The 70,026-nt window shown below is 42.3% G+C and overlaps 1 protein-coding gene across 2 annotated transcripts; it reads left to right on the top strand.

Moving 5' to 3' along the window:
* Positions 1–10,525: 10,525 nt before the first annotated feature.
* On the top strand, positions 10,526–32,543 carry pdgfba (platelet-derived growth factor beta polypeptide a). Of its 2 annotated transcripts, none has more exons than XM_058641492.1 (7): positions 10,526–11,465; positions 21,877–21,979; positions 24,234–24,299; positions 24,419–24,615; positions 27,196–28,267; positions 30,239–30,362; positions 31,597–32,543. In XM_058641492.1, the coding sequence occupies exons 1-7, from the start codon at positions 11,394–11,396 to the stop codon at positions 31,604–31,606; spliced, it is 1,644 nt and encodes a 547-aa protein (XP_058497475.1). In that variant the 5' UTR covers positions 10,526–11,393; the 3' UTR covers positions 31,607–32,543. The 2 variants fall into 2 exon arrangements, with proteins under 2 accessions (XP_058497475.1, XP_058497476.1); XM_058641493.1 differs by having other exon boundaries at positions 30,239–30,374; positions 31,597–32,542.
* Positions 32,544–70,026: the final 37,483 nt, after the last annotated feature.

Below are 70,026 nucleotides of genomic sequence, written 5' to 3'. Positions count from 1 at the left end.
GTACAACTTCCACGACAAACACTCGGTGTTGTCTGTTTTTTTCTTTTCTTTTTATTGATTGTATTTGATGGATCATTCATTTGCTTTGTGTTCTGCCGTCAAGGTTCTCCCTGGACAACCATTCCCATGATTCCACACCACTTCTGGACATCATCAAACTCAGTCCTGTAGATCTAGATCTCTAGTGGCAGAAACTACACAAATGTGTGTAATATTGAATACTGATTTGATACCTGGAACTACTTCTTTTTGGGCAAGGTGTCCGATGTCAGATGATAGTCAAGATGGGGGTGCTTTACAGCCGTTTTTAGCCAAAAACAACTTGCTCAAACAAATCCACAACCATTGGTAGTGACACGCACAGCTCACAAACACGGCAGTTCTTCCTAATATAAATCTTGGTACAGGTCCAGTCCACATAAATTACATTATTATGTTTCATCTTAGGCCAGAGACAAAATCTGGATTTTTCTTTTTTTGACAAATCGAGTCAGATTTATCATCCTATCCCAACTGAGTTGCAGCCAGGTGTTAAAAACACTTTTGTCTAACATGCAACTCTGAAAACATATACCAAACAGATGACAGGGACAAATGACAAATGATATGTTATACCAGAATTGGCAAGTTTTCTTCATCTCCTTATTTCCGCATTACCTTTTATGGTTATCATCTGCCTCCATCTCACCTTATCCCTCATGTCCTCTTTTGTTACACCATCTTCAACATCCTTTGTCCAATATAATCACTTTCCCTCTTCTGCATGGTACACAGTATTCTGTCTTGCTTCTGCAAACTATTATTCCCTTCTCTCCAGTGCATATGTTCACCTCTCCAGGCTCTCTTCCACTTGTCCCCAGATCCACGGAGACTCCTGTCTGACCTCACCATTGCAAACAAGAAGGGGCTCAGGACTGATCCCTGATGTACCTCCACCTTAAAGCCATCCGTCACTCCAACTGCACACCTTACCACTGTCTCACTGTACTCATACATGTCCTATACCACCCTCACATACTTTTCTGCCACTCCCAACTCCCTTGTACAATACCACAGTTCCTTTCCTGGCACCCGATCATAAGCTTTTTCTCTAGATCCAGAAAGACACAGTGCAACTCCTTCTTGCACTCTTAAAGCAAATATCGCATCTCTGGAGCTCTTTCTTGGCATGAATCCATACTGCTGCTTACCAATCTTCACCTCTTTCCTCAGCTGAGCTTCATTCTTGTGTTGGATGTCACCCGCATGACTCTCCCAGTGATGACACTCTCTGACCAATCAGTGGCTGGCTGTCTGTTGACGCCATATTTTAGTATCGGATCAGCTCGCTTGGAACCTCTCCAGAGCAGGTACCCAAAAGAAGCACCAGGTACCGGGTACTATCCCTAATGAAAAAGCCAAAAAACCCAAAACAAGTCGAGCCGAGCTGAGTAGTGCTCGAACTGTAAAATGGAAAAGTGCCATTTGTCCCTGCAAACGCTAATTATTCCTGGTCTCTGGCTTCTTATAATCCACACACTCAAATGCATCACTCCCTCTCTCTTGCTCAACCACTCACTCGGTGCACACCCACACACATACATACATACACACACACACACTCGAACTACATGACCCTTAAAGGAGCTGCAGCATTCTTACAACACAGGAGTTGCAATAGCAGACTGTCTCTCTTGTGACCTTAACTACCCTCATTCACGCATCGACTCGGGTGAACCTAACAACCTGAAACAGGGTCAGTGGTGTACAACCTGCATTGTTTAACATAACGACTCTCTAGACAAAATACTTGAGTTATTATCCACCAGAACATCAGTCAGAACAAGAAGAAGACACTTAATCTTCAACTTAGCTAAAGCATCTCTAGCACTTCTGACAGTGACCCTTTTACTACTTTTCACTTTTGCTTTAATTTCTGCCATTAGTGAAACTGTAATATTGTTCTCAGTGTTTACAAAGCTCAGATACAATCCCATCAAATCCTATCAAATCGAACTGTATTATTCTATAATCAAAGGTATCATTTCTGAAATACGTATTGAATCATACTTTAAGGGACGTATCACTCGACTTCACAGGTGTTCATGATAATCATTTGTTCCCGGGGGTAATATTTAGGACACCTAATAGTTGCCACCTGGGGGTAAAACCCCAGGGAAAGTTTGATATGGGCTCTCCACAGATATAATTTCATGTCCTCTAATCACCTAAACAAATTTAGGTCAAAAATTAGCTCCTGAATTGGGCCACACGGTTGGTGTAGTGGTTAGATGTTAGATGTAAGATGTACAATCAGATGTTTCTATGTTTCTTTTCACAGGCATTTTTCACATTTCATGAATAGTTTCTGTTTTTCTGATTAGCCTCAGAGGCCACATCAAACTGCCTTATGATCCACCCCATATAGGCTCTTGTCAGAAACACAGTGAACATGAAAGTGCTATGAAGACGCTGTTTGATGTGTGACACCAAGACCTTATAGAAGACCTATGGAAAACACTTGCTGGCTTGGATATGAAAGGATCACAGGGTAGTGAACAATGTGTGGATTGATTGTGGCTGAGAGAGGGAGGAAGAGGGAGAAAAAAGTGTGAGGAAGAGGAGGGGAAGGCAAGGTTTCCAACCCCAAAGGGCAAAATTCATGAAGCTTCATGGGAGAAAAGAAGTAGATGGTTGTTTTTTTTTCTTTTTGGAAGGCACAGGAGAGCAACCGTTGATGGAAATTCCCAACAATTGAAAAAGGCCACCCTTTAGATCAAAGTGTGCAAAGAGACGTTTAAAGATGTAGGAATTGGAAATATGATGCTCCCGCTTTTTTGCATGTTTCAAACTGAGCTGCACTATAAATTTCAGACATGACTCCAAAGATGTATCACTTCACCTTCAGATTATTATAATATTGCAGAAACAAGTATTTTATTATACTATACATTATTCATAGTGTATTTAATTCCTACAAAGAAAGCCTCCTCCATGTTGCACACTGGATCTTTTCATTGAAAGGTACAGGATTTTTTTTTTTTTTTTTTTTTTTCTTAAGTCAAATGCTGACTCAACATTCCCAACTAAAAATGCAAATACCATTATGAAACATTTAGTGCAGATGTGAATAACAATGCAGATTTTGGCATTACTAGTTAATATAGCCTAGGGCTGTATCCACTCCATCATGTCACACTGTGTCATATGATACCATATTGCACTATATCATTTGTTTTAATGACATTTAATGGGTTGTACTGCTGATAGCTGATTGATGGACCAGTAGTGCCCTCCAATAGTTATCTAATCTAATAACTGCCTGTTTACTTTTGCTTATGTTACCACAACATGGCAGCTGCAAGAATTTGTGATGTGTTTTTGTAGGAGTAACGAAACGTATGAGGTTCATTGAGTAAAACTCCAAGCACAACAGGCTGTGGACTCTGCATTACTCACACTAGTGCTCATGAGCTGGATCATTGTTGATTCGGCATTGGCCTGTATCATTACATTTCATGCAATCTTTAAACTGTTGTCTATGAGCAATATAGCCATTTAACCCATACATTAGGCTAGATGTGCCACTAGCCGGTAGCTACCATGGCTGTGGAGCCTCCATGCAGAGTGATCTATGTCTCCACATGACAAGGCAGCACAGCCATTAGCCACAATCCGAGCCAGGGTCCACCAATGCCTTGCTCATCCACTTCCACCTTAGCCAGACACATGCTTTTCATTCATTTACATATCAGTTTTGGTTGTGACTTACATATTGGCAGAGTATCTTTTCTGGCACTCTCTGTCCTGACCTTTAATGATGCTTGATAAACTGCTTTGGTTTATAAGCCAGTGGCTGTGGGAGTTGCTGACTTACTAATATGTGTCAGGTCAGGTTTTCAAAGAATGTGATTTGTTTTATTTAAAAAAAGACAAAAAAACCCCCATACAATTTGTATCAAATCCATTGAAGAAGAAACTATTGATAGAAACCATCATCTGTGGCTGGGCTGTGGCTGTGCTTTCTCACTAGCGCTCAAAAAGTTACGGTGGTACTCGCTGGATTCCATGGCTCATCAATAACTGCCTTCTCCAAGGGCCTTTTGGCAGCTGCTGAGGAGGTGTACTCCAATTCCAAATTCCAAAGCAGATTGGGCAAGAACAGGCCTCAATTTTTCCCCAAATGTGGAGGTTTAAAATCAAACCGGCCCCAACGGTTCCATTTTTTAGTACCCTTCCCCTGGGTTACCAGAGTAATGGCATGGGTGGAGCTAGACCCACGTCAGTGAGTTGATTGGGTGATAGAAAAGCGTCACTTCCTTGTGACCGATGTTTCTTCAATGCCCGCAGTCTATTCTCTTACAAAGCTTGACGTCCTCTCCCAAGCAGAAGAAAAAAAATCTGCTCAATGTCCTCCGCTGTTGTCTGTTGTGTTGCGTCCAATGTCGTTGTTTGTTGTCGCAGCACCGGTACGTGATGCTATGTATCTCGCTGACACAGCCATCAGGCACAGTGCACACCCCGCCTATAAAAGTAAACCTATTGTTCTCAGTCGAAATTCAAGGCCCCCTATTCTTGGTGACTGAAGGTCAAAAAGTGCTTATGACATTGGTAGACTTTTTATTTTTATGAAGCACACGAAATAAAGTTTAAAGACAAGAAATTATTAGTCGGCTTAAAGAATTGAAAATGTCATGTATCGTAGGGATGAACAGTGGTGATGAACATGCTAACAACTAGCCATCATTAACCACTTCATGTTAACAAGCTGCAAGGTGGGTGTATCACCATCTCTCGTAGCAGAGCCGGACACATTTCTGTCAATACATTGATTTCCCAATCATGCTTTTATACTGGGACAAGGACAGTAGTCCAATTGTCATCACGCTACACTCCCACTGCAGCTCAACTTTGCAGAGCATGGAAATGTACAGTGTGTCTGTACAGCAGTGTGCACTCTCTATCAGTTCTTCCTGTGTAAATAAAAGGTTGTGCTCACTGGTTTCACTGGAAACCTGGTGACAGCCAAGTTCCCCAGCTGCTCCACTCCACACTCGCCGCCTCATTGTGCTGTTTGTATATTTAGCTGCTCTCTTCCACTTCCTCCGTTGTTGACGCTGGGAAAGCACACAACAGTACAGCTGTAGTCCTGTCCTCACACCCTCTCTTTTCCTTTCCTCCCCCCTTTTTCCTCCCGCACGCCTTCCGTATAGACTCAGCACTGCCTCATTAGCTTTCCATCTCTTCAAAGCGCTCTTTGAGAAAGAAACTGTGACACGATTCACAGAACCACAAACAATGCCAATGGGCAGCCATGTTTTTCCGGGTCATGCGAATATTTTTGATGAACATTTAATCTCAATGTGTGGCTCAAAACGGAAGATGAGAAACACAACCAGATATAACTCATACTCGATGTACAGTACTTCACTGCTCTTGATTACAGAGTGAATATTTCACTCTGCGGTGTGTACAACTCTGTACTTTCCAAAACGTGTTCAAACGGCGACGGATGCTGGATCAGTATAGATGTGGAAGTCATCATATACACAATCTCGACTGGCAGTTAAGGAATATTCACACTCCATGTGTTATGAATGAAGTTATTTCATCCAATAACAATAGGGTGGGTGGGTAGGTAGGTAACTTTAAGCTTACAAATAGACAGATAGATAGATGGATGGATGGATGGATGGATAGATAGATAGATAGATAGATAGATAGATAGATAATAAATGATAAAATACTTACAGGATGAATTGTAAAGCTATGTGTAGAATTAGGTCAGGGTTACGCAGTGTGTTTTTGTTCATTTTGGGAGTCTGCTTGGGAGAGGAGCTATACTCAGCACCACCATCACTCCTAAATCACTCAGGTTTGGGGGCTAATCTCATGCTTGGTTGGAGATTAATGTGGCCCATGCCACAGGGGAGGAGGAAAACTCAGATTCACGTTCATCCAAGTTGATAGAAATAAAAGCATCTCTTTAAATTAATGATGGAGTTAGAGAGAGCCAGACTTTTCTGTCAGAATTAACACCTCATAAATTTGAAATGAAGGGTGCATGCGAATGACATAAACACAATTCTCCATGCATATTCATGATGGTTTGCCTCCAGGATTTTGAGGGATTATCGGGGCAGGTTCACAGGGCCAACATACAGAGACAAACAACTATCCACACTAACATTTACACCTGAAGTCCATTTAGAGTATTTTTTTAGACTGTGGGAGGAATCTGGGAGTATACGGAGAAAACTCATACACAGAGTGAAAACATGCAAACTTGACAGAGAAATGCCCTAATTAAAACCTGGATTTGAACCAAGAACCACAGCACCATTGTGCCAACTACGTTAGTAATAATTTGTTCCATAAATCATGTGCTGCAGTGCAAAGCTCTGTCATGTCCTGTATGAGTCTGCCATATCTGATCGGATTTGGCTCCTTTCCCCCGCTCTGTATTTCAGTACATATTGACATCATATCTAATCAAAGTTATGTTTTTGACAAGTCTGACTGTTCCGTTGTGTCTGATTTCAATGTGTTTGTTTGTGTGTTTGTGTGTCTGTGAGTGAGACAATAGAAGCTCAATCAAGCCAAAGTATTTAACATGAAGGTGCAATAACATGGAATTTGTTATTTGGGGAAAAAGATCATGTGATGATCATTATTAATATTGTGAAGATGACTACAAATAAATGAATGTATGAGTGCTGATGAGTGTATAACACTGTTCAGACCTGTACTGAGAGCATTTGGTCATCAGTTTATCCTATTTTTGGCATGACTATGTTTAAATGTACAGTAAATACAGAGGCTATAAGAATGTGCAATATCGAGTGTCTTATATCCTTTTTTCAGCAAAAAAAAACAAAAACAAAAAAATCATCAGATTGCCTATAGGTTGTATAGGCAATCTGATGATTTTTTTTTTAGTTTCACCAACTATATTAACACACCTGAGCAAAAAATCTGATTCAATTTGTGAAATTTGGAAATATGTCACAGAGTTCACTTGGCTCGTTTTATGAAAAAAAAGAAAAGGAAAACCCTTTATTTTGAGACTTCTGCACAATTATTGCTAATTTATATCACTACTGAAAATGCGATACAAAATAAATCACTACTTTGACTGATAAATAATGTGACCTATAAACAAACGCCCCCAGGATGCCCATATAAGGAGTTGTGTATTATTCTCACGACAAATTACCAATTACAAGGACCAGTCCCGCGTGAGCACTAAGGGTTAAAAATGACTGAGATGATAAAACCTGGCAACCTGCTCAATAATTGTTTAAATTGATTCATTAATTAAATCAATTTAAAATGAAGATTCAGTCCAGATCCAGCAGAGTTCTCATTATGAAAAACAGACTTGCCAACAGCAGCAGCAGCAGCAGCAAGAGTCACAGAGTCAAGTCTTTGACCCGTGTCTGAACTCCGGTGGGTGAAAATGGGCCGACTGCCTCATCCTGCAACAGGTTATTGTGGTGACATGTGCAGTTGGCAGGAGGACAAGAGGGGAAGAAAATCGCATTAGCATTAGATCAGGATATTGGACAGGCAGTCAATTAACCGCCTCGCCGGGTGGGCACGAGAATAGTTCAGATGGACGAAATTAGCAGTGGAGCAAATTAAAGTAAGTGAATGAAAAAGTAAAATCAATGACTGAGATGGGAAAGAGGCAGCCTTCAAAGACTTTAACTTAACCAATAAAGGCTGCTATTCTTCTTCTTCTTCTTCTTTTTTTAACTAAATGTGACTGTCTGATGACTTTATTTACTTAGTAGTCCAAACACGGGGCTTGAGAATGTAGGCGTGTCTGGATTACAGTTAAACTGTTATTAATGCTCAAACTCAACACAATAATTAGGTCATAACATGTGCCTGGACATGGACACACACACACACACACACTCACACTCTCCCTCCTCTCTGACATACTAGGAATTCCATGTCGTATACTGAGGACTGAGAGCATGCACCACTGTAAACCTGATATACTTTAAGGTTGTCTCTCTCACACACACACACACACACACAGTATATGTACACTGCGGTCACTGCGGTTATTATTGAGATGACTGGTGAGATACTTCATCCTGTCAGTGTGAAAGAGCGTCATGTCTCCACAGTCTGTCAATCACAAGGTAAAAGGTCAGAGTGCGCGTGTGTGTACTTGTATTTGTTACCACTTTCTGACCTTTTCTAGTATAAACACTGGCCTTGTCAGGACCAGCAGTCCTCATGGAGACCAAAACCTGTCTGTGCGCGTGTGGTGTCCAGGAATAGCCGCAATGGGATGCCTGCTTCCTCTGTCTTCCCTCTGCAGGGAGGAAGAATCTACCAGGACCCCTGACTTCCATGGAGATCCATCCATCAAACACTGAGCTTCCTGGAAAACAGTACTCGTCCGTCTACACTGGAAATGTGACCAGATCTGTCTTCTGCTCAGTGATCTTCTCACTGCAAGACCCAATGTATTCACGAGCCACAGAGCAGGACGGACCTTTACAAACCAGAAAGAGGAGATAAACAGAGTTACAAACTAAGAAAAGGGTCCATGTTGCCATGTTTTTTCACTGTGAATACTGTTTGTAATCGTTATGTTACGTCTTCTGTGTTGTACGGATGAAACCTTGTTCAAAATAATTCTAGAATCCACTTCTTCAAAATGTCATTTCTGCACATGTGTTCGCATCATGGCTGACTCTTGTGTCTTGCATCTCTTTGATGAAACAACTGTAATATGCAGGGTGCAGTCAGAAATGTTAAGCTACACCATATAACTTCACGTCTTTCTGTGTCCTTCATAGGAAAATGGGCTCTGTCAAGCTATACTATCAGACAGAGCATTTGCATGTATACATTAATAGGAGCAAGAAGGATTTATTTGATAAGTAGAATTTGCCCTTGGCTGTCTCGACGTAAAACAAATCACTTCCTGTGCGGAGCGTCGTGTGCGAGCTGACAGGCTTTATCAGCATTGATTCAGCGCATTCAACCAGGGTTTGAGTTTAAGTTCCGTGCTCCAGTGCAGAACCTCTGTTCTCTGCTTCCTCTGTGCCTCTGTCAGTCACATGAGACACAGGAGAGTGGAGCTGATTGGTTTAATCACCAGTGAGTGAACTCATTTGGCAACTGATTAAATGTCAACGGTCGTTCAGTATTTTTTACGACATCTTTAAAGGCCTCGCACACTCTCTAGGATGGAGCTGGGATTGCTTTTCCTCCTGTGATCCGAGATGTTATCACAGCGTCAATGTTGCCATGTTTTGGTTGTTTTGTTTTAACAAAATACAAACCCAGAGTTCTGTGGTGTGCGACGAAGTGGAGCACACCGTGTAGCAACCTCTACGCGGATTCATGACTCGACATCGCTATCTCTGATCTGACTTTGCCGAGACATTCTCTGTGTTCACTCTGCCAGAAAGCAACTTGTCCTTCAGTGTAAAACTGCAGTCATGGGATTGTCCAAAATAGTAATCCGTTGGGATTACAACAAATGCTTAAAGCAGCAACAACTACAACAACAACAACAAATGACCTAGATCTGACTCATAACTTCATAATCCAAGTAGCAAATTTGATCATAATGATGTAATGCACTAGGCGTAAAGAAACAGGTCAACTTTATTTGAATCCAATACTTGTTTAAATTGTAAACAATGCCTGATTAAACAATGACTGATTAAATCAAAATGATAGATTGGGGAGAACACATTCCACTAAACCTATTTTTGTCTTTCAGGATGTACATTTTTGCATGAATGAACGACACCGAGCAATCTGCCTTCGCATCATCGATTCATAGATTACTCATTTATGTATCACTTGTCAGCGTGAGAAATGTCATATGTGGCGTGAGAAACGATGCAACACTACACAGAACCCTGGATTATTTATTTATATGAAACCTACTTTATTCATTTACACAGAGTCAGTTTAACTTACAACCACTCAAAACCATGACATCTTACTTCTTTGGGGAAAAAAGCTGAGGGGGGTAAAAATACAGCTTATGGATTCCTGACTTGATATTTAAGTGCTCATTACTTCCCCTTTAAGAGCACGCACGGGTACTCGGGTCTCCTTGCTCCTAATAAGGAGGTGGTACAGTTGGCCCTGCATTTAAAGAGGAGAGAACCGGCTCCTGCAGAAGCAAATTTGAGGACCACTGTAAAGTTGGTAGCAGGAGGACTTCCACTTCCGAGAAACTTTCATAATAAGAGCTCAGAAGTGCTTCTTTTTTTTTTTTTTGAAACACTACACTTTAAAATATCCTTGTGCATTTAATTCCTGCACTAACTTTTAACATGTTCACCGCATAACCTGATTGTCACAGCTATACTGAAAGTTAAATATGATGTACTGTATGTGTTGATCGTTCACTTTGAGCCAACTGCCAAGCCACTGCCTTATTTTCAAAAGCAACATCGCCGAACTTCCGGTGCGCGCTGTGCTTTCTCTGTGAGAATTGATGGTCAGAAGTTGAGGGAGGCCCTGTTTCTATTTGGAAAAGCCGTTCACCGCCTGCGACGCAACCAGAGAGCAGAAGCGCGAGAGGCGAGAACAACCTGATCCAGCGCAGGAGTTTGTGAACGGAGCAGTTCAGAGAAGAGAAGAGAGGGAGCAGAGACACGGAGAGGTGGCGTGTGACAGATACAGGGAGCCGCTATCGAACACAGAGACGCGATTAAATGAGACAGATGCAACGTGCAGTCAAGTGAGTCGCGCTGGGATGAGAATAATCTGACTTTGCAGAGGAGCGTCCAGAGAATTACGCACGAAGCGCGTTCTCCCCCCAGATTTGACCAACTTTTACGCACGGACCTCTGGAGTTGCGTGGTTTTTTACTAATGCGCAGAATGGTGCATTACTTTTTACATTAAAGTGTGCTTTTGTAGGGAGAGCTCGTTATGATATGCGTTTAAGAAGAAGTGTGACACGACAGTGGGCGCATCTTTGACGCACGTTCACGAAATATTTTTTGGTTTAAAAGGGAGAGATTTTTGGAATTGCTGCCGGGCCTGACTGGAGCTCCCCACTGACACTGCAGACTGATATTATATTTGGCGTGTGTTGCTGCTGCGGACGCAGTCACACAGAATAGTAAACATCCACGCACCTGTCCCGCAGCACGACCCACGTCTGCGCTTGAGAGTTTTCAAAACAGCGATGGACACAGTCAGACGTCTAGCCTGCGCGTGAGTCACCGTGAGCAAACACTTGGACCGGCGGCGCGTAAAAAGGCACTGACACATTTGGAGGATATAAAGCAGTGCGCGCGCTGCGCCAGCGAACCCAGAGCACGACACCGGGAAGAGGCTCGGTGCTGCCGGGGGATTGGACGCCGAGGTGCTAAATGCCCAGCCGGTCGCTTGCGGCTCCTCAGGCTGGGCGGCGACATGAGGTCCTGGGTCCTGGTGGTGCTGTTGGCTGCGCTGTCAGCGGCTCGTCTGCGGCCCGGCAGCTCTGAGGTAAGACCATCTAGCATGACCGGCGAGGGCAAACTCATAGACATGGGGAGATTTCATTCAATAATCAATGATGCGGCTTAATAATCATTTGGTGATCATTATAAGGAGGTCAAACAGGGGAAATAGTGTTAATATGAGGAAAGATATAAAGATTTATGGTCATTTACAGCGGATTTTGCTTTGATTTGATAGCTGTGCCTACACTACACTATCTGGTTAAGTTGTCTGACAGATGCCTGGTTGTGAGTTCATTCCTTAACTCTCCAATGTTGACAATCTGACATGTGTATATCCCCCTGAGGTGATTCCACCACCTGTGCTGTGGAGGTTTCCTACAGTTGAGCTGCAAAAAAAAAACTGTATCTAGTTTCCCCCTCTGTGACTCTGCAGCGTGTGCTCCCCTCTCTGTAGTTCATGCTGTTATTCTCCAGAAGCGTTATAAGAAAGAAGAGCCAGAGTGTCAGAGTGAGACAGGGGGGATAGAGAGTGAGGGGTGAGAGGGTGAGGCAGGAGGGCCTTGGCTCCTGGCCCAGCGGCAGGAGTTATAATGCTGGAGCTACAGTAGAATCTATCAGCCCAGCTGCTCTTTTCACTGTCACACCACAGCATCAATCAGTCCTCACAATAATAATAATAATAATAATACACATTCTGTATAATTAAAGTGGGAACTTTCAGGTGACTAAATACACTGTAGAGAGATTAGTGTCCATCCTTATTTTTTGGGAAGAAAAATGACAGAAACATTTAACTGCTCACACAGAAAAGTGGAAATGCTTTGGTTTTGCTATGTGCAAGTCAGGGGTGTTATAACAGGGTAGGGGGGGAAGAGGAAAGTGCCTGCGGGGAACAACGTTTGTACGATGAAGCACACGTATGCTTCAGGGAGTCAGAATAAGAGAAAGAAGAAAAAGGCACAAGGAGGAGGACAAGAGAACGATTACTCCGCTGTGTAGCAGCGGAGTAATCGGTTGAGAGGTTACCAAGACTGGAAAAGCGCAATATAAATAAAAAACATTTACCATTTAATTGGTCGGTTGTCAAGTCAATGCCAGCAGCGTGTTTGTCAGACTTGATATTATCTTGTGGTTTGGTTTGTGTTATGGAGCTCAGGGTGTGTGTGTGTGTTCTTAACCACTCATGTTAATCATACGAAGTATTTCTCCTGCGCTAATGTCACAGACGTCCTGCAACAAACATCAAAAACGCCCCACTTTTATGTTCTTATATAGAAAGTCTGATTTCTCGCTGCGTGTGGGAACATCTGACAGCACGGATGACCTCTACTCACATGATTGTAACGAGGACGTTCTAACGACGGCGACGGTGGAACAATAAACCTTTGCCGTGTCAAAGACAGGCTCCATTGTCCTTTCCTAATTTAAATTGGTCATACTCCCGTCACTGAATCCCCATCATCAAGGGCACGGACCCAGTGATCGGAGTCCACACAGAGGACACAGGGATTTTGGATTGGGGGGGGCAAAAAAAAATGATGACACAGCAATATGATATCATCATCCTGACTTGTTGTGTTTATCGATATTTAAAAAAATACAACACATTTCCTCGCCAATTTGACTCACCGGCAGCACTATACTTCATGACTCCTCACCGTGATGCGTACCACGGGATTAAGAGTAACAGAATGTTTATGTCATATGATTGTCTGTCATATGAACACATTAGTCTTTGCAGAATCACTCACTATTGTTACTGTATGTTTGGCATATGAGATTATTGTCAGTTACTCACCACTAAACAGGACTGTACTCGTTTATGAGCTGCAGCCAAAGAGTCTAATGGGATTTCAATGGCCATAAATCATGAATCTATATATATATACTGAAACCTTGAAACAATGTGGTTAATATGAGATTAGCATGGGGGTTTTTGTGGTCGTGTGGGTGAGCGTATGTGCGGAGGAATGGTTTTCCACTTGCTCGGATGCTTCCCGAGGTCTGAGCATCTCTGCGTTTAGAAAGTTGAAAAGGTCGGGGTCAGATGAGAGCGAACACACGGGGGGGAAGTGATCTTTCACGTGACCTGTGAGCGAGACGCCAGCCGGCTGAGACTCGGTGACTCGCCCGTCATCGGGGGTGTCACAACACTTTAATGAGTCCAGTGATGGAAATGATGGTGACGTATGTTTTTGACGTCTACACTTCTGACACATCTGCCACTGGAAAAGACCGCGGAGTAACACACGCACGCACCGGTTAATCAGCAAAGTCACGGCAGATTGACCTCCCGCGTATTATAATGCAGAAATAATCTGATTGTAGAAAGAAAAGATCATCTTCTATGCCTTGTGCATGCTGCTGTGTCCGTGAGTGAAACTGCACACCAGGTCAGACCTACGTAAACTTACAAAAGCAATTCTTACACACACACACACACACACACATAGCTGATTGGTGGATTTTGAGCAGGCTGCCGTCCGGCTGATGTCTCTCTGAGTGAGCTGGGATGATTTGCCGCTGCCCGGCTTGATCCTTTTTACATAAGAACAGCAACTAATCTGCCGCAGGATTTCACTGACTTTGTGTGCTGCTGTGAAGCAGTGTGCGTATTTGTGTATGTGTGTGTGTGCACATCTGGGTGTAGCTGCGTCATGAGTTAGTGGACATATGTGTGTGTGTGTGTGTAAAGCGAGGGGCTTATGCCTGTGTGCATGCATGTGTGTCAGACAGAAAAGCGCAGTGCCACATTTGTTGTAAGCGTCGCGTGGTGCAGCACGCGAGGAATATTGATTCAATGTAGATGATTAATCACGTGAATAAATGAAGTGACTCCTTAAAAGTTATGGACAATTTTCAAAAATCATCTACTCTCATTACTCACTCCCAGCTGATTAAATGATGAGGAGTGATGAGCCTGCAGGTGGCTGCTGGTGGGGCTGAAGGACCAAGCAGTGACGCTGTTACGAGGCGGGAAATGGAAGGACAGGCAGAGGGAGAGAGCGGTTGAAGGGAAGGAAGTGTTGCAGTTTACAGTAAATTGAATCCCAATTGGAAGGGTGTGTTTGGTATGTGCAGCAGTGAGTGAGGTGTGAATGTAGTGCAGATTTAAGGAAGAAATGCTAAAACGCTGCTTTATTTAAAAGATTCTTTTCAATCAGTGGTTCCCAAAGACTGGGTCGGGACCCACAGGTGGGTTGCAAGAGATTTTTTGCGAGAAAATTTCCAAATCTTTTAGTTTAAGATGAACGTGTGTATGGGGCCACCAGGTTGTGCAGTAGTTAGCACTCTTGCATGTTCTCCCCGTGTGTGTGTGTGTGTGGGGGGGGGGGGGGTTCTCCAGATTCTTCTTTTGCCTTATGTCAGATGGGATTGGCACCCCAAAAAAAGATGCTTAGATTCATTTACTAAGCATCTTTTGGAAAATTATTATTTCATTATTAGATATGATATCAGGGGGGTTACAAATGTGGGTCTTAAATTTAAGAAAAATGTGAGTATTTTCCATCTTTAAAAAGTGGGTCCCTCTCTGGAAAGTTTGGGAAACACTGTTTTAGTAACTCTCTATATTCTGATAGCTATCACTGAACTGTGAGTGTTTGCTCAGTGGGTCTTTCAGGTTGCATCCAGAATATTTTACATTTTCATTTAGAAATGGTGTTGTCATATAAAAAAGGATCTGTGCATAGAAGATTTACCCCTTTTTCAAAATTTTTAAAAATGTATTTAGCCTTTGCTCAACCAGGTCAGTCCCTTAATGTGTGTCCATACTCGACGAGTAACGACTAAAAACATGTATATCACGTGACCATTCAGGCATACTGTAGTTGATTCTCTGCTCTGCAGTCGTTTTGCTCAGTTACAGTGAAGATGCAGAACAAGGATTTCTGCTTTGACTCTTTCACTTTTAACTTTTTGATGAGTTAAGAACTATTAAGAATCAGTCAGGAAATGAATGGTGAACAGGTGCACGTGCTAATCCCAGCTGACAACTGGGACGAAAGGCGTGGTACACCCTGGACAGGTCGCCAGTGACAAACAACCGTCCACACTCACACTTAAATTTAGATGCTAACCCAAAATCTGGGGCCACACGGTGGTGTAGTGGTTAGCACTCTCGCCTTGCAGCGAGAAGACCCGGGTTCGAGCCCCGGTTGGAACAAGGGCCTTTCTGCATGGAGTTTGCATGTTCTCCCCGTGTGTGCGTGGGTTCTCTCCGGGTACACTGGCTTCCTCCCACAGTCCAAAAACATGCAATGTGGGGATAGGTAAATTGGACACTCCAAATTGACCATAGGAGTGAGTGTGAGAGTGAATGGTTGTTTGTCTCTATCTGTGTGTGGCCCTGCGATGGACTGGCGAACTGTCCAGGGTGTACCCCGCCTATCGCCCGATGTAGCTGAGATTGGCACACCACGCCCCGCGACCCTCTGGCAGAGGATAAAGCGGTAGATGATGACTGACTGACCCAAAATCTGCATGTTTTTGGACTGAGGGAGGAAAGCGGAGAACCCAGAGATAACCCACGCGCACATGGGGAGAACATGCAAACTCCATGCAGAAAGATCCTTCATCCAACCAGGTGAACCTTGGTCTTCTTGCTGCAGAGCCACCGACTCCTTAATATTGTTTTAACATAGTTTAAATCAAGTAATCTGGGAGAGAACTGGACTTCTGCACCTCTTTTAGGGTTTGTTTCCAGCCCAAGGGGAATCTGGTCAGTGATCGGAGACTTTGACCAATCGCAGAGAAAGAGAGAGAGAGGGAGCGCTCCTGTTGGTTTTTCTACTACAATACTCAGCATTCAGGTCCCTTTGGTGGTACGATTGCTATATTATGCAACAACACGACCATGCTGCAATCCTAAAATAAGCGGGAAGAGAATATATATGAGGGGAGAAGAGTTAAAGAGATGGAGAGATTGCTTCAATATTCAAAAATGTCCGCATTCCCTACCCGAAGGAAAATGTGTCAACACTCTGCCGTCATTTCCATCGCTCTGTCATCCCTGTGTCAGTCTTATATCTGCCGTTCAGCTCTGTGTGTGTGTGTGTGTGTGTTTGACAGAGAACATGTACCATCAAAGCACTGGGAGCATCAAGTTTATGCAGTTGTTGTCCAACCACCTCGTCTTTTTCCTTTCTTTTTTTTGTCACAGCACATAAAAGAGTGCGTGTGTTGTGACAGCTCGGCATGATTGTGAGTCACTCGTCAAACACTTGGATTCCGCGTGCTTACTATTTAATCACAACCTCCATGTGTTTGTTTCTATTTGCGTGTGTGTCCATACGTGTGTGTGTGTTTGTGTGTGTGAGAGAGAGAGTGTAGTCAACTGGCCCCATAATTACATTCCATTACACTTCACTTTTTCTCCCAAACATTCCATATAATCCATTTGCCTTCCAGGCTTCCTTCAAGGCCCCTGGGCTCCTACAATGTGTGTGTGTATGTGTGACTTGCTTGTGGATCGTAGACAGTCCTTTGCAGCCAAGATACAGTATGAAACATGACATCCCATATTATTGAGTGTGTGTGTATTTGTTTGTTTTTGCTTTTTCTTTTTTTTTGGCATGAACGCCGACACTGAGGAACTAAGATTTGAACTGTGGTTAAATTACGGTCAGGCTTAGGCAGTTACCAAATGGATGGCAGTCAATAAAGTGTCTGCACAAACCTGTTTGTGTGTGTGTGTGTGTGTGTGTGTGTGTGTGTGGGCAAATAGCAAAAAGGGAACTTCGTGTCGGATTCATTCCGACTAATTTAGCTCTTCTGCTCAAACTATTATTAGCCTGTTGACCGATCCCTGGATGTTTTTGTGGTTTGTTGTTTGCTGGTGTGAGGGCCAACTTCCTGTCTGTGTGTGTTTCACTCTATAATTTCTATCTGCTGTTGTGTGTGTGTTTGCATTCAACACTGGAGCTGTAATGATGGCTTTTATCCGAGTGAAAACTCCCCCTTGTATCTGTGCATGGGTGTAGTAGTAAGCAGTTAAGTGGTTAAGCATCTGTGTGTGTGTGAAGTGGAAAAGATGGGGTGAGTGTGTGTGTTTTCTTAACTAGGTCAGGCAGTGGCTCGTGAAAGTCATCCAGGTGTCCTGAGCTGCTGCTGCTGCTGCTGCTGCTGCTGCTGCTGCCCACACAGCAGACAGTAGAGAGGAGAGAGAGTGAAGGCCAGTGAGTGCATGTACACTCACTGACCACTTTTTTAGGTCCACACCAAATAAAGCATTTGCAGTGGCACCTGCTGTGGTCTCCTGCTGTGTTGTGCATTCAGAGATGGTTCCTGTGCATACCGTGGTTGTAATGAGTGGTTACTGTCTTTCCATCCTCTTGAGCCAGTCTGGCCATTTTCCTCTGGATATTTTCTCCTCCTTGGACCATCCTCTGTAAACATTAGATGATTGTTGTGCATTAAAAAAACACAGCAAATCAGCAGTTTAAGAACTACTCAGACCACCAGACTGTCTGGCACCGAGCACGCCACACTCAAAGTCACTTCATTCACATTGTGGGCGCTTGTGCATCACTGGTGGATCAGGTTGTCTCCCAACCAGAAGGCTGGAGTTTGATCTCCATGATAGAAAAGCCTGTCGTGTTAAAGCAGAACTATGCAGGATATTTATGTACCCTAATGCCCTGACAGCTTTGGAGTCGCAAGTTGATGAGGGGCTGTCTGCTTTTAACGACAGGAAGGATCGATAGATGTTTACGGTGGTGTTGTAAAAATATGTACTCCGAAACTGTAGGGGGAGCTCCGTAGACAAAAAGGCAAAAAGCGACCAGACATGCAAAGTTCCACTTCCACTCATCGAGACGAGAAAAGCACTTCATAAATACAGAACATTTGTGTCCTGTTCTAACGCTCAGTTTGAACTTAAATGGGTTTTCCTAATAAAGTGGCATCAGAGCTCTGCATCTACATTGATGATAAAGCAAAGCATTGGTAGGGTGATGCATAACTTTTTTTTACACAAAGTTTATAGCTCCCTAACTTCTGCAGCTAAATTGGCCTCATACCTGATTTTGACAAAAATGCAAAAGAAGTGGGCTGAGAGCGGTGAAATCTGACACAGAGTTGCCGCTGCTGAGCAACAGTTCCTGCGTTTCAAATAAAAAAAACGTCGTCTGGGACAACGTCTAAGTCCCTTACGGTCCCAACTCGACTTGCCTCGACTCCCCTCGCCTCGGCACGGTTTAGGTTGTGTTAGTGGACTGAAATACAGCGGCAGATACACCAGACTCCTCTGTTAAATGTTGAGATTTAAAGACATTTCCCTGGTAATTGTTGGAGATTAACCAACATTTTTAGGATTGTTAAGTCTTGTTCACTGATCTACAGTTCGGCATTGTTGGGCTTGACTCCCATGTCGGACATTGCGCTCATGCCTCTTCCCATGGCGGCACTTTGACCAGCTCAGCAAAATAACCGTGCTGTGCCCGAGGCGAGGCGCGCTAGTGGAAACACACCATTAGAGGAGAGAGTGATGAAAGAGAGTTCGATCAGAGAGAGGCAGTAGATGTGCAGCTTTTTATCACGACGTGCATGATTTTAAATACCTCACACTAAACTGTGAGGATCTGAAAGGTTTAATTACACAAGTTATGCCAGACATGAACTCTTTAAATGTCTCGGGAAAAAAACGCTGCCAGGGTGTCTCACAGCAGGAATAGGAATGTCACTAACATCCAGCTGGGGGATGAGCACATGACTTCATCATACAGGTAAACAGGACTCTATCACTTCCTTGCTGTGAACTACCCGGAGCTTTTTCCTGCATTTGCATTTTCACATGCAGCCCCTCTGGACAATTTCAGGAACATGTCTGAACTCAAAGTGCAATGTCTGTTGCTTCATTGCAGCGCTGTGTGCAGCGCTCTGTGTCTCACGGGGAGAGATCCGTTCACAGTGGGAGACTCATTAAGTTTTTTTTTCGTTTTGCTTTTTATCATTGCTGACAGGTTGGCAGAAAGCAGCATAGAGTTGTTGTGCATTCACATGACGAGCACGGCGCTGGCACCACATCAAACTATGTGCAGTGATATTCACCTTACTGTAAACAGCCGAGCAAACCAATAACCTGAGTCGTGCAACCTCGCTAATTGGTAAAATCTCAGTATTTCTAATATTGCACTTTTAAATATTTTACTAAGATGTTTGCTTGTCATATTTACGAAGAATTCACAATGACTTTATTTTATTTCAATAGAAAGCACTGAGATAACCCACCACACAATAAATTGTACAACGTGTGTCCAGTACATAACATTTAGGAGGGTTTATTGGCAGAAACGTCATCGTATGTGCTTTAAAATAAAACAAAATAAGCCTTTTAAATGTACGTAAATAATGTAATTGGGATTTTTCTTTACTTATACTGTGATTGTAGTTTAATATGCATTGTTTCTGAGCTCATTCGGTGCCTCAGTCAATGCTCTCGTCTTCTCTGAAACATGAAAAGTGTCTCACCAGCTTCTTACACAGTCATGTTGTTCTTGAAGGCATGTTCTGTAAGAAATAAAAGTAAAAAAGTAAAAAATAATACACACACATTAACATTCTCTTTGGTAGTAGCAAGGCAGGTTCTGCAGAATACCTGTCACTGTGCAGCATCCCCGGTGCCAGGTTCTGTTGAGCCTGAGGCCTCCGAGCAACAGGTATCCTCCTTTTGTCCTCCCTCAGCTGCCACTCTTGAACGTCATGTGACGTGTGCTCCTCTCGCCGCTTCCAAGTCTTTACAAATTCACTACGCAAACAAAGGAAGAATGACATCCGATGCGGTGTGCGAGGGAAGGCAGCCGTAGCTCCCGAAAATGCACGGAAAAGCGATGAGAAGTGAGGGCCGGAGTCCTCTGTTTGTCACAGTCTGCTGTCTCACCAGTAGATGTCACTAATTCTTACATGCTGGACCTTAAACGCTGCAGTTAAAACATGGTCAAACCTTTGATACAGTAGGTGCTTCAGTGAGGTCACGTGAGGTCATGTCATGATCTTTTTTTTTTATAACTTTTTTATTTCTAATAATAAATATTATATGTTTATGTATGTATATATATATATATATATATATATAAATATATAAATATATATATACACATATACATAGAATAATAGGATAATAACAGGTTGATTGTCTTTTTTTCCTTTTCCCTGGCATCTGAGGTAACACTCCTTAATTTGGTTTGGCATCATCATCTTTGGCAAAAAACAAAGCCTGACACAACACTGAGCGCTCTGCCTTTGATCTCGATAAAGAAACCACCGGAGTCTCCTTAAAAAAACAAACAAAACAGATGGATCCATCATGAATTCTCACAGAGGCATTCATTAAAAGTTTGATCCTTTCCTGTGTGATAATAAAAGAGTTACTTGTAATGTCGCATGTATATGTTTTATGATTGGATGTAAGAATACAATATGAATAAGAGAGAGGGAGGGAGCTAGAGAGGCACTTATTTCCTCTCTCACCATGGGAGCAGCTGCGGTGTTTGTGGGTAAACAGACGTGGAGAGAGTGACAACAGCGACAACAAACACCAATCACAACCATCATTTCCTCTGCAGGAGGAAGCAAAACTAGAGCAGAGTTGTTGCCTGGAGATGGAGGACTCAGATATTCTACATCATCTCTCTCTCTCTCACTCTTTCATATGTAACTGCAGTGACTAACTTTTCATATCCACAAATGACAAGAGGTGCATTCACACCACTGTCAAATGGGTTCACACAACAGGGATTAAGATGAATCAGCGCGACACAACTCTAAGATAGTCAAATAAAATCACCAAACGTTAAGCACTGCAGCCTTGAATCTTATTAAGCTTTTTTATTTATGTTACTCCATCTGGTAAAATATAACACTCATGGTCTCCGTCTACAAAAATAAACCTTCGAATAAAAAATAAAGTGACTTGTGACTCAGCAACATGTTCAAGTTTTTGAGAACAAAAATGTGTAATAACTTTAACCTTTTAATTAAATAATAATACCCTCATGCAGATTGTTTAAAAAATCCTCACACTGAGCATATTCTCCCCGTGTGTGTGTCCGTTGCTTTTCTCTGGGTTTTCCACTTTCCTCCCAGTCCAAAAATATGCAGATGTTAATTAGACACTCCAGATTGACTGTAGGGGTCAATGTGAGAGTGAACAAGAATACCAGGTACTATTTTAGTAGAAACGCTACTTAAACCGTGGCGTGGCGAGGCGAGGCGAGTAGAGCCGGTGGAAATGCGCCATTGGACACGTTCGAGCGGCTCACAGCTAAAAGGTCCGTCGGGCAGCGGAGTCGGGGTGTCAGGGTGTTTGAGGGTCGCCAGGTCGAGGCTCGGATGACTGTCCTTGGCGACGACTTCTTCTGTTGTCAAAATGTTTTTTCTGCTTGGTGAGTGGATTGTTTCTAAAAGTAGGAAACAACAACAAGAATCTAACCGTGTGTCTGTGTCTCTCTCCACAGGGCGATCCTCTCCCTCCGTCGCTGGTCGACTTGGTGAGGAACTCACCCATCTCCTCTGTAGACGACTTGAAGCTGCTGCTGGAGCAGGAGACCAATGCAATAGGTACCAGTGATCTGTCACTCATGCACGCAGACACACACACACACACACACGCACATATACACAGACACCACTAATTACAAAGACGTGGAGGAGGGAGAGGAATGCAGTTTGATAGCGAATCATGCTATGCACCGTGCTAAGGCAATATTTACCAGAGACAGCAGCAAGACTGATGTGTCAGCTTGATGTGTGTGTGTGTGCTTGTGTGTGTGTGTGTGTGTGAGAGGAGCCATGACCTTGTGTGTCAGACAATTCGAGACAGAGTGAGAGAGAGAGAGAGAGAAACTTCCAACCCAAGGTCACTCCATTGTTCTTCTGCTCTGGATTCCTATCCTGGCTCTAAATTATGTATATGTGTGTGTATGTGTGTGTGTGTCAGACACCCTTCTCCTCCACCTCAACCTCACCCACCCCCCCGCCATCTTCTACCCCAAACAGAGTCCAAACAAACTTGCTTGCACAGTCAGACACATGGGCATGCAGTTTGGCGGCTGATTAAAAAGTTAATGAGAAGCTTATCCTTCCCTCTTATCCAGAGAAAATGAGTCACACATACATATATTAATGGGTTGTCCTTTGATCACACCCCAGTGCAAAAAGAACACGGTGACACAGAGAAGAAGGAGAAGACTGTCTGAGTCAAACTGTATGTTTGCGTTTGGAATCAAACTCAAGCTTTCTGAGTTGCCTATTGTCTAAGAGTTTCCGTTATTGTTGCTTGTTTTTGTGTTTTTAGGCACATGACATTATGTCGACGACAGCTGTGAGACAGACTGCCATGACTTCTATCCATATCCACTCGTTCACCGTCCTCAGGACAAAATTCGTTGACTAATGATGGGGTACCATCAGCCTCAGTGTTTTTGGTGCCAGTTAGCAAACGTTAAGATGCCTGCAGCGTCGAAGGAGCTGCAGAAGGACCTGAGGCTTAGAAAGTTAATCTCACAAGTGCTTTTGGACTCATTATGAAAGACCTGGAGGCAGATTCCCTTAAATGTCACTGTTTTTGATTGAACTAGTTATGAAGTTGAGTTCGACTTCAAAGGCTTTTGGGTTTGTTTTTTCTTTTGTTTTCTGCGACTTGGTGTTTAATTTGTGCTGCTGCCTGACTTGGCAAAAAAAAGAAAGAGGTTCAGTGCTAATACAATTAAATGAAACATGCCAAAGAGGTGACAGACGACTTGTGTTCCTGGAGGTTCCTGTTTGTTCACTGCTGTGCAGACACTGCAGGAGAACACTGACATTTTCTAAGGACACATGTACTTTCACTCAGAGCCGCTGTTGTGTCATAATGAGCACTCCTGCATGAAAAACATGGTTGATACCAGGAGAATGTTATTCTCCTCATTGTTTTGGATTACACAGTTCCTTTGTGCCTTATATCCTTACATTTTTTTGACAATTCTACAGCCATAAAATCAAAATAAATCCAGGCGGCCTGATTATCACAAATGGTCATGAGAGGGTTAAAACCAGTGGAAGATCAGCTTCTACTGATCTGATTGGGTAAATGTGGCAAGGTCGTCACTTCCAGGGACGCTCAGTGTCTGGGAGTCAGTGGAGCAGTGGGCAGGTGCCAACGCTGGGCTGAACTTCCACTGTTTCAAAGACCAGCAACTGACATTGTCCAGTCAGTTTAACATCATAACCACACGTTTAGGCCAGAATGTTGTCAAATTAGCCTTAAGATGATGAATACTAGCTAATTAATTGGCTAGTGTCAGCACAGTAGCAATGTTCAATAAAAACAGGACGATTTATGTGTTTCTAGGAAACGACGAGACTGGTTTTTTTCTGAAGCCAGCAGTTAATTTGGGCTGATGTATAACTTAATGACCAAAAGCACTCTGCACCAGGGATATAATTGGGACTAGGGCTACAGAATGAAATGACAGCATGCGCAAACACACTCGCATACACAGTCCCAGAGCCACACACAAGTTATATTTAACAGCTCATATCTCTCCTCAACAGTATTCTTGACAATGGCAAGACAAATTGTGGCAGAAAATAGCCCAATTGTTTTAGGGAGAGGAGGAGAAAAGAAATGTCTTCCTCTGTGCAGTGAACAATGAGCTTGGCTCAAAACTGCCCTAAAAAGCCTCACATGTTTTATAGATGTCTATCATCGCTCGTAAAAGGGTTAGGGTGCTGAGTGAGTGGTAGATTTCGAAATAAAAGTGACTATATGACCTATTTTTCTCTCATTCCCTCTCTTTATTTCTCCCTCTTTCTCTCACCTTTTTCCCTGCAGAAGAGGAAGAAGATGAGCACGATATTCTCACAAACCACACCCATGGCAGATACACTAGAAGTCTTGGTAGGTTTCCACATCTATTTGTGGTTTGTTTGTGTCTTTCTAAATGTCTGTCTCTCAGCACATTCTACACCCTTCCTGCCAATCATCGGCTCCCCCCCTTACTTCTCTGCCTCGAACAGTGGAGGCGCAGCCAGCGGAGCCGGCAAGCTGTAAAGTTCGGACAGAGGTGATGGAGGTGACCAGGTCCATGCTAGACCGCCGCAACGCCAATTTCCTGCTGTGGCCGTCCTGCGTTGAGGTGCAGAGATGTTCTGGCTGCTGCAACACAAGGTTCCAGCAGTGCGTCCCCGTGGTCACGTCCAGCAGATATCTGCAGGTACACATTATGTATAGCTACCATCTAAAAATATGATTAAAAAAATAAAAGAGTATGGAAATTATGGTAAAGTTCGAGGAATCGTTTGGTCCATAAAATGTCAGAAAACATAAAAATATGTCGATCAGTGTTTGTCAAACCAAGAAATTGATGATGTTCTCAAATGTCTTGTTTTGTCCACAAACCAAAATGATTGAGTTTAATGATTTCTTTGTTATATGGAGCAAAGAAACAGAGAATATATTCACATTTAAGAAGATAAAGCCATCAGAAATCTTGTTTTAATCATCAAAAAAGCTTCAAACCGATTCATCGATTATCAAAATAGTTGACGATTAATTTAATAATGGATTAATAATCGTACTACAGGTGGGCTAATGTAAGTAACTCAATAAATAAATGTTTGTAATTGTCAGTTTTGAATTGCTGCAAAATATGTATGATAGATTTTAACTATACTTTACGTATAAGTAATAAAACAAAACCATGTCATTTAAATTATGTCTTTTTTTTGTTTATCTGACCTAGTATAGCAGGTAATATCTATCTATTCATCTATCTATCTATCTATCTATCTATCTAGCAATATTGTGACATTTTATGTGACATTTAATTTCTGTTGATGGATGCTAACACATTTTGATGGGGTTCAGCTGTAATAACCAAACATGTGTTGAAAGATCATTTAGAAATAAAGTGACATGGACTGATTATTAATTTACACTGAACATTTTTCTCCCACGTTCACATGAAAACAATAACACGTAATGGGAGTTGTTTATCCTAGTGTGTTCATCAGAATCGTAATTCAACGGTTTTGGTGGACCTTCAGAAGATTCTCATTTCAAGGTGGGGCATTCCCGGCACTCTTAAGTGCATATTTAAGAGAACTTAAATTGCCACTCTGTCAGTGTTTGGCAGAGAGTCACCATCAGTCTTGTCTAAATCGGTTATAACACATACCTCGCTGCACGTATGCAGCAACATCTTGGTTAGAGTAGCAAAATTGTTAGTTCCAGCATGTCAGTACCAGATTTGTACGGGAAACCCAATTATTTTGCGTTCAAGACACCTATACTTTGCAGCGAAAAACAAAAGAGACGCACGCGGAGGATCCTGCTACCGTGTGTTTTCTTCATGCACTAAGCCAACCTCACATATCACCACTTCCTAGACTTTTTTTTCTACCTCTTATATCAATCATGTCATGTCATCTTTCATGTCATTACCCAACTGTCGTACTACATTAGCGGTAACAGGGAGTAGTCACACTTGAACAAATCAGGTAATGCGGCGCTCGAGCATGAGTGTGTCAGCTGTGCTGACATGACATAGACCAAGAAAACCGACATGTAACATGATGTAAGCGTTAAAGGTGACATCGAATGCTGGTATAGCACATATATGTTAGTTATAGAGGTCTAATTACATATATTAACTTGTTTTGATGGTTAAAAACCTCCCAGTCGCTGCAAACGAGCCGATCAAAATATCTCCTCACTGACGCTCTCGTCACTGTGTTGTGATTGGCCAGCCAACGAGAGCTTTCCCACTGTCCTGTGATTGGCCAGGTACCTGGAAGTGACGTAATTGGTAGGCCAGCTCTCAGATACACAGCTCCCCCTCTGGCACGGTAAAACCCTATTTTCTCAGCAGTGGCTGAACTGTTTGTTCTGAAACTTTAGGGTTTCATAAACGAGGTAATGACGCAGATACACACACAAACGCACCGAGTAATTGGAGCTTCCGGTCTATGTCGCCTTTAAAATTCTTTGGACATAAATCCAGAGGGTCCAGAGGGTAGCTAGAGGTTTTAAACTACATTCTACCCACCACTACTCAATTGCTGCGTTCAAGTAGAACTTTCAAACTTCACTTGTCATCTCAGTTTTCACAAAACTTGGAGTGATCAAGATGTGAATGTGATGAGAGAGTGTTCTAATGTGCTTGCGTACATGGTCGAGCAGTTGCAACTGTTCTCAAAAGAAACATTTGACCTACTGCTAAAGCAAGTGTGATGTTACTTGCTGCTGCTCAAGACATCAGTGCTCGACTGTAAACTTACAAAGATAGTTTTAGTATCCTGACGTCTGAATGTTGAAAGCTGTAAGGTTTATTGGCAGGGTTTGAATAAGTGGATAATTGCTTTGAGAAGAGTAATCGTTTTCGCCGTAGCCTGATACGAGCAAGTTTGTCGCTTGACAAAGGCCGTCATCTCGTAGTGGCCTGAATGGATATGCCTTTTGCATTTTGGAAAGGAAACTCACCATGTAAACAAAGACTCATATCCGCCAGCATAAATTCAATAAATACACCCTATGAAGAAGAAGGAGGAAATGACAGCGAGAGAGTGGAAGAGTGAATAGAGTTGTTTACATCCTCTCTGGTATGTGAAGGCCACACTTTAGAAAGGGAGGGGTGAGTGGAGGTGTTCTCTATTTGTCACACACTGGAGTCTCATCTTTAGATGTCACTATATTTCCTTTACACTGAACCTTGAAGTGAAACAAAAAAGTTAGAATAATTAGTTGGAGTTCCCGGTTTATACTTAACATTTCCTTCTCTCTGTGTCTTTTCCAGGTGATAAAGATCCAGTACATTAATAAAAAAGCCCACTATGAAAAAGCCATAATCTCCGTGGAAGATCATGTCACCTGCAGGTGCCAGTCCTCTTCGTCCTCTTCATCGTCCTCGTCCCTTCCCGTCACCCACCCCAATCCTCCTCAACCTGCACCACAACAGACTCCACCGTCTTCCCACCTGCCCCTTCCCCGCACCGTTCACCCTGCTCCACCCAAGACTCACACCTCCAAGGCCGACCTCCATCGCCACGACGACCTGAAGCACAACCAGCAGCGCTACCGTCCGGAGGAGCGCGACCCGGTGGCCAGGCAGTGGCAACAAGGCAGCTACACCCAGCTGGTGCACTGGACGCAACCTCGGGCGCCCACGCACGTACAGTCAGGTGTGCACCAACCCATCGCCGGGGTGCTTGGGTCTGTGGGTAGCTGGCCATCTGAGGCAAGGGGGGAGCACAGTGTCATGGGAAGTAAGCAGCAGGTCGGGCATGGGAGTGGCTATGACGGGAGCAAGGAGGAAGGCAGCATGCACGCGGCAAGCAGTGGCGGCGAGGTGCATCATCCTGACCACGCCCAGAGGCAGCAGCAGGCAGTGCAGCATCAACAGAGACAGCAGTACCAGTATCATCACCAACAGTATAACCATGGAGGAGCGGAGGACCAGGAGCTGAGGACGCAGTATCGACTCAACGGCCCCCAATCAGACAGTGCCTCCCCACCCAGCATCCCGACCAAGCCGCCCACATCAGGACAATACCCCACCCTCCCTCTGACCACACGCCAGAAAGACACAGTGACCAGCCAGAAAAATATAGAGGTCACAACTCACACACAGACTTTGACTGAAGAAGTCATTCAAAAAGGAGTGGGCGAGAGAGAGGAAAGTGGCTCAACTGTTAGCGGGGACTCGACTGTGGCCGAGCGCCCCAGTGAAGGGAAGGAAACAGACTCTAAGTTGACCATAGATGATGGTCCTTTTACAGAGGAGGAGAGGAGACAGAAACTTCTAGCGATGGTACAGAGCGACCAGGATAAACAAACTCATCTCCATCCACAAAGACCAAAGCCGACAGGTATGACCGAGTACAGCTGGGTGAGAATGTGTGCCTCCTGATTATAAGCCAGTTCAAAGGAACCAGTAATGCTGCGAAGTTACTCCCTTAATGTAACTTGTTGAACGGGGTTTGTTTGCTTTGTTCAAAACTACTCTTTAAATTAGACGTTGTGCACATAAAGCAGAAGTAACGCCAGGTTTTGCCTCAAGCTATAAGACGACACACTTAATATATATTATTTTATTTTCGATGCCGCTCGTTCACACACACATTTTCGTTAGTTTTTTCTTTGCTATATTCATACATACATGGAAAAACGCGTCCACTTTGTGTCCTTGATGATGTCCAAAGGCCTAATAATAAAGAGACATTTTATTCTAAAAAAATATGAAAAAAATACATGAATGGCATATTTTATTACAGTTAGTTACAAGTTTATGTGTCTGAAAACACATGAATGCTGGTAAGGGTTTATTTATACAGTATTGAGGAGTACAATGATGTTAGCAAAGCTACAACAAGCAGTAATCTCCTCTTAGAGTAAAGCCCCAATTACACTTCGTGATAATGCAAACATGTGTCGTTGTGACTCATATGTCAGTTGGGCCTTTGTGTTCAGTGCATACAGATGTCTTGGCACAGTTCATCTTTGTTGCTCTGGGCCAAAAAAAACATGTCGACTCGCAGTGCAGAACACACTCAAGGAGGGGTAACCTAACCATGACTGTTCTGCGGCAGTCCCTGTGTATTGCCTTTTAAACGTGTCACGCATGAGGGAACCAGTGTGAGCTCACTGTGCACTGACACATGACTGAGCTGCATGTCCACGTGTCCTGCTATTCTTCCTCAGCCACTTGAGACTTCCCACTGATCTGCGTTTCACTCAAACCTGCAGGCTTTGTCGTGCAGGACCTTCAAGGTTATCATGTGCCCTTCTGAGCGCAGTTAGAACCACTACAGGAGCTCCACGCCCTGTTTTTATTCCTCACTGGTGCTCGATAACTCCATAATATCATTTTTGTATTTTTACCCCTTTTTACCGCACATGCATTTGTCCATCCTGCTTCTTCAAATTTGGCACAAAGGATCATTTGAACTTGAGGATTCATTGTTTAGATTTTGGTGGTTGTGATGGCCTTACAAAACAATGTCTTCAAAGGTCGAGTGTGTAACATTTAGGAGGATTTATTGACCCGAAATGTTACTGGAAGGGAAACGAATGAATCTACTACCCATAAGTGTGTTTGTATACATGTATAATCACATGTTTGGGTTTTATAGCTTTTATATGTACTCAAAAGTTAAAGTTTAACCAAAGAAACACCGGAGAGAGGGTGAGAAAGTAGAAGAGTGGACAGAATGTTTACATCCTTTCTGGTATGTGTAGGGCACCGTAGTTTTCTGTTGCACTTGGGAAAGGGACGGGTGTGTTTGTGTGTGTGTGGAGGAGTCCTCCATCTGTTGTCGTCTCACATTAGATGTCACACATTTTTACACACTGGACCTTTAAGTCAACATGTGCAATTGTGGTTTCATATATGATATTTTTTGTTCTTTTTCTTCTTCTCTGTGTTGTTCTTGGTTGATGGTCTTACAAGTGGCTGTATATTTTGCTAGTTTGAGCCCACGGCAACATTACAACACACCAATATTATCGGTTTTCCCACATGTATCCAAATAAACTACTGGGTTAACTGTCGCCATAATGAATATGACGAAACAAATGACACTCACTGTGTATGGTGACACAATCCCAAATTTGGTTGTCAGAGTTAGATATGCCTGGTTTGCATATCAGTCTGGTGACCAAACTTCCTCTTTTATTGTGCTATTGTCAGATGTTCGAATAATGTTTTGGGCAGACACTCTTCCATTCTTCGAATTGCAAATCTGTCACACATTAGATCTCAATGCAAGTCTTTTCAGGGAAATATGTGAGCTCAAATTTCACATGCTCTATCGTCTTTTTTCTCTCTCTCTGTCTCACAGCACAGTCCACTGGGGCTCCCAGCTCAGCCTCTGCACACCAGGCCCCCTTACGCCCGGCCTCGCATCGCCGCAGGAGGAAACACCGCAAACGCATCAGCAAAGCAGCCATCAGAGCAATGATCATGTAAGGATGCAGGTAAGAACCAGCATGAGGGAAGACGTTTTGTATGTGACAGTGTAGAGTGAGTGACACATTAAAGCTTTATTGGATGTGTCCTGGTAGCCACAGCACGGATAGGCTTATTTATTGATCAATAAATAAGTCATACTGTGGTTTTTCAGTTGCGTAATAAGCACATTAATCATTTTATTCAGGCCAAGTGTAATGACTGGCTAACATACCTGCCTGTCACTAACCGACTAACCGGCGCATGGGCAGGGCCTTGTTAAAAGTTAGTGAATGAGTCATTGAAAAATGGCGGAGAAAGAAATTCCCGCTTCCACTACAGACAATGACTTGTTGTGTTTTTGGGGGGTGGAGCCTTGGTGAGAGGGTTGGAGTGGCAGGAGTGGGTGGAATGTATTGGCTGCATTTGTTGGTAGCTTTTCAAATCTTACAGACTCTAGCTTTAAAAAAATATAGAGAAATATGTACATGACTGAGGAGTTCTCCGTGAAACAGCTGCATTCGTCTCTGAACAGCTATATACTCTTGAAAAAGATATTATATATGCAGGCTTTTTAAGAGTTAAAGACTCAAGCTTTAACCCTTTAACATCTAACCCCCAAAATGTCTGTCTGCCCTTTTTTTGGCTTAATTTAACCATAATAGGGACAGAAAAAATTCCTGTTTTGCCCATTTTTCCAGAATAACTTTCAATACCTGGCAGTTATTTACAATGTACTGCATGATGGTGTATTAACAATTTAAAATGAAGAAAAACTAATGTTGTATTTAAAAAAAAAAAAAAAATATGCATATTTGAAATTTTAGTTTTTGTCTCAATGTCCAAAAAATTTAAACTATGTACAGGCGTTTTTCCAACTTTTTCCCTCTCTGGCGACAAAGACGCTGATCTGTCGGCTTTCTGCAACAGCGCAAGTGAATTGAACTTTGACGTGCAACTTCTCAGCTTTCAGCTTTCAGAAACCGTTGGAAGTTTTCAGATAAAAATGTAAATGCCCTTCCGCCAAGGTGTCGGGCTGCGATATGCTCGGTGTTAAAGGGTTAAGAGTGGTACGAGACAATGGCATAGTCGTTATTTCTCAGATTCTTCAGCTTCTGCTGATTTATTTCAATTGATTTCCTCTTGGTATAGAAAAAAATGGCGGTACAAGTACAGTAGGAAAAACTGAGAACCAACGATCAATGATGGAAAACATAACACTAATGTTATATCCTTATCCATTTTCTGTAGGAGCTGGTAAAGCTAAAGGAAGACTCCGTCCAGGCCTCCAGAGAGACAGAGAAGATGTGAAGAAAAGCCCGGGAACCAGCAGAGGTGAAGGACACCGCTGCTGTTTTCTGTGGACACCTTCAGAGAAAGTAAACTTCCCTGCTGCGGAGCTGCCGGCTTCATGAATTCGAGAGAAAGACGTGCAATCTTATGAACTCCTCTGGACTGGAAGATGTTTGTCACACTAAACACTGGATTGAAACTGTATGAAACACAAATCCTGTTCACGTGGGGATCGATGGAAGTTCATCCAGAAGCTCAAAGCTGAACTGACCGCGCGCCTTCGCAGTGGGCAGCCATTGTTTGGCTGCTTTGTTCAGCGCAACTACTGATTGACAAATGACTACATGTTATGGAGCTCAAGAAGCTGAAGAAGCAACGACGTGGAGAACTGGATTTCTACACTGGGACGATAACTGGAAACTGAGAGAGCAGCACAGGCCTCCACGCTTAACATTACTGTTATCTAACTACGACACTGGAGTAGCCATACACTGATCATACTACACTGACTTTAGAGACGTGCCCTGCCGTGTACTGTAGAAAATATCAATAACCCGCTCATTTTGTACTACTGCCAGATCCAAATGGAATAACAAAAAGAAAAATAAAGAAATGCCTGCCTAGATAACGTGCTATGAATATACACATTAAAGCAAATCTTAAAGACCTGGCTTTTAGAGATTGCTGTGAGCCAGTTATAGTAAAACACTGAACGTATAAATGCTTTTAGAAAAATGATATCCCGGGGGACAAAGAGAATCTTTATTTCTTAACTTATTTAAAAATAAACAAATGGCGGATTGAAAGTCCTCCACTTCTCAAGTGTAATTATTGTTGCAAACATGTTTCAGATTATAATTATTGGTTGTACAACTGTTCCTGTCATGAATGTTATTTTTTAATATAAAATAAAAATGTTCAACAAATGCACAAGTCAATCACAGCAGTCTTCTTTTATTTCAGATTGAGTACACTTGCTTTTATGCGTGTACATTATGGGCGCGCATGACTGCCTCAGTGGGAAATTTGATATGTATCTGGAGACACGGACTAAGATGTGCTTCAGGGAAGACAATTTTTATGGTGAAATGATTTAATGCAATACAGTTTGCGGTTTATGTAGACATTCATTTCACTCTGTTGATCAAGCGCTTACTCACGCAGAGTGAGAAAAAAGAACACTTGATGCTTATCATGTATAAACAAACATTTCTGCCATTGTCAATAGAAAGTGAAGTCACACCCATGGCCAGGTGTCGCACTTGGGAAGTTGTGTGGGAAATGTGAGAAAAACAAAAAACAAAGCCGTCAACACAGTCAACAAAATCTATTGCAATTTCACTGATGACATAAATCAGAGCAAAAGTACAAAAGGAGATGGAAAAAGTACTTTATACTACCATATAGGATGATTAATATCTTAACAAAAGAGCATTTTTCATAGCCAAATCATTTAGGCTTGAGAAGTACGAGGTAAAAAGACAGTACTCAATGTTAAGTCTTGCTAAGAGGCGAGCTGTTGCTCATATCATTTAATTGTATCTTTTCCTCCTCTGTGTGAGGACATTTTGGCCAGTCCTTTCAAATAAAAGACACCTTTGTGACTTTTATGACTTGGATTTAGGGTTAGGATCAGAGTACCTCTATAGTGAGCCAGAGCTTCTAAAAGTTCAAGAATTCAGTTTAGGTTGGGGCTCCAACATGTCATTGAGAGAATTTTTTTTTTTTGTGAAGGTAATTGTGGACGTGTTTTAATGTTGACAACCCATTTTGGCCATTCCTTCTAAATTTAAAGGGCTTTTTGACAGTTAAGACTTGGTTTAAGGGTTGTTAAAACACACAAAGGGTTATGGTTAGAATTAGGGTTAGGTTATGAGTAAAGTAAGAATGGTGGTTACACATTTAATTGTGTCAATTAAGGTTATGGGAAAGGGCCGGTTGCCAGATCCGGCCTGCAAACCAGCTCGATCTGATGGCCCGTGATGTCCTCACATTACCTTGAGTTGACTCTTGGCTCAGGCCAAGTGGCAGATTAGAGTTGTGATGACAGAATGTCTTGTCTAAACTTGTAACTTGATACTATTGTTGTGTATCTGCTCCTGGTCTTTTTCTTCTGTCTCTACCACACCTCCCTCTTGTCCTTTCTGTCTGGCCACATTTTCAACAAGACATGGACTGCTAAATATTTCTTCACAGAAGTCAAAGGTCCAGCCGTGTGCTTAACTTGTGGTACACAAGTCGCTGTGTTTAAGGATTACAATCTGAATCGTCACTACGTGACCAAACACAAGCACTCTAGACTTATCAGAGGAAGAGCGCGCAAAGGAGTCGGAGGCAGCCTATGTCGAAGACAACGTTAAGAACGATGTCCATGATATGTTTCTTTAACAAGTGTCAGTAGTATAGTATAATAGTATTCATTATATAGTGTAGTAATTTGATATTGTCAATACAGTTAGTTATAATTGAATAAAGTCTGCATTTACCTTAATTTTGTTGATTGTATGTTTGTATGCTGCCCAATTTACACCAACACAATACAATTTACTGCTTTTTTATAAAGAGATAAAAAATTAATATTGAGCAGAATTAATTCAGCCCATTGGTCCCACAACAACATTTTATGTTTCTCATGTGGCCCCTTGGGGAAAATAATTGCCCACCCTTGAGCTAAGATGAGTAACTGCTTTGGAACGTTGCGTTTTAAACCAAGAGTGGACATCATCTAAGTATTTTTTATACTTAGATGATATACTTAGATGATAGTATATTCTAAGAGTCGGTAAGAAGAGACACCACTCAGGGTCTGTGGTGTTCTACACAAAAGTACTGCAAATAGAGACCAAACATTTCAGTTTCACGCCTCAGGAAAAGGAACATTTAGTATTTTTACAGCATTTTTACTTCCAATCATAAATGCTATGCATGTTGCATATGAAGATGATTATCTTTAGACACTTTTATTTGTGGCCCTTTGCTTGCTTTATTTACGTCAGTGTTGCCCACCCCTGGGTTAGAGAATGCATTATACATCAGTGTCCTCACAAACATATATAAAGATATGTGTGTGTGTGTGTGTGTGTGTGTGTGCGTGTGTGTGCACTGGCTCCGTAGACCTCCTCTGCCCTGTGACTGCACATCTTGCAACTCTGTCATGCACAGCGAGAGGGGGGTCAGCAGAAAGTCCAGTTGGTATAGCAACTTGCAGACGGACATGTCAACAGAGACGTATCATATGGTGAAAGAGAGATGAGGGAGGGCGGGGGGATGTGTGTGTGTGTGTGTGTGTGGGGGGGGGGGGGGGGGGGGTTGTGTCAGTCCAGGAATGGACAGAAGATGTACGACAGAGTCAGAGAGGGAGACAGTGGGGGGGGGGGGGTGGAGGCCCAGGGAGAGGTGGAGTGAGTTGAAACATCACAGCAAAGTGAGAGGGAGAGAAAAGCAGCAGGGACAGGAACAAAATGAAACAAAAATAAATGGTCTACAGGGATGTATGGGAAAATACGTACAATCAAAAATGTAGAAAGAGAGGGAGAGCAAGGCAGAGATTAGTCTCGGTCGTCCCTACAGAGCCGATGCAGGCAGCAGGTTCACTTCTTTGATAATGATGAGTCAGCGAGTTCCTTGGCAGGCACAAACACATGTTACCACACAAACGCACTAACGTTCAGAGTGAAATCTGACATGAGGATCAAACCCAGTCACTCAAACCTGAGTGACTCATGTGAGAGCCATGTCTTTGGTGGCACACTGAGGAAAGAGACCGTTTCAATTACGTAACAGTAGAACTATGTAAAAATGAATTTCTAAGATTCACACAGAGCGAGAGTGACGGTGTGTGTTTCTTTTGCAACCAAGGAAATCTAGCGTTGATATTAAAGGTGTTGAATGACATTATACGCTTTTCAAACCTCCACACAAACCTCAAACCAAATTGTCCTTATGTATTTGCATTCTCTGCTATTTAGGATTAAGGGTTAGGGTTTGTTTCCTCTTAATTTACAGATTAAGGTTTATTGGAATGTGGAGAATACGCTAAATATAAGCAGAAAATAAACTGAAAAGTTTTTTTTATCCCCTGAGGGAAAGTTCATGACCATTGGTATAAAAAAATTGAATTTGTATTTATTTTGAACTAAACATTACGGTCAACTACATATTTGTTTTTTACTTTTTACTGTTCTTATTATGAAAGTAAATTTCATGTTAATTTTTTGAATGCATTACATGTAAAAGTAATTCCTAAACTCTGGTTTTGGCTTTAAAAGACATGTACATTTCTAATCCTGAGAACAGACTCTTGTATTCCTGGTTTTTTAAAACTAAAATTTGGTTTACAGCAACCTCACTGCAACAAAAGCACGAGTAAGGGCTAGGGCTGGGCGATAATACGATAACAGTATATACCGCGATAAACACTTCCACAATATCAATAGAAAAAAAACATTTGATAGCGGAACATTTTCCTCGCCAGTCCGACCACAATGTGCAAATTATGCAAGACGACCGTAGCCCTCAAGAGTGGAAATACAAACGAACATGTTCTACCACTGTCGTCGCTCACACCCTTTGGATTACACAGGTTGTGCGGCACGGCCAGCAACATCTTTTGCTGCTACATGTGGAGATATGTGGAGACATTTTTTTTTACACAGACATTACTGAGGCAGTGGCATACCACAAAGCAAAGGACATGATCAATATGAACTAGTGATATGCTCCCCAGCCCTAGTAAAGTCAACAACATCTCAAAGTTTTCAGAGCCTGCCAATTCATTTGATGAGTTGATAGTTTTGTCCTGAGATACTATCTTTTGTGAACAGAAAATAATTCTCTCACCAGTTTTGCAGAACAAACATTTTCAACACACTGTCATCAAGATACATGGCCACTTAGTTCCTCTAAAGTTGACACCAAACAGCTCCTCTCCTCCCCTTCTCTTCTGTAGGTCATGAACCTATGGTTTGCTCCAGCAGCCAGCAGACATCTAGGTGTGAGGCTGTGTGGTGAAATGAACCGCTGGGGGTGAGCCAAAGTTCAGGCAGGTCACAGAGGCCGGACAGACTCAGCGTTACCCTGATGTGTGTGTGCACACACAGGAGAGGCGGCGTGTGCCCATGGCTGCCTGCCATACCTGCAGTGTCCCTCTGACGAGTGTGTGCGACTTTATCCGTGTGTTGTGAAACAAATGGAGAGTGTGTCTCTTGGCACAGTGTCCCCGGGTGAGCGGCATAATGAGCTGGTAGCTGGCGGCCAATCACGGTCACCGGCAACCTCCGAGGTCGCACAGAGTTGTTGTGTGTAAACAGTGCGGTGGGCCCGCCTACGTTTGACGCACACCTGACAAGATGCACACACACTTGAGGCAAGGTCACAGTGGTCAGGGCACAGATTTAGCAGGAAGGCACCCATAGATGTTTACATGCATGTATGCAGACAAGTTCACTTATTGGGCAGGTAAAAAAGACAAGTGCCTCTCAATTTCTACAACATGGTGCTTTGGCAGGTTAACGTCCATCACCATCTGCCTCGCTGCACTGGTGATGAGCAGCGCCCCGAAGGACTTGGGCTGTTAAACATCCAGCATCCATCCTCCATGTTTCATTTAACTTTATTTAAACAGGAAGTCCCGTTGAGATTAGAAATCTCTTTTACAAGGGAGACCTGGCCAAGGTAGCAGCCATACAAAATCTAAACTATATAAAACACGTACATGATCCACAAATGAACAATAAAAAAGAAACAGAACTATTCAAGCACAATGGCCTCTCAAGAAAAACAATGACATTCTACCCTCACTTCATTCTTTATTATACTTTTAAAATCATTAATGGATGTGAATGTTTTTAGTTTAAGAGTTGTTGGAGATAATTGCATGACTATGGTGCATGGTAGGAAAAAGTCTGTCTCAACAAGACCTCAAGCTTTGTATGAGAATAGACTGTGGGCATTTGCTTCAACTTCAACAGACTATTTACATCGATTGCAAGGAAGGGACGAATACCCTTTCTCTAGGGAAGGATGGAGTGGGAGATCGACAGGCGGATCAGGGCAGTCTGCAGTGATGCGGATGCTCAACTGGTCTGTTGTTGTGAAAAGGGAGCTAAGCAGAAAGGCGAAACCCTCAGTTTACCGTTCGATCTACATGCCAACCCTCACCAATGGGCATGAACTTTGGGTAATGACCATAAGAATGAGATCGCGAATACACAGGGTATCTGGGCTCAGCCTTAGAGATAGAGAGAGGAGCTTGGACATCTGGGAGGGGCTCAGAGTAAAACCGCTGCTCCTCCACGTCGAGAGGGGCCAGCAGAGGTGATTCAGGAATCTGGTTAGGATGCCTCGTGGACACCTCCCCAGGCATGTCCTTCTGGGTGGAGACCCCGGGAACGACCCAGGACACACTGGAGCGATTATATCTCTCAGCTGGCCTGGGAACACCTTGGAATCCCCCCAGAGGAGCTGGTAGAAGTGGCAAGGGAGAGGGCTGTCTGGGCCTCCTTGCTAATGTGGTGCTGCCCCCGTGACCCGGACCCGGATAAGCAGAAGAACGGAATGTCGCCCAATCGGCTGGTTATTTTAGTACTATTCCAAATGGAAATGCACTTTAGTGGCAGTTAGATGCTAAAGTGGCTGATGTGAACGCACACAGACACACCTTCCTGACTCACTACTGACCGTTAGCTGATATGTGTGAGAGTAATATTCCTCTCACCTGAGGAAACATGATTCCCCACAAGTGACTCACTATGAGCTGAACATGCAACCATAATACACACACACAAACAAACCTGTTTTTATATCTTAGTTAGGACACATCAGATACAAAATGCATTCCCTAGCCCCTTACCCTAACCTTAACCAAGTGTCTAACCCTAACCCTTACCCTAACTTAAACCCGATTACAGTATATCCCTGACCCTAAAACCAGGTCTTATCTCTGAAAAATCATCTTTACTTTTGTGGGGACCAAAATGTTGAAACAAGGTTCAACTGTCCTCACAAAGATAGGTTTGCTAGTTGTTTTGGACCTCACAGGGATATAAATGCAAGTACACACACAGAAATGTTTCATTTGATTAAATTTCCAGTAAACTTTTCATCCTGACCTAGGTAAGAGATTTTGGCTCAGTCTGCCTCTTATTGTGACAGACTATGTCAATATTATCTGTCTGTCCTGATGGGGAAGTGAATCTCCCTCATTCTAGTTGTTTGACTCTCTGGAGGAAACCCAGATGACCACTCCACCCCACGGACACCACAGCACACACACAAACATAGTCTCCCTCTACCACAATAGTGTTGTCATGTGCTGAGAGTGTGTTTGTGAGGGCTGGGCTGGTGGTTTGGTCTCACTCTTGTTTGCTGTGGGGGTGTTGTGGCTCCATGAGCGGCCTTGTCTGGCTCTCCCACACTTTGTCCTCAGTCCACCCTCTGTCTCAGGACACACACACACACACAAGCACACGACATGTGCACATTATGCTGAACACTTGTTTGCAAGTTATAAGCTGAGGATTTAATTACAGAAAGTATGAGGATTTAACTACAGAAAGCATGCCAACAAAACCATATGCCATTCTCCATCATGTTGTCTAAATTTGAGCTTTTTGTGAAGTGAAAGTCAGACTTCAAGTCTTGTGATAGTCAAGATTGAAGTTGGTGAGGGGAAGCATTCACAAATATTGCAAGTTGCAAATCTCCCAAAGCTGCTCATTAAATAAACATGACAACACATCACTGATAGCAAATCCTTACACGACATAGGCCCATAAATTAAGTGGATCCCCATAGACTTAATTTACAGGCTTTTTTTAAGTGACGTTGTCATTTGTATTGAGTGTACTTTGTCAAAGCCTTCAATTCTAACTCACTCAGCTTTTGTAACTGTGAAATATATAGAGTACATGTTAATGTGCTGTAAATGTGTGGTTTTGATGAGCTCCTCTTTGCTAGACAGGAATATTTGTGTGTCTGGGCAAGGAGTCTTGATTCATGTTGAAGTAGAGAGGTAGGGTGAAGTGTAAGGGGTAAGTAGCCCTTCAAATGGATTTTGGACATGGAAGGTCAAGAGTTTTTTTCCAAATGAACTGAATCCAAGGAAAATAATGTCATATTTACGCTTGATTAGTATGTTGTGGAGCAATTAGGGTTGCCAAACATTCCATAAAATTAGGACTTGTTGCATATGTTCAAGTTAAAAGACGTTTTCCGTGTTGAACAAATGCGTGTTTTAAGTGCAATATGTTCCTTATTTTCTTATCTGGAAGTTGGCACCCCTAGTAGCAATGCTAACCATCCCAACACTTGTTTGCACTCTCTTGTACAAACCATATACCAGTCCACTATTCCCAGGAGTTCTGATGAGCATCAAAGCGGAAACATGTCAACGCACTTTTTGCATTATTACATTACATTACATGTCACTAAACATGCTTGCATATTCTAGGATGGACTTCAGGATGGGATTATGAGTGGTTATTTCCAATAAGGGCTGATAAATTCATCCATTAAAACCCAGGTTTTCAAAGTCTAATCAAGACCAAATTTTAACAGCTCAAACATTCTCTCATAAACACAACAATGATCTGCCACAATTACCTAATTTTCCAGACTAAAATGACATGGTTCTCTTCGTCATTTAACAAATAAGAGCATGTTTAGATTCAAAATAGAACGGTAGTCAGCCTTCCTGCACATCATCCTGAAATATTTCCTGTTATTATCTGCAGGGAGCTTAAGTCACAATTGCTGCACTATACTGTATGAGTATTTTTTTTTCTTATTCATGTATCATCGTCAGGGCTGTTGCAACACAGTAGGAGAGGTACTTGCCGGAGGCCCTGAAGTGAAAAGGATTTCCTGAGAATTACAAATGACAATTATATGAGAACACCCTGAACTTTTACACAAATCTGAAGGGTTCAACAATTTTGCTGCATTTAAGAAGTGTATTTCAAACTTTTCCTTTTCATTGGACAGCGGGATGCATTAAATACATTTTTGTTCCACCTGGGAAATTAACTTTCCTTAACTGGGAGCTCAGTTTCCCAAGGTCTTAACAGGCATTTGACCGTGCCCTCACGCTTGGCCTGAAAATACTTGAAGAGAGTTTATCTGCTCAGAGAAACTCAGTAAGTTGTTCATTAACCCTGACTCTAAGTTCTTCTGAAAAAAAAAACTGGAGTGTGCACTGGAGCCAACAGATCCCCCAGGACAGTGTGTGGTATTTTAAGAACAACTTTATTTGTCCCAAAGGCTCTTGGTTACGGTAACTAGTTATGAGCTCATTTTCGAGATAAGCAGTGAGGTTTGCAGAAGTGAAACAAGAAGTGCACGCTTGCCCTTCTCTTCTGCCTGTCCTGTTTTTCACAGAGAAGTGCTAAGATCCATTTTTTCCTCCTCGAGTATCCCTGCAGTTTTCTCCATCACGCCCTTCTCATCACGCTGCTCTACACTCGTCCTTCACATGAACACCGAAGGGAACAAACAAAGAAAGAGGAACTATTCTTTCTTTCTGACCAGACCTAGGGTTTCTTGGGGGGATGTGGTGTAATGTGGTATCCGTGTTGCAACATTTAGCATGTTCTCACATCCTCAAAACAGACACGGTCTGCTGTCCAAAAAAACCTCACAAGTGAAATTCTTACGTGACCAAATAACCGCAAATAACCTCATCATCATTATCATCATCCTCTTGGTGATTTCATGGCAATGGTCACACTCTAAATAATAACAACAGATCATAACAGGAGCTGGTTGACCATTAACCAGACGCTAGATGAGTCGATGCTCGGCTCCTGCTGTACACATTTGTAAGTGTCCCCAGGCAAGATACTCAATCTCAAACTGCCTCTAATGGGTGTACCTCTGGTGCAAGTGTAAACAAGTGACATGTTCTTTTAAAGGGCTTTGTTCAGAGTAGAAAATAGTTTTCCATTTCAAAGAATGCGTTTTCAGCTTAGCACAGCAGTTTGGACCTTTTTCTTCGTTACATTATAGTGTTCATGCAAAGTATTTTTGCTTTTTATTTAGGACGGAGATTGTGAGTTTGATGCAGACGGATATGACTTTTATCACACCAACACATCTGGGGGTTTTTTTTGTGCAGCATTTAATCTCACAAACACTGTAAAGTGGATCTGCAGTTTACAAATATCTTCTTCCTACAACAACATACAGAATACAACAACCAACATGGAGGACACACTACTACACTACAATTAATGACTTCTAATTTTTTCAGACCAACTTATCCGTCAATAAAGTCAAAGTGGAGTCGAAGGTCGTACCAGCGGATATTGGCAAAAGACCAAGAAAGCAGAACATTTCTGGACTTAAAATGTTTGGACAAAAAAACAGGACTAGAACTACTAGCTTCTCTTGAATCTTTTCAGTGAAAATTAAATGTAACAAATAAATAAGTAAATGCATCGTTGAATGTCAATCTGCAAATCTCTGCCCTTTCCTGGCAGGAGTTTCCAAGGACCTTCTGGTACATGTACAAGCTTCTCAGAAAAACAGCATTACAGAAAAGGGCAGTAGCGGGGCGGCGTTGTTCTTTCAATGGTTCCCTTCCCTCAACGTCACAGCATCAAATAGTGCAATACCTATGAAAGTCATTCTCGCTGTTTTTGCTGATAAAGCCATGCTCTGTTGAACGGCAGCAGCACCGTCTTTTCCGTGCTGAGCAACCACACGGAAGCCTTGTTTACGCTTTAAACCAATGACATATCAGACATAATATTTGATTGACACCGCTAGATCTTAGGGCACTGGAAGTTAAGCTGTGTTCCAGTGCAACGCCAAAGAGGACAACAACTGAGCATCTGGCTGGAGGCTGCGCCCAACAGTGCAGTTGAAATCCGGATGTATGGCCACCCCTATACCTGCCAAACCTCTCACCTGACAGCTGTGCACCCTTCACAGCATCAGCGGGGGGCAGGGAAATGCTGTTTCCACCTCTGCTGTTGTCTTTGATTAACAGTTGTTCAGTGCTGAATCAGCACATCTAGCTGGTTAAACTGTGCTGAGTCACACACTATTGAACACATGACTAAGAGACTGCAGCTTTGTGTTTGATATACTAAGAGCTTGTCCTAATGTGTATATGCATAACAAATGTTAATGTGATGTAGATTTGTGTAAGTTGTGGTTTTGATGAGCTCCTTTGCTAGACACAAATATGTGTGCATTATACCGTGTGTGCATGTGCATGTGCGTGTGTAGGGATTTGCATGTTACCACATATCATTTGCATGAAGTCACTTAAGTGGAAACTATGACAGCATGGAGGTGTGCCGCAGCCTTCATCTTCCGCAAAACACCAGGAGCATCTGCTTATTAACACGTACCCACCCCACACACCCACAATAATAGGAGTGCCACACACTGTTTATAAAGATTAAGTTTCATGTATGGTTTCACATTTGACAAATGACCTGGAAACTGGCTCTTTGACTTTGACAGGAGGTCACATGACTGCACAAAGCACCAGTGGCTACAGAATTTAAAAGATAACCATCACCAATAGCTCAGTGAAGCAAGAATAACATTAGAGACATTAAATTAGATACTGCTCTGTGCAATTCTTTGCACGGAGAATCTCCACCCTGAGGCTCTAAAACTGAGATGTAAGAGAAATCATGCTAAAGGTCTTAACAGGCAAGAACCTTTTCTGTTCAATGGACGACGTCTACTCTGCAGAATCCTGCCACTTCTCATCCCAAACATGAACTAACTCACTTCAAACAGATCATGCACCAATTATCACTTCACCTCTTTCCCTACTAGTGGTTCCCCCTGACAGATATTATCTCCCTGTCAGACAACTGATAAATACAAGAAAACGGCGTTTCACAAAGTCCCAAGTCAAAGCTACACATCACCTTTTTCTGTCTTTAAAGCCCACAGTCAACACTCTCCACGCTTTGATCCTCTAAATGTTGACAATGGCATTTTCTTCAAGACTCAAAGAGTGTCTGTGTGTGTGTGTGTGTGTGTGTGTGTGTGTATGTGTGAGCGTAGGTCCCTCTCCGTACTGTCACAGGCTGTCAGGACCAGAGAGAGACAGAGAGATGACTCTCACAAAACGACTGTATTTCAATCTTCCATTGTGGCCGAGTCGGGGTCAAAAGGAGCAAAGAGAGAAGGAGAGAGGCAGTGACAAGAGGGAGAAAACAAGGCAAGATTACACTGAATGTTCAAAGGAGTCACACTACCCTATACCTTGATTAAAATGTATTTTTAGTTTTACATTTAAGATCCTGTCAAGCATATTTTAGTTGCTGTTTCAAGGAGAGTTAATTGTTATGGAATTTTTGTACAAGAAAAAAAATCCAAATTAAACTGTGGGAGCCCCAGATCTAACTGAAGTTTATGCGTAGCTAACCATGCTAACAAAGACCACTGGAGACAAGTGTCAGGCGGATAGCAGGGAAAAGTAAAAGGGAAGGTCTACAAGACGGTAGTGAGACCTGGAGACTGTGGCACTGTCTAAAAGATTTTGAGATTTGCATTGGAAGTGACCCAATTGGACAGGATTATAAATGAGAATACTCCAGGGAATGGTTTGGAGATACAAGTAAGAGAGGTGAGGTTGAGATGGTTTGGACAAAAGGATCTCGAAGATGGAGATGCTGGGTAGGAGGAAAAGTAGAAGACCACAGAGAAGGTTCATGGATGTTGTGAAGGAGGACATGAGGACAATTGGTGTAACAGAAGAGGACACAAGGGAGAGGGCAAGATGGAGGCATATGATCCGCTTTGGGGACCTCTGAAGGGAAAAGCTGAAAGAAGAGGAAGATAACTACAAAAACTGGGAATGGGAGGCGCAAATAATTGTGCCACAGACAGAAAAATGTACGAAAAATTGGTTCACACGTGTATAAGGTCAGGTGGAACAAAAAATTTCATTGGCCCCATGACCCAAATCCAACAGGAAGGCTGCCATTTTGGCTTGATTTTGATCTTTTTGCACATGAGGTATTTGAACGAGCTCCTGAACGAGAGCTTTGCTTTGATCAATTTCAAAAAGTTTGCTTAGATGTATTTACTGAAGAAACCTTCGGGTTGTGGCAGGAAACAAAACTAACAGATGTCAAGTTTGTGGATCAGAATATCTACAACCTAATGTAGTGGCCTTGAGTGTCTCGTGGCATGGACAAACATATTTAACCCCCACTCCAGCAATATTCAACTTCTTCAGGGGCAGCTATCCACATACATAGCTTACCATGTCATTGCTATGCAGACGACACTCAACTATACTGACATCAAGCCAGGCTTGTCTCTTGATATATTTATCTTAAGATTTAATAACTTACATTCAATATCACGTGCTGTACTGAAGATTTAATGCAAATGTGTCTAAATGAGCATACATGAATGCGTTTGAACTTTCATCATTTCATACATACAGTACATAGCAACATATGCTCAGAGTTCTTCCACTGTACTTGGTATATAGATTGTGCTAAGATTCCCAGACTGAATTATGATGGTGAGAACAGCAGTAGCCAGGCTATGTATTGCAGAACTCCAAGTCCCGTTTGTCTTCAAACGTGTGTCTGTACTACTCCATAATCCATTGAAGACAAATTCCTTTCTTACAAAATGAACAGTGGACATACGGTGTAGTATATGTGTGAGCTTGGGTAAACATGTTTTGACTCATAGCACTCTTTTCTAGGTCCTGAGACAGGAAGTGCTACCTTAGCAACGTGAGCAAAACACAGGAAGTGCAGACTGCATGCTTTGAATTCCAGCATTCTCCTACACCAGTGATGGACTGCAAAAGGGGGAGAGAGAAAGAGAGAGAGAGACTGTGTGTGTGTGAGAGAGAGAGAAAGAGAGAGAGAGAGAGAGAGAGAGAGAGAGAGAGAGGGAGGGAGAGAGAGAGAACAATGGACAGCACACACAGTTTCGCCAAAAAGAGACAAACGTTCAAACTGGAGAGTTGCAGTGACACAGATGGTTGGACACAAACAAAAGGTCAATTATGAAGCTGTAGATAGAAAGGACAATGATGGAGGATATGGACGAATACACACATATCTCTACAGAAACAGTCACAGCAGGAACCTTGTTGTGCTCCTCACACTGAGACCTATAACTTTCCTCAGAATGTTTGAGCAGCTTAACACTTTTTGACAGATATAATGTCCTACAAACCGAGGGAACTCATGAAGGACATTCATCTCACAGAGGGGTGTGCGCATATAAAGGCTAACCATTGTTACACAAAGAAAACTTGAGGGCTTTTTTTCCCCTTTGTCTACTGTAGTACTACAGTCAGAGATGCTGGTCAACTTGAGTGACAAGAGCACTTACACTGTAGTCCTCCATTTGTCCCTGGTCAGTTTGGTGCAGGGCAGAAATAGCATGCAGTAAAACATCGACTGTACATATACATTATAGGTGGGCATGGCGGTTTGAAGGTTTTCCTCCACATGAGGGTCACAGGGCTGCTGGTGCCAATCCCAGCTGACATGGGTTAACCCTGGATAGGTCACCAGCCCATCGCAGGGCCAACACATAGAGACGGACAGTGATTCATATGGGCAGCATATTTAGAGTGTTCAATTAACCTCTGCATGGTTTTTGGACATGTGAGAAGAAACTGGAGTACCCAGAGAAAACAGGGAGAACATGCAAACTCCTCACAGAAAAGCCTGGATGCAAACCAGCAACCTTCTTGCTGTGAGGCAACAGTGCAAAACACTGTTGAACTGGAGCCTCCCCAATGTGTTGCTTGTATGCTCTCCTTGTGGTTTGCGTGGATGTTCCTGGTCATTCTTCCTTCCACAGGTCAATGGTCTAACAGTTACAGTTAGATTAATCGGGTACTAAGTTGAGTGTCTGTATGAATGTGAATGGATGCTGTTGATTTGTCCAGGGTGTACAGTAACCGGTCTTTTGAGGCCATAATTGGCCTCAGCTCCCCTGTGACCATAGGAGGAAAAGCAGGATAGATGGGTGCACTGTAGATTACTTTGACAGAATGATCCTAATAACCTGCCAGTGTTGATATCAGATGAGGCTGCAAACCTCTGGATTAATTTGAGTTCAGTGCTTTGCAGGTACACCCGACACCTCAAGTGGAAGAAGTGGCAGCCTGTGTTTTTTCTGCTGCTGTAGCCCATCTTCTTCAACATTTGACGTGTTGTGCATTCAGAGATGATATTCTGCCTTGCTATAATTCTGAACCATTCTGGCCATTCTTTTTTGACCTCTGGCATCAACAAAGCATTTTTTGCAAAGAGAACTGGATGTTCTCTGCTTTTCTGACCGCCCTCTTACTGTATAGAGTATCAGCACAAATCCCCAGACCAGCCCATCTGACATCACCAACCACGCCTCATTAAATCATCTTCCTTCCTCTTTCTGATGCTTGTTTTGAACTTCAGCAGGTCATCCCGAGCATGCCTAAATGCACCGAGTTGCTGTCATGTGATTGGCTGATTGGATACACTATATGGACAGAAGTATTGGGACGCCTGACCATTACAAAAATGTTCGTCAATATTTTGAAGTGTTTCTATGGGGATTTGTGTCCATTCATTCTGTAGAGCTTTTATGAGGTCAGGCACTGACGTTGGACGAGAAGTCCTGGCTCACAATCTCTGCTCCAGTTCATCCCAAAGGCACTCGATGGGGTTGAGGTCAGGGCACTGTGCGGGTCATTCGAGTTCTTCCACACCAAACCATGTCTTTACAGTCCTTGCTTTGTGCACTGGGGCACAGACATGCTGGAATAGAAAGGGACCTTCCTCAAACTGTTGCCACAAAGTTGGAAGCATAGCATTGTCCAAAATGTCTTAGTATGAAGAAACGTTAAGATGGTCGTTAAGGATGGAGATAAGGGGTCAGGCACAAACCTGATTGAGACACCTGAATTCAATCCTTAACAGGTTTGGCCAAATACCTTTGTTTATATAGTGTACGTTCTATACATATAACAACTTTGAAATCATTTTGATGGGTCACTGACTTGTAATAGTGAAAATGGAGGCTTTTTCATTCCCACGCAAACCTGAGTTTGTGTCCTTCAACTAAGTTTGGTAAGTGAGCGTGAACAAACTATAAGAAGAGTCTAACTCAATGCAAACTGCAACTTAACACAAACTGCAAGAATCAGGTCTTCTGAAAGTTACATAATGAAGTTTTAATGTACATAAAGTTAGAAAATGTCCATGTAGCAGTCTCTGGACATGCCATCCTGCAGAGTAGACTAAATGGAATAGGTGGAATAATGGGCTTCTCCTCTTTAAAGCTTATAGCTTCACTTTGCACCGTATACATATTGGATAATTAACATTGTTAACAGAACTAATCAGCTTGTTTATTGCACTCTATTAAGATGTGATGACCTATGTTCAGATGTAAAGATTGTGTCTGTGTGAACTGTATCGACATCAGCTCACTCGTCAAAGCCAATCGCCCGTGACTCTCCATGATTGGATTCTTTATCTCCATTAACACCACCACCGCTTACAAATAAACTCTTCATTATAAGCATTCGGCCAACTTTAATTTCACACTTGCAGAATGAGCTTGTCCCCACAGGCTGTTAGATAAGTGTAGGGCTATGAAAGTAAACTTTCCTGGGGAATCATTTCATCTTTGGCACATACATTTACAGTTGTATGAGGTATTATTGTAATCCTTGGTTTAGAATTACTTACGTTAAGTGGGCTGTGGGTGTGGGGAGAGCATCTCAGATACTCAGACTGTACTTTCAGAGCGAAACATCACCTCATCACCTTTTTATAGTGCTTGTCTCAACTGCAAAATTGCTGAACAAGGCGTATACCATAAAATACATTTCCTGATCCAAATGAACAAAAAAAAGAGATGTTCTAAGTATGTTAGATACGGTCCATGGCATTTCTGTCATAAGTGCGGGTAACCAGATACCCTTTGTGTGTCTCTGCTGCATATACACCTGTAATCTTAGCCTCCTGACTGTAACCAGATCACCCAGTGTAGATTTTAATAACAGGTCTGAAAAGTGTTGAGCACTCGCTGACGCACTGAAAACTCTCAAAAGTTGTCTCCGTCTCTTCCTTTTTCCCCACTTTCTCTCAATGTTGTCCTCCCGCTTCCTCAAACTTTAATTAAACAGCCTTTGTCGTCGTCCTCCTCTTCCTCTGCTGTATGGCCTCACATCACCTCCCTCACTCTCTCCTTCTTCCTCTCACTCTCGCTGTTTGTCAGCGGAGCTCGCCGCTGACGTTATTATGTTGGCATAGATAATGCCCGGCCACAAACACTGGCTGGATTTACTCCTCTGCTCTGCTGCTGACTCGCCTCCCCTCTATCCATTCTTATCCTCCCTTTCTTTTTCTAAGCTCCCTCCCTTCCTTCCTTCCCCTGCATCCCTCTTTCTTTCTTGTCTTCCAGTAGCTCCCCCTGTCTTTTTCTATGCCCTTTGTTGTCTTCAACCCCGCTGATCACCTTTCTCTCCTTTTGATTTGCTCTCTGCCCATTTTGATCTATTTCCTCAACTCTCATGACTCGGTCCATGTCCCTTTCCGTCTCTACTGCCCTCCCATATCTCTGTGTATTCATCTTTTCTCCATTCCTTTCTTCATAACACGGACATGGACACAGTACATGGCCACTCACATCGTATCTTATCTAAGCAATCTCCTGCTTCAGTGGTCTCATATAATGTTTTCTGATGATGCTCACAAAAAGGTATTTATGTGCATTCAGCACTTGTAGTTATGAAAGTCCATCCATGCGGGTCGCCGGGCTGCTGGTGTCAATCCCAGCTGACGCAGGGCGAAAGGAGGGGTACATCCTGAACAGGTCCTTGTTCCAACTGGGTCGCGAACCCCGGGTCTTTTTGCTGCAAAGCAACAGCGCCAACCATGTCTCTGCCGTGTATAAAAATGTATAAAATCATATTGCATTCCATCAGATTTGAACAATGTGTCTGGTAATGTGAATGTAGTTATAATCCCCCACTCACTGATTTACATCCATTGTTTTCTTCATCTCAGTCCCTCCCTTCTTTTCCTTCACCTTCTATAGCTACCCTGTGTAAAGTTTCCATCCTGTGCACATTAAAAGTTTTGGAGAAGTTAACCTCCTATCTGTACCCGTCACTCTCTGCCCTGTCGTCCCCTCCTCCTCCTCACACTCTGGGTCCCGTCTGTTTTGACAGTGTGATCCATGGGGGCATTATCTCTCCATTATCTGTACATCCCATAATCGTTTTCCCTCACCTAGCCCAGAGTCTCTGGGGAATATTAATCAGCTCACAGAGTCTAATCGCTGCTCTGGAGCTATAACGGGAGCTGCAGTCCATCAAGTGCAAACCACACACTTGCACAAAAGACACACATGGAGGAAAGATTTCCAATGAATTACTTACTCAGTACATTATGTTCAAATAAATCATTAAATTAAAAGCTTAGCACATACATGTATGGCCATTATTAAAACTGATACATAGGCACAAGCAATTTTGTCAAGAAAAGCTTTCCAAACTTCAGACAAAATACACATTCCATCCCATAACTCTGATGTGTAGTATTAAATCAGGGGGCAAAGTAAATGGTGTTAGTGTTTGGCTAAAAACTGAATCAGGCAAAACATATGACCTTTGAGCCGTTAAAGATAGCAGTGCAGCAGCTATCATTTCCCAAACAGCTGTCACCTTGGGCTTCTCAGATAGTTTCAAGGGGTTTTCGCAAATGAGAAAAGCAAACAACTTAGTTATGGTAAGTGGAAAGCATCACTTCAAGAGATGAATGAAAACTGCCTCAGGATTAGAGGAGATAAAAAGCTAAGATTCATGCAAGCACTTTGACCACAACCCATGCAGAACACATTCTGATTGAAACACTTAAAAGGTCCAGTGTGACATTTAGGAGGGTTTTAATTGAATTTACGACCCATAAACATGTTTGTATGAGTGCATAATTGCTCATTTTGCTCATCGTATGGTTTTTGTACTCAAGAATGAGAGTTTAGATGTACTAGAGACAAGGGTCATGTGATTTACACAATGTTTTGTTGTGGAGACAGCATAAAAAATATACTGTAGGCCCATACAAGAAGGTCCCACTTTAACAACTTTCAAAGTAATGACTCATGCACACACATATTTTCACTCTCACAAATACACACAACATCCGTGATAAAGCTGATCTTACTGGTGCAGACAATACAATGCACAGCACATGTGGACCCAATGCACACCGTGCACATGACGCAAACTGCAGCCCAGATTTTGGAACTGCACGCAAAGAGTGCGTTGAATTTCCACACCACCAGTAGGTGGAGTATTAAGCCCCGGTCACCAAGCAGAAAGAACAACAAAAGAAGTAGTCGCCAAGGATAATCATCTGAGCCTCGACCTGGCAACCTTCGAATTGTCTGACACCCCGACTCCCCTGTGCAGTTCATCTGGGAACCAGACGTGTCCGAGGGAGTATATACCAGGGTCTGTGATGTGTGCAGAAAGTACGCCACGGCCTTGTGGAATTACTGTTCTAAAGGTGTCAAACTGGCGGCCCCCAATCGATAACATGTGGCCCACATGACTTAAAGGTTCCACTTTTCTGACTGGCTCCCAGGTCATTTGAGTTTGACACCTCTGGTCCAGAGGGGAGTTTCAGATTCCTTCCTTTACCCCATTTCCACTGGTCAAATAACAATTTAATCCCAGGTTTTAAATGGGTCTTCAGTGGGAACGTACAGTAACACCCAGGTGAACACACTGATTTCTTCTCTGTCAGCTCTATCAGTGTTTCTATTTCCATGCACTTTCATTCTCGGGCCATTTATTTCATCAGTGAGATCAAACAATTGATTTTAAGAGCAACAAAATTAAAAGATGAAAAACAGTTACCATGGTAACATCACTGAGAGCTATAGTGGTGGTGATTTATTTCCTCCCCCTGGCACATGTGACATCTCAATTCACAGTGACATAAAGTAACACACACAGGTTTAAAAAAAACAAAAGCAAAAACATAAACAGGGCAGAACAGTCACTGGCACTGGGAATGGTGTTAATTACCTTTCATTAGCGGCTTCACCCAAGGTTAAAAATACTGGATACACCCACAAATTTTTTTGTGAAAGAGTCTTTGGTCTCAAACAACAACAAACAAAAATAATGCTTGTATGAAGTCAACAAATACAAATTAATAAAGCCAAAAACTTCAACATCTTGGTCCAAACTAAGACATAAGACATAAGACGTGCAGATATATCAAACATAATATGCTTCTCCTTCCCTGATTTGAGGGTGTGTTGTGAGGAATGTAAATCCTTTTGTAATATTTGAATAATTTGGGCTGCATTTTTTTAGACTGACTTGATTTGCCTTGACTTGACTCAATTATACAGCCAGTGAAGGGATGTTTTGTCTCCAAATAGTTTCTAGGTCATGACAGTAGCTTTTTTTATAGTCATTTAATAGCTGATTTTTATTGAGCCCCAAACAAACAAAGCTCCATTGAGCTCTAACGGGTAGAAGAAAAATGAAAGTATTATATAATGACTGTGTCATAAAATTTTTTAATGATATGGCACCAATAAGATTGAAAACCGTAGGTGGTTGGGTGTGAGAAATGTAATGACAGAGGGCGACAGCGCTGTTTGGTTACGATGTTTGTGGATGGATGTAATAGGGAAAAAAAAGCAGGAGGAATCACAGAATGAAATAAAAGAGGAAAAGCTAATCAGACTTCACAGGTGTGGCCGAGACATGGCCTTGTTTACACATCAACACCTACCAGTTGTCTGGAACTTGCACGCATCATCGTGACAAAGGCTGAATGAGATCAATGAGAAACTTGAATGAGATGCTTAAGTGCCAAGTCACTATGAGATCACCTGGTGCTCTGTGAACTGCCATTTTGAAGCCTTGAATTTGGTATTTTTTAGTAACCATATGTGGATGGTTGTGGGTTGGACCAGCTCGTTTCACTGCTTTATTCAATTAAATTCCATGTTATTTGTATAGTACAACGGAGTATTAGGGCCACATTGAGAAAAAAACATTTCGATATTTAAGTCGTAAATTTATGAGAATAAAGTCAAAGCATTCTATGGAGTTGTTAAAATGAGCGCCATGGACCATTTCGTGGAATTGTACTTTAGAATAGGTTTCACAAACAAGGAGATATCTTTTTGGCACATTAGTATCACATTGTCATAATTATGAGGACTTCAAAAAGTACATGCAAGAATAAGCATCTTTTCCGCAGAAAGAACCAGTCGGACTTGGAGCAAATTGCTACTTTTGTGGAGGGGGAAATTGCCGGAACTGGTCCACTGCAGGGTTATCGGTGGAAGCATCAGCGGGCCATTCAGAGGGGTTTTGTGGTTTCTCAAGTAACAATCCGACTGATAATTAAGATTTTGGATCCAGAAGGAGTTGAGGTCCGGCGAGCACAACTTTATCCTCATAAATTTACAAAAATAAAGTCGTAAATTTACGACTTTATTCTCAAAGATTTTTTTTTTCCCTCAATGTGGCCCTAATACTCCATTGTGGGATAGCACCGATTCATTACATAAATTATCTCAATGCACTTTACATGGTAATTTCAAGACAATTACTGTAGATTAATGCACTTGGAAACAGTGGAGAGAAGATCTAAAATTTGTGATTGATTTCAAAAGAGAAAAAAAAGCCATGTGAAGCTTTATGCCAACATTCATCATAAATACACCTCTCAAAGTGAGACTACGCAGGGTTTTTACAACTGCTACGACTGTCTCCACTCCACCTACTGTCTGTGAGCAGTTATTTGTAAGTCATGATGGATGATATGAAATATGTTGGCGTGACGTGGATGACACACACTCTGACGCTCTTTACACTAATAATGTTCCTTAAAGTTATTTGAAGTGAATTTAAAGTGATTGATCTCCCGTCTTAATTAGCTTCCCTTCACTGGCTTCGTACTTTATTTTAGAATTGATTTTCCAGTTATTTGATGCGTACACTAAGCTCATAATTATATAGAGCCATTTAATAATGGATCTTTTAAGTCATTAAATCGAGAACATCCAAGTCTGCAGATGCTGCTGGCTTTTTTAAAACCATAACCAAAGTAGCTTACAACACTGCTTTTAGCTTCGATACAACAAAATTATGGAATACCTTGCTGCAGCAATATCATAAACAACTCAGGAATATATGGATATTAATATAAATCAAGTGAGAAGGAAGGTCATTTTGTCACAGAATTTAATGCCGACTGAAACCACTGGACTGCCCCCTAGTTTCCATTCAAGATAATACAGGTTTACTTCCACATTGGCTTCACTTTCCCTCTCCCAGAGTGCACCAAAAGATGCCTTATTTTCAGTGATACACCCAGATCTGAGTTGCATTTTCACCGCAGGGGGTGTGGACCAAAGAGGTAAATTACAAACCACTTTATGTCGCATGCTTTGGCTACATTAATAATTTAATGTCATACCTGGGCGACTTAATGAAGCTTGACAATAGATTACACACACAAAAACAAAAGAGTGTGACAGTAAACAGAAACAATAGAGGACATGCAGCATTCTTTGTTCTTTCTTTTTGGCATCTGGTGTTTATTAAAATAAGTAGTAAGCAAACTTTGTTTTGATAGGAGGCTGCAGGCTGCACAAAAACATTTTTTCCGACTGAGTCATGTACTGTAAGTGATTCTCTGTGGACAAATCAAAGCACCGCTGTGTTTCTAGATCCACTTATCCACTTTCTAGATCCCTGATTTGTTCTTTGCGCTCCTTGATTTGTTCTTTGCGCTCCTTGATTTGTTCTTGGCGCTCCTTGATGTGTTCTTGGCGCTCCTTGATTGGTTCTTTGCGCTCCTTGATGTGTTCTTGGCACTCCCTGATTGGTTCTTGGCGCTCCCTGATTTGTTCTTTGCGCTCCCTGATTTGTTCTTGGCGCTCCTTGATGTGTTCTTGGCACTCCTTGATTGGTTCTTTGCGCTCCTTGATTGGTTCTTTGCGCTCCTTGATGTGTTCTTGGCGCTCCCTGATTGGTTCTTGGCGCTCCCTGATTTGTTCTTGGTGCTCCTTGATTGGTTCTTTGCAAACCTTGATTTGTTCTTTGTGCACCTTGATTTGTTCTTTGCGCTCCTTGATTGGTTCTTGGTGCGCCTTGACTTGTTCTTTGCACACCTTGATTTGTTTTTTTCGCTCCTCGATTTGTTCTTTGCACCGTGGTTTTTTGTTTGCGATTTTGACCATGGGCGGGCCTTAGGAAGCTGCTTGCTGATTGGCTACCGATTTTGGAGGGACAGCTCAATGGACCAAAAGTAGTCATGGTTTTGGAGTCGCTATCCGTCAGGAACTCGTTCCCCAGGTTTTCCCCATCGACATCCGACAAAATAATTATCTAACGTTTATAACCTGACAAACGTTAGATACTAACAATTACAAGCTCCAGACAGACAGCAACTCCAAGCCTGTGACTACTTCCGAGTTTCAAACAAGAATATAGAATATTTTTGAATGATTAAATCAGTATTTTATTTGCTTCTTAAAAAGTGTTTTATATTGACACAAATCTAATTCCATATGCTGTAGATATAAATGTGAGGACCTGCATCAAGACAGGCATTTTATTACATCAAATTCTAATATGTCAAGTAAATTGTTTTATTGTACCATTATAGTTATTTCTTTCTTTTTCATCTTTCAGACAGTGGATAGCACAATGTGCACATGCATGCTGTCAGTATGAGACTGAATCACAATGCCAAATTTATCCCATAAATCCTTCTGCAGCACAAGCACACTTTGGTCCAAATGGCAGAAGGAGCAGGAAATAAAAAGAATAAAATGTTTCTCCCTCCTTATCTTCAAACTCGGACTTGTTCCTTCACAGAATGCTCTTTATATGGAGTTGCTGCCCAGGGGGAAGATGAGCAGAGAAGGAGGAAACAGAGGAAAGCAGAAGAGATCAGAGCTTGAGGTATGTTTGCCATGGGGGTCGCGTAAGGACCGAACACACTTGAAACCATCAAGGTCCACATGTATGAGCTTGCGCATGTGGAATAAAACAGAACAGTGTCAGACGTTGAATGCAGAGACGTCTTAATGTAACCAAACTGTGAGGGAGATGAAGGAGAGGGGAGTGGGCTGTAGTGTGAGGTAGGATTTATGAAAGACAATGGATGAGGTGCTGTATTGAGTGTGTGTGTGTGTGCGTGCACATACAGTGGCTATAAATCCTGAGGGGGGACTGTAGGAAACACAGCTGTTTCACGCCCGTCCAGATGTCAGTGGAGAAGGGGAGCCTGAGCTCCATAGAGAATGAGAAGGTGGAAGGACATGCACAGACCTATACTGAACACATCAAAGACAGTAGAGTAACACACACATACACACGTACGACAGATGGCGTTAGGACTCACTGAGCGCATGGGAAAACACTTTGAACTCAGCGAGCGTGCTCTTCCTCAACCCTGCAGTTAAAACACAAACACGGGCTTTAGTGTACAGTGACTGCTGGTAGGAGCTGAGGATTCTTGTCGGGTGAAAGAGGTCGGGGCAACATAAACTGTGATAACCCAAACATGAAGCAAGTGGGGTTATTAGCGATCCACTTAAAAAAAACACTGAAAAAAGCCTGCTGGATGCAATAAACATAACCCATCATTTCATTCAAACCACATATAATAATTGGCCCATTGTGCCCTGTCTGTCACTCACCGACCTGCTCAACCTTCTCGTGCTGTCAGCTGCGGTAAAGCAAATATTGGGAGTTCACCGACATAAACGGTAGGTGGTGAAAAAGTCAGAGACACAGGTTGATGCGGTCAATAGAGACCACAAATAGCTGTTGATATGAGGTCAAATTGTAATAATATCCGTAGGGCTGTAATGTCCTAGTCGACTATTTATGAGTCAATACGTTCTGGCTCGACTAAAATTCTGCTCTATCTACTTTGACCTTTTCATTTTAGGCTACAGTCAGTCGTCCTCAAACATCCATGTCAAAGACATCGGCAGTGTGGCAGCATTTCACAAAAATAGATGGCGGGAAAAAAGTGGAATGCAAACTTTGCAAATTTGCAAATCACAGCTCGACTACTACAAACATGGCATATCATATAAGAAAAATTAATTGCGTCGTTGCAGTGCGTTTGCCCCTGTTGTTCACCGTAATTTTAATCTTTATTAAACATATTCAGTTGTTGTGGAATGTGACTTAAAAGGGGGAACAGTTGCATATATAATTCAGTATCAAGGCCTTCAGTCGTCAGTGTTGGATTGATTCTGCTTTTCTTTACAAGTTATACTTGTTATGCCTGCTAATGTTTTTCCTCCACTGTCTTGGTGCATTGTACCACACCTCCTGTCAGGTTTGAGCATGCTGCACACACAACTTTTTTAAGCACATTTCGATCATCTGATTTGCATCACTGTTCGAATGTGATATGTTGACACTGCACGCTGTCTGTACGGTGAGAATTAATCTCATGCATTAGCACAGATGTTGTAGTCCTTTGTTGGCCACTTGAGCCGCTTATACGGCTCCTATGGGCTGATGGTGTTGGAAACAAAAGCCCCATTGTTGACCATGGAAGCGGTTGAAACAGACAGATCAACTCGAACATGGTGAATCAGCCCTGTTTGACACTGACACAATATTCAACAGAAGCCAACTGTCGCTCATCACAAGCTCAGCTTTGTGATAAAAATGTTAAATGGAAGACTATAAAGACAAGACGAGGTATGACAATTGATAGTCAAATAAATATAAGACAATGATTGACATTTTTAGTGTACAATTGTATTGATTCATAAAATAACAACGCAATTAATCTTTGCATTTTTTTCGCAGAATGTGTAAGAACAAAAGATGCAGTGACGTGGACCAAAGTTACTATTTTAACCATGTAAATAATATACTTGAATTTGAACATCAATAAAAGTACACCCCCACACAAATAAGGGTCCATGTCAGGCCCTTAACACAGTAATGTATAAATTAACAAATTCACAAAACAAAATAAATGTGGAAAATAATATTTATAAATTCTGTATTTCTGAATTAGTTTGTATTTTTGTAAGAGTGCCAATAATTTACTATTTTTAAGTACATATGTATATATATATATATATATGCACGATCCCCATCTGCACTTGTATCCACCTCTGCACTCTCACCTTTTATCAGTCCACTATTTCCATCAAGTGGAGTTCTTTCCAAGGCTACTTCTATGTCACTTTGGATAAAAGCATCTGCTAAAAATGCTTAAATGTTTAAATGTTAAATGTATATGTTATTTTTACAGTTGTAATCTTCCAAGGATTACAAAGGGGTGTAATGTAATCACTGGTGTTACAAGACAAGTCCGCACAAAGGGCAAACACTAAATAAACAAACTGTGACTCACGCTTGACATTTAAGTACATTGGAGGCATTGTCTTTTCAGGTGGAAGTGATACGCCTAATTTATAATTACATGTAACCCTTTAATCCAGCTTTGTGATCTGAGAACTCCATGTGCTCGCGAGGGAGAAAGGATTGATCGAGCGTCTCTTCCGAAAAGCAACATCTGCCAGCCTCGCCACTTTTTGTCTGGCTACTCCTGTGAAGAGTCGGCTTGAATCACAGTACCACGTCAGACTCATTCGCAAGTGACCTCGCCATTTTCCTGTCTCATCCCGTCTTATTCACTCGTGTTGTTGTAATGACATTTCACCAAATCCCTATATAGCCTTTAAACATTGTCAGCAGTTGACAGATCAAACTTTGCAAAACCAAGTGTAAATTAGAATTTCAATAGGTCCTCGCACCACTGTGTGAGTGTTCAGGCCGTAAATAAAGGTTGAGAGCCATTTTAAATACTAGATACTAGAGAAGAAAGTATTATTTACACCTTTTTGCAGTCTCCAATACAATTTCAGTGACACAATAATAAAACAAACAGTTAAACTGATGCTTAAAAAACAAGAACCCCATCAAACCTGCCTTTTAAACATTATTATTATCTTCCTGTATATTCTATGTAAAGGGGGGAAATTGAACGTGGAGCCGATGCCCGATACAAACTGTCAAGAGTTCACTGCGCACTTTAAATCCAAGGAGATCGATCAATATAATGCAAAACTTGACAGACTGAATATATCTAAACGCCTCCGGCCTGCTTTTTATGAGGTTGGAAAGAGACACCGAGGACATTATTCCAGACCTGCAGTATCCTGACATCTTCCAATTCCTGATTAACTTTCCTTCATCTTACTCCAGAGAGTCACTGAAAGTCTTCAAGAGCCTGGAGGGGAAACAAATGGACGCAATCTGGCTTTGTGACAAACATTCAAACACTCTGGAGTCAAACGGTTAAAGATATTGTTGCACTGGAAAGGTAAGTTAGTGTAGTGTTGACATTAGCAATGGTCAGTGTAATGTAAATAAGTGCAGTTTTAACGTTGCTGTGCCATTGTTTACCAAGATGGTTTCCCATCTTCTGCTCCCATCTTCTGGATCTGTGGGGATCTGGTGAAATAATCTCCTGTTAGCCTGTCTCTGACTGTTTTGGCACAACATCTATCCACCATCTTCACTTTTATGATGAAATAGCCTGCGAAGAAGTCACCTGACATATTGTCTAATTTATGTGTCGTCTAGTACACTGTTTCTCAAATGGGGGTAGGCTCGTACCTCTGAGGGTAATTGGACTTACTCGAGGGGGTATTTATAACAACAACAAATTAAATTAAGCATCCAAGCAAAACCCCTAAAAATTATTATTTAATTAATAATACCATACCAGGATGATTTGATCCAACTTGACGTGAAGTCAACAATGGAGTCGTGATTGAAGCGTTGCAGCAGCAATGCAGCTGAAGCAGAGAAACAGGGGAAGAAGGTGAAACTAGAGGTCAGAATTCCTTCTGAAGAATTCCAAAGAATACATTGACGAGGCATTGTGTTTTTTTTTGTCTCTTTTTTTGTTAGCCAATCTCTATTAAAAATTAAGTTGAGAATTTGAGCATTTTTTGTGAGCATGTTCATGATTTCATTTTAAGAACAAATCTTTATTTGGATCTGAAAAGACGGCTATGCTAGTCTACATGCCGATGTGTCCTTGGGCAAGACGCTTTTCCCCCAACCAAAAGTGCTTTGCGCTGGTTAGGGGGTATTTGAAAACTGTCACACTGCAAAAAATTCAACTACTGTGTGTAATTGACTTGAATTCAGTGTATTTATCTAATACCACGATTTTTTGGATTTATTTACTTATTAAGGCTGAAGATACTTAAGATAATTTTTCTTGTTTCAAGAAAACTTAAGAAGTGCCATTTTCTTGCTGCTTTGAGAAGCACTGGTCTAGTATATACATATATAAAGGTAAACAGTGAACTACCCTGCCAGAGGGCGTTGCCTTAGTTGTGTGACATCAGCTATCTGAGCTCCATAGACTTGATTGCTACTTAAAGACTCTCATCTCCAGGGGGTTAATCCCAACATTTTTGGATGGAGGCTCACAGTCGATCTCAGCTTTAAAGAAGATCAACTTCTTAAGAATCGATTCTTGAAAAAAGCTGAAACGAAGAAAGGAAAAAATGAAATGTTGTCGATAGGGGATAAATGCACTTTGGCTGACACCTGTCCTCTTTACACACTGAGGGCACCACTAAAGAACAAGTGTATCCGTTTCCCTCCTCAGGATGTTTTAAAAGTGATAGCAGAGCCTCTTCTGTGTCTTTCTTCTCCTCTTGTATACAGGAAAAACATGCTCTCACACACACACACACCAGCATGCTAAACTGCATCTGTTACCTCTTTAAGTGGAAAAGACAAAGTGGTGCGGGCATGGCTGCGGGTTGATATTTGAAGGAAAATACAAAATACACAACACACATAAAAGGTAAGAGGAGAGGCTCCTTCTTGACTGGCAGCTTTATATTGTATTGCGCTGACAGCCCATTGGCAACTGCATAAGCCTTATCAGAGGTCAAATCAGGTGCTCAAGGATCCCTTTCCAAAGCTCACAGCAGTTAACAAAGCTGGTGATTGATTGGTTGGTTGATCACAAGCGATTTCAATAACTTGCACACCTCAGCGTTTTGAAAAGAGGGAAAAATTTCATGATTGATGGCGCTTTCGCACCAAAATCTTCCACACAATGAGATTTCTTGGAAAAAAAAATTACAACGCTGCCAAATTCTCATCACTCTCAGGCCATTTAGAGCAGAGATGTGAATAAGACTTGCGTTACACAATGCCCCAAAAAAATCAATCCGAAACGTGATACGCACTGAAATTGGGAAAATAAATACCCCCCATGGGCGATTACCGATCAGACCATATCGTATACCGATGATGACACCGTTTGCATAAGTGAATGGTTTAACCGTATCTTGCTAAAAGGTCAATGGGTTCAACAGGCAGTTCTTCTAGTTGCCAAATCTTACTGTAAAGAAGATTAATAAACTGTGATGATTTGCTCTTTGAACTCAAAACAACACACTGCTGAGTACGGAGTTTAAAGGTGCGTGTATTTTTCCAGTACCGTCATGGTTCGGTGCAGTTATGTGATGAATGCAGATGACTTATAGCAGTGTCCACGCTCTTCTGATTCAGGGGGCACAAATGCAGAAAAAGAAAACTACACACAACACGGTGGCAATAATGGCAAGCTCAGATTATATGATAACAGATTCCCTGGTAATGTGTTGTAATGCTGTCACACCAAGAAGAAAATCTGCTCCACCAACAACGTCATTAACAGTAATAACACTTTTTGTTTGACCGGTATATATTATTAATGAAGACATCCATTATATTGTGCAATTGAAACTGGAAGTGTGGTCATATTTATCGGTAATGCGTAACATTTTGGTGTGTGCATCTCTCCCCGAGGACAATTTTATATATACTGTTAAACATGGGCATCAATTTAATTCAGTAACAGTACTTTTTATTATGTTACAATTCAGTTCAATGATGTTCATATGATTTATCAGACCATGTGCAGTTCAATATTCATTTTAAACAACAAGTTAATTTATTTATTTTTTTCCATTGTATGACACATGGAAGAAGGGAAGGGAGACACTTAGACACAGACATACAAGTTGAGGCCTAATATTTAATATAAAAAACAAGTTTGGCATTTCAATTGAAAAGTAAAAGTGAAGTATATCTGACACACTTATATCCAACTGTCTCAGCCTGAGCTCTTTTTACAATTTATAGTTAAAATTACAAAAAGGGAAGTAAAAAAAGTACTATCAGAATAAAAGTTTTGTGTTCTGTCTGTGAAGGTTCTTAATGGTCCAGGTCATTGTAACATGGTGGCGCGCATGAGTGCAGCGGCTTCTCTAGCTCCCAGAGACTATGCCAAAATTAGTTGGTTTCACAGCCGACTGTAATTATTTTGCTTGTGTAAACGAGCGTGTGCGAACCGACGGATTATATACAGCCGAACAGTACTTATCGAGATTAGGAACTGTTTGGCTACAATTACAACAACAACAACAACAACAACAACAACAACAACAACCTCAGCTCCCGAGCTCAGAGCTAAGCTAGCTAAGCTACGGCTCGGGAGGACACCGGACTGGCGTAGCAGATTGCGGCGGGGAGACGGCAAGAGGAAGCGGCATGAGCGGAAACAGAAGCGGGGCAAGCAGGGAGGCCTTCTAGCTAGGCTAAAGGCTAACGCCAACGGACCACCGATCCCGCCCATGTTCCTGGCTAATGTCCGCTCACTGGACAATAAAATGGACCTTCTCCGACTGAGGCTGGGGGTCTCCAGAGAGATGGGGATTTGTGATGTATTATGCTTCACAGAAACGTGGCTTACTAACAACATGCCGGACTCAGCCTTCCAGATCGACGGCTTGCTACTCTTCCGTGCCGACCGCAACCAGCTAGCGGGAAAGACCCGCGGGGGTGGACTCTGCGCCTATGATAATAGAGCATATGACTGTTAAGTGCCGGCCACACTATCTGCCTCGGGAGTATACGGCGGTGTTAGTCATGGTTGTTTACATCCCACCAGATGCTAAAGCTAACGATGCATTAGCAGAGCTGCACAACAACATCAGCTCGCTACAGAACAAGCACCCGGAGGCTTTTTACGTGGTAGCTGGAGATTTTAACCACGTACACATGACAGACATCCTGCCCAAATTCCACCAGCACGTCACCATTCCAACACGGGGAGACAACACATTAGACCGTGTATACTCCAACATTCGACGTGCATACAGAGCCGTGCCCCGCCCCCCCCCTCGGGCTTTCCGATCACATCTCCATCATGCTGGTCCCTGCTTACCAGCCACTGCGTAGACGCAACAGACCTGCACAGAGGACGATCACGGTGTGGCCCAGCGATGCCGACGCCGAACTGCAGGACTGCTTTGAGTGCAAAGACTGGCATGTCTTCAGGGAAGCAGCTGATCGTCAGGGGGACATTGACCTGGAGGAGTACACGTCAGCTGTCCTGGGCTACATCAGCAAGTGTGTGGAGGACGTCACAACCACCAGGACAGTGACAACGTACTCAAACCAGAAACCCTGGCTCAACAAAGAGGTCCGGTGACATCTTCACCTCCAGATGCAGGAAAAGAGCCACCTGCATCATGAGAGATCCCACTCACCCAGCACACACACTGTTCACCCCCCTCCCCTCAGGCAGGAGGCTACGGAGCATCAAGAGCAGGACTACGAGACTGAGGAACTGCTTCTACCCTGGAGCTGTCAGACTCCTGAACTCTCTCTAGCCCCCATAGCCTTGCTGCCCCCACCCCCCACGGACTGTACTTTGCACATGCCCCCAGTACCGTACACCACCCTTGCACCAAATTCTTTTTTGCACAGCACCTTACCTCCAGAGGTTTAAAGTTTTAATCTTTTTTAATTTATATTTTGTTAAGTTAAACTGTTGGTTATTCTTTTCTTATTCTAATTCTTCTTTATTGCTGGGCCGAGCGGGTTCTGGAGAGACTGATTTTCGTTCTGACCTCATGTCTAATGTGTGATGGTATGACAATAAAGAAATCTTGAATCTTGAATTGTAGGGTGTTAACTTTAGTTAAGCTGCAGACGTTCCACCTGTCATCCAAGAGGCTTTTTCAGTCCTGACAACTGTGTGGTGGATAAAACAAAACTCCAGTGTTTAGCCTCTGTAGGCCGGATACTTGTCTAGACATCCGTTATGTTAAACAATACAGGTCGTTCACCCCTGACGCAGTTTTAGGTTGTTAGTTTCACCTGCGTCAAGGGCTGACAGAGAGAGTATTGTGACTGGACGGACTGTATGCTCTGATTTCACATGCTCCCTGTGTAACACTTTCCACTCCAGTTGGTGGCGCACTTGGTTTTGTTAAAAGAGACATTTAAGAACACTTGCTTGAGATTAGGCAAAGCCAACTGGTATCCCCAAGTAATACACAGCCACCCACCCATCGCCCAAAGACTAAAAGAACATTACCTTTGCAGCAAGAAGACCCGGGTTCACGACCCGGTTTTCACGACCCGGTTCCACAGTCCAAAAACATACAGATTTGGGGATTAGGTAAAGTGAGTGTGAGAGGGAATGGTTGTTCATATCTATAGGTGACCCTGTGTTGGACTGGCGATCTGTCCAGGGTGTACTATCGCCCTATGTCAGCTGAGATTGGCGAAGCGCCCCTGATGTGAAGGATAAAGCGGTAGGAAAATGGATGGATGGATGGAACTGCGACCATCCATCGCGTAGTGGCTCTCTGTGGACATGAGATGCAAAAAGTATGACCCAGACCTGATTCTCAGGGCTCTGACAGCAAATTTTCGGACCTCTGTCAAGGTCCAATCAAGGCAAAACATTACAACGCAAATAAACAAATCCTGTGCAAATATATATAGTTTACCTTCATCACCTGTTTCCCACTGATATTGAGTGGCTGTATCACATATACTGTTATATTACAGTGCCATATTACAAGGTAATTATGGTGCATGACAATTTACACACCAAAGAGCATCATCATCATCAGCTGAAACCAGTTTCTTTTATGAGGATAAAAGAAACTGGATTCAGCTGTGTCACTGTAACGCAAACCACACAAACCAAATCAAACACTCGGTGGTCAGGGGGGAGCACAGATATGCAACTGCCCTAAACAACACTGGAGGTGTGAGTCTCTCAGTAGTTTATCCTCACAAGGACCATCAAGGGCAGCGGCTCTTTGTATTGGTAAACCCTAATTACAGTTTGGACCTTCATGAAAAAGCTTCCGCTCTGACATCAAATACAAAGTCACCCAAGTACAAAGGCTTTCATTTTTCCTTTTGTTTCAGATGCCAGCGCAGCAGAAGGACCCGAGTACCGAGGAGGAAGTGGCGGACAGATAACGGGATTTGGAAAGAGCCAGCAGAGAAAGAGAATTGGACGGAGACAATGGGGTAGACAAAAATGGCACCGCGAGACAAGAAGACAGACAAGAATGAACAAAAAATGGAAACATGATAAGAATGATGGATGTAGGGAGGAGGGGTATTAGGGAGGGAGGGGAGAGCTGCGCATACACGTCCGACGGGTGGTAAAGCCATTACGTTAATGATGTTATGATCTTAAGTTATTTCAGTTTCTTTCTTCATGAAAAAAATGTAAATATGGGGAACTTTCTTTCTTTTCTGTGTCACTTCCAGTTAACAATGGTCTATTCTGTGTTTCACTTGACACACCCACAAATGTCTGACCACTGATCCCTGTGTGTGTGTGTGTGTGTGTGTGTGTGTGTGTGTGTGTGTGTGTGTGTGTGTGTGTGTGTGTGTGTGTGTGTGTGTGGGTGTGTGTGATATTTGTGGGGATGTTATTCTGATGACAGTGATGGTATGTGATGTTGATAACAGTTTATTCTTATGCATGTGTGACAAAGACATTTTGGCACATGTACACGTGTTCCTGTTTGTCAGACAGTTTACACTGAAGATCCTGTGGAGGTCAATGTGTGTGTGTGTGTTAATGGGTGTTTCTCCCACATGTTATCCACTCCTTCAGTAGTACTTTGTAGCCTCTACATCCTTCTCTGTTTTGTCTCCAAAACCGTTTAAAAAGACAAGAGACGGGATGACAAGCGTCTGTCTCACTGTTGACCTTTAACCGACATTTTCATTCCTATCTTGTCAAATTATAACAAAGCCTATAAAAAGTTTAACAATTCATGAAAAAATAATGCAAGAATGTATGTTCATTTTCTTCTGATGGAACATAAAATGGTTTGTTTTATAATACATACAAATGTAAGTGTTCCCAAAGAAAACACATTTTTAAAAAGATGGTGCTACTTCTCTGGTTGAGGGTCTTAAAACTACTGCAGTAGATGACTATAAATGGAAGCCATCTGCACACATAGTTTGCTCTAATGTGCAAATAAGAATCATCACATTATCTGATGTTCGTAGTGCATTTAAGTTACAAAATCTGTTTCTGTTTTTTTAATGTGGGTTATAAGAACATATGGCTATTAAATAAAAAGTTTATGGGTATTAGGCTTCATATTACATACATGTGTGCTTCCATTTAAGTAGAACCTCACTTCAAAAAAAGGTATCATCACTCTAAAATTATTATATTTCTAATGGATGGAGTTTTATTTTCCCAATCCCAGTTCTCTGATTTTGCCTTACAGTAAAAGTAAAGGGAGAAAAAAAATCACTCGCAGCATGTGTGCATCGTCTAATATAATTCAAATCATAAAAGGATGGCAATTAAAAAAAGGCAGCAGAACAGTAAATCTTCCTAAATGACCAAAATAAATGATTACATGCTTAAAATTATAATGCACAGCTTTTAAATATGAACATAAGGATGTTACATTCAAACTATTGTCAAGTGAGTTATCATAATTTAGTTTACCTTGTTTTTCAGCCGTTTGACTGGAGAAAACCCACACATAAAAATGCTCCCTCAGTCAGGTCTGGTAGTATTGCTTGACAGAGACAAATGTTTGATAATTTCTGTTCACAAAAACAGGGGCAGAATAATTCAACCATCAACAAAAATCACAAAAAGTTACCCACTGCAGTTTTAAATTTAGCAGAAGTCAAAATAAGTCTGTGTGGATACAACCTTTAGAAACGTCTCAAAGTGCTTCCCCTAGATTTTAGTCCTCTGTGATCTTTTCCAAAAACAAATCAAAAATCCCCACAAACTTCATCTCTTACGCACTCACATCTGAACACCGAGCCAAAATAATCTATTTGCCTGGCTTACTGTAATCCAGGAAAACACATTTGGCACCCTAATTCTCCAGAGGTCCTGCTATTTATTTATTTTTTCTTAAATTGCTGTCATCAAACGTCTCTCTGATGCATCGCTAACCCCCCACTCCTCCCTTCCTAACCTCTTGCACTAGTTCTTCCTTTTGATTCATCCACCCACCTGTCTCAACCTCCTATAAACGTGTCTCTACCCCTTTCATATTTTGGAGACAGAGATTTAAAGTCCGTGCAGCAACAAAAACACACACACCCCTGACGTCCACACACACACACGCACACTCTGTGTCCTCACACCAACATCTCAGGCCAACTTCTTGACAACGGACTCCAAGCAGTCTCTGCCTCCTCCACAGCTTCATAATTGACCTTCTGTGTGTGTGTGTCTGTGTGTGTGTGTGAGTCTGGCCACCTGTGTGACTCCAGTCATCCTGAACATTTTCACTCTCAGTGCACTCGCTCGTCTCAAGTGATTTTCCCTGCTCTTTGCCCTCTCTTTCTCCTTGTCTGCCTCCGCCTCTCCCCTCAAGCCCTGCAGGCCTAAACGGAGATGACAGAATCGATCAGTTTTACTCTGGAAAAAAGAAGAAGAAGAAAAAAAAAAATTTCTGCTCCTTCCCTCCTGCCTAAGGGAAGATTTACTGCAGTGTCATGCAGGTTGACACGATCACGCTCCTGTTGTAACTGCAAAATGCATCAATCAAGTATACTGTTACATTCAGCATAAAACAGGGCTTGTATCCAGACCTTTGAAAGTGTAGTTATCTTATTACAACCACACACTCCCACACACACACTCGTGATGCTGATGACCATAACTATGATGAAAATGTGCAGTGTCTCTGGAGCACACCTTCTGAAACCAGCAGATCAACAGTGCCCCACTGTGGTCAAGAGGGGTACAGCCTTGCAGACGAGGAGAAAATAATGTCACAGACGGGAGAGTTCATTTAAGGAGACACAAAATCTTCGGCAAAAGCATGTTACTTACTGTATATGCTCTGCCATCATTTTAGGGGGCCAGGGGTAGCTGGCTAGCATCTGTCGCTGTGCAGACAGACGCAGATACGTGCGTCTATATGTCAGGCTTTTCAAAATACAACACAGTTGTATTGCACGCGCAGCATAAATACTTGTTCATCTGTGTTTATGACTGACATACGTATGTGTGTCGTATGTGGCCCGCGGGCCGTAAAATGCCCAGGTCTGGTCTAGGGTGTACCCCGCCTATCGCCCTACTTCAGCTGAGATCAGGACCCCTCCGGTGGAGGATAAAGCGGTAGATAATGGATGGATGAATAACACTTGGTACAAAAATATTTCTTCAGTTGATTCTCAGTGGAAACCTGTAGCTGCATCTGTACAACCATCAGTTAATGTGCCCAAACTTTTTTGGTATCTCTGCATTTCTTTCATTTCTTTCTTTATTTTACAAAAAGTGATATCTAACTAAATTTCTGACTATAACACAATGGACATTTCTGTCACACAACCCTTTAAGCAGATAAACAGCACCTCCTTGTGTTATAAAATAAAACTATCGAGTCATTGTGTGGCTATGCAATGAACGGCTGAATAAGTTCTTATTTGAATACAATAAACAAAATATTGGGACTGAATAGAAGAGTTGTGAGTGACCGTGTTGCGACAGGATTGTGGCTGTGAGTGATATATTGTTCCAGTGTCAGTGGTATCACATCAACGTTATGTGTGTGTGTGTGTGTGAGAGAGAGAGAGAGACAGGGAGAGAGAGAGAGAGAGAATGTGACAGATCTCTACATCATCATAAATGAGGATGAGGAGGGTGGACGTCTGGTGCCTGGAATAGAATAAGATAAAGATGGATTGAACTCATCGCCAAAGACCAGGAGCAGATAGACAGATCCATCTCTCACTCTGTGTGTGTGCACAGAAAAACAGAAAACTGATACAAACATTCACACATTCATCTTTGTTTGGCTCCTTGCCACTGTTAGATATTATTCACCACCGTCTCTCAGCAGCAGGGATGAAGCACAACACTGTGAGGCTCAAATGTAACCTGTGAAGTCTCACCTGTTTGTAAACTGTGAAACGGAATCACGGAACGCTACTAAAGCAATTAACAAAAAAAACACTTACAGTACACCCTGCACTGTGTCTGATGACTCTGCAGTACCTCATAACAACCAACGAGTGGCGATATTTCACAGCACAACATCTGCACTCACCGGCCACTTTATTAGGTACACCCGTTTAACATAATTACCTCGTAAGTAAACCACACAACTGCTGCTGAACAGAGCAGCAGAACGTGAAAGAAATGTGATTTAAGTGGATTGTTAGATAAGATACTGCTGATCTACTGGGGTTTTCACACAAATTCATTCACAGTGCTATCTATGTGTCTATCAGTCAAAAAGCAACGGCACTCTCCACTCTCAAAGGGTTCTTTGAGGATTTTGCAAAATTGGACATTGTCTTGTCTCTGTCATTGACTGTGTTCATTCAAAATGGCTTTTGGATGGATCTGAACAAGAGCCTGATCATCTCAACCTACACAGTTTGCAGGTCGAACCATAAAAAGGAAACTGCAGCACTTTATCATTGCACTTATATAAAGACAAAAAAGCTTTCACGCTTCAAAATCTGCATCCTAAATTCCCCAAATTTAAATCATCATTGTCTCATGTCAGACTCGATCTGACAGGTAAATGATCACTGCCACAATTGCCAACAATCAATCTCTCATTTATTTAAATTGTCCTTTTTCCTCTGGTCACAAACTCTCTCACCATTTCAGATGTTGCCACTCTCATCTGACCTGCACTAACCTCAATCTTTCCTGCTTTCAAACACGTCCAACGGTTCCCTACTTGTACAAACGTCTTATTATGCAAAACAATTTGGATGAGAGAATAGAGAGCGTGTCAGGTACAGTACCCACTGCTTTACCTTTTATTTGACAGGTAGGCTGTATTGAAGAACACATCAAACCTAAGACCTGACGGTAAAACAAGCGATTGAGGCCATAAATGTTAATTAACATGATAAATAAACAGAGATGTCGGCAAATTTTTCACATAGACTTAGCAAACGGGGTCACTACGGTTTGTTATGTTCAAAAATTGGGTCTCCACATAGTTTGGGAAATTAATTTGATATGATAATGATGAATGCAATAAATTTGGACTCATAACGTTTTGCAA

The sequence above is a fragment of the Solea solea genome, chromosome 10, assembly GCF_958295425.1.
Source record: "Solea solea chromosome 10, fSolSol10.1, whole genome shotgun sequence".
Taxonomy (NCBI): Eukaryota; Metazoa; Chordata; class Actinopteri; order Pleuronectiformes; family Soleidae; genus Solea; species Solea solea.
Note: the sequence above shows the minus strand (reverse complement) of the source record. Positions and strands in the feature narration are given on the sequence as shown.

Coding starts and splice junctions, on each gene's coding strand:
- pdgfba (XM_058641492.1), top strand. CDS start 11,394: ATGAGGTCCTGGGTCCTGGTGGTGCTGTTGGCTGCGCTGTCAGCGGCT. Junction 21,980..24,233: donor GCAGGAGACCAATGCAATAG/GTACCAGTGATC, acceptor TTTTCCCTGCAG/AAGAGGAAGAAGATGAGCAC. Junction 24,300..24,418: donor CAGATACACTAGAAGTCTTG/GTAGGTTTCCAC, acceptor TGCCTCGAACAG/TGGAGGCGCAGCCAGCGGAG.